At 41.6% G+C, this 67,367-nt stretch overlaps 1 protein-coding gene and 2 long non-coding RNA genes across 6 annotated transcripts; 1 reads left to right on the forward strand and 2 right to left on the reverse strand.

Moving 5' to 3' along the window:
- Nucleotides 1–1,284: 1,284 nt before the first annotated feature.
- On the forward strand, nucleotides 1,285–22,319 carry LOC147152371 (protocadherin-10-like). Of its 3 annotated transcripts, XM_086024063.1 has the most exons (6): nucleotides 1,285–4,318; nucleotides 5,462–5,520; nucleotides 5,738–5,844; nucleotides 16,747–16,904; nucleotides 17,023–17,085; nucleotides 20,157–22,319. In XM_086024063.1, the coding sequence occupies exons 1-5, from the start codon at nucleotides 1,805–1,807 to the stop codon at nucleotides 17,083–17,085; spliced, it is 2,901 nt and encodes a 966-aa protein (XP_085880189.1). In that variant the 5' UTR covers nucleotides 1,285–1,804; the 3' UTR covers nucleotides 20,157–22,319. The 3 variants fall into 3 exon arrangements, 2 of the variants coding, with proteins under 2 accessions (XP_085880189.1, XP_085880190.1); XM_086024064.1 differs by lacking the exon at nucleotides 17,023–17,085 and having other exon boundaries at nucleotides 20,157–22,318; XR_015085763.1 differs by lacking the exons at nucleotides 16,747–16,904; nucleotides 17,023–17,085; nucleotides 20,157–22,319 and having other exon boundaries at nucleotides 1,285–4,153; nucleotides 4,219–4,318; nucleotides 5,738–5,817.
- Nucleotides 13,336–15,166, reverse strand: LOC147152372 (uncharacterized). Of its 2 annotated transcripts, XR_015085682.1 has the most exons (4): nucleotides 15,000–15,166; nucleotides 14,709–14,780; nucleotides 14,209–14,283; nucleotides 13,336–13,596 (listed from the first exon to the last, which is right to left on the reverse strand). It is a non-coding gene; the product is annotated as an uncharacterized LOC147152372 (long non-coding RNA). The 2 variants fall into 2 exon arrangements; XR_015085681.1 differs by lacking the exon at nucleotides 15,000–15,166 and having other exon boundaries at nucleotides 14,709–14,953.
- LOC147152373 (uncharacterized) lies at nucleotides 15,961–26,185 on the reverse strand. The gene is made up of 5 exons (XR_015085764.1): nucleotides 26,063–26,185; nucleotides 25,137–25,223; nucleotides 24,160–24,306; nucleotides 20,282–20,482; nucleotides 15,961–16,948 (listed from the first exon to the last, which is right to left on the reverse strand). It is a non-coding gene; the product is annotated as an uncharacterized LOC147152373 (long non-coding RNA).
- Between the last annotated feature and the right edge of the window lie 41,182 nt (nucleotides 26,186–67,367).

The raw sequence follows: 67,367 nt of genomic DNA on the forward strand, positions 1-67,367 counted from the left end.
TGTTGAGGAGTATACTGTGACCCTGTACAGGATAAGCGGTGTGGAAGATGACACTTTTCAACACAGCATCTGGGATTGCTCGCCAGTTCAGCGCTGAACACGGTAAAAATCGGTGTCGTCATACAGTGTCTCAACGTTTAAGAGCACTGAAAGCCCACTCTGCAGTGACCAAACCTCTCATTATCAGAAAGCATCAAAAGGCTTGAGTAACCTTTGCTGAGGAGCATATTGTGTGGACAGAGGCGAAGTGGTCCAAAGTTTACTACAGTGATGAAAGTAAGTTTAATTTGTTTGGGTCTGATGGGAAAACATTATTTTCGGCGAAAAACTGGGGAAAGACTGAACCCAAAGTGTGTGAAGAAAGTGAAAGGTGGAGGAGGAAGTGTCATGGTTTGGGGCATGTTTTCTGCAGCAGGAGTTGGGCCTCTCATACAGTTACATGGTGCTGAAGTCATTCAAAGCAAAGGTCTGTACACTTCCTATTAATTGCTGACTGTTGTAACCTTCAGAAAATGTTTGCTATCTTTTTCCATGCTATGGTCGCTGTAGTTCTATTTTTTTTCTAAACAACGTTTTTGTTCAAACGCCTTGATTATTTTGTTTAAAAAAACAGTTTTACTTGCATGGTACAGCGATGATAAAAAAAAAAAAAAATCAACTGTTGAGGAGTGTAGATAATTTAATTCCATAAAAAAAACAGTTATATATACACTTTATTGTATACGTTACAATTAGTCTTCAAAGGTTTGCATGGATGGACTGCCTAATAAGATTCAACAACTAACATCCTAAATTATTAAATCATTTAATTATTATTATTATTATTATTATTATTATTATTATTATTATTATTATTATTATTATTATTATTGATAAAGCGGTTCAGATAATAGATGGATGTTATTATTATTATCATCATCATAATAATCATCATGATCATCATCATCATTATTATTACTACATAAATAGTCCAAGAGAGATGTTAAATAATGTAAATGGTTGAAGTCGTACTGGACCATATTCGTAACATTGGAGCATTTATTTATTTATTTATTTATTTATTTATTTAAATTATTCGGCTACTTGAAGGCGCGCCACAGTTGAATGTAGTTAGATGGAGGAGAAATAAGTGGGCGGGGCCATCATTGCCGATCAATACAAGCCAACAAATCAGGAGAGTTCTCCGGCTGATTTACAACCGCGGCGGCCAGGGGGAGGCGCGACGGGTGCGTGCGTGGTTGCGTGTGCGTCAAGGGTGGGAGCAAATAGTTGAGTGAACAGCATCCTGACAAAGCGGATAGGAAGAGAACGCAGAGGGAGCACAGTGCCAAGAAGAGACATGGAGCCAGAATACTAAGAAGACAAGTTAGCGACACATCACCCGTGCATCGCACTTCTTGAGTGGATTATTCATTTTCTTTTTTTTTCTTTTTTTTTTAAACCCAGCCAATTTCCTGCTATCACTCATCCCTCACTGCGTTTTACTGGATTGCGCGCTGTTCCATGGCGCATTTGAAAAGCAACTAGGAAATATGAACTGCTTTTTTTAAAGGTTTTTTTTTTTTTGTTAACATGTCTCAATTTTTATAGAAACTTTTGAGGAGTGGAAAGATTTGTCCGGGTGCCTTACACATTTCTAGAAATTGTTGTACATTCAGACACCTTTTTCCACTGGGCTGAAACGGGTAGTGTAAATTAACATTTTATCCACCTAAAGCCTTGCTATATTTTCCTCAAGTGCACTTGTTTTTTTGTTGTTGTCTTTTTTGTTTGTTTGGTTGGATTTTTTTCAACCCCCCCGGCGATGATTGTGCTTTTAATGACCCTGTTCATCGCGGATGGAGTGCTCGCCCAAATCCGCTACTCGGTGCCGGAGGAGGCGGACCATGGCACCTTGGTGGGAAATATCGCTGAGGACCTGGGACTGGACCTTACCAAACTGACATCACGGCGTTTCCAAGTTGTGCCCAGCTCTCGGACACCCTACTTGGAAGTCAACGTGGAGAACGGCGTCCTGTTTGTCAACGAGAAAATAGACCGGGAGCAGATATGCAAGCAGAGCGCAAGCTGCCAGCTCAACATGGAGGTGTTCCTGGAGAACCCCTTGGAGCTTTTTCGAGTTGAGATCGAGGTGGTGGACATTAACGACAACCCGCCCAGCTTCCCCGAAACGGACATAACGGTGGAGATCTCCGAAAGCGCAACTCCCGGCACGCGCTTCCCCCTGGAGAGCGCCTTCGATCAGGATGTGGGCACCAATTCTTTACGCACGTATGATATCACCACTAACAACTACTTTTACCTGGACGTGCAGACCCAAACAGACGGGAACAAATTCGCCGAGCTGGTGCTGGAGAAGCCGCTGGACAGAGAGCAGCAGGCGGCTCACAGGTACGTGCTGACAGCGGTGGACGGCGGCCAGCCCCCCCGTACAGGCACCGCGCTGTTGGTGGTTCGAGTGCTGGACTCGAACGATAACGTGCCTGTGTTTGAGCAGCCCGTTTACGCAGTTACACTCTCGGAGAACGCGCCCGCAGGTACGCTTGTCATCCAACTGAATGCCACCGACGTGGACGAGGGGCTCAATGGCGAGATCGGCTATTCCTTCAGCAACCACATCTCCACCCGCGTCAAAGACATTTTCAGCATAGACCAGCGCTCAGGCCGCATCGAGGTGCGGGGGGAGGTGGATTTTGAGGAGAGCAGCCTGTATCAGATTTTTGTCCAGGCCAAGGACATGGGGCCAAACGCGGTGCCCGCGCATTGCAAGGTCCTAGTCACAGTCGTGGATGTGAATGACAATGCACCGGAGATCACCTTCAGCACTGTGACGGAGTCTGTCAGTGAAAAGGCGGCCCCCGGCACCGTCATTGCTTTGCTGAGTGTGACAGATTTGGACGCTGAAGAGAATGGACAAATCGATGTGGAAATCCTCGGCGAGGTCCCCTTCAAATTAAAATCATCCTTTCGGAATTATTTCACCATTGTGACTGATGGGTTGTTGAACAGGGAGCAGGCAGACTCCTATTCAGTGACCGTGGTGGCGAGGGATAAAGGTTCTCCTTCTCTTGCCACCAGCAAGTCCATTCGAGTCCAAGTGTCAGATGAGAATGACAATGCCCCCACGTTCACACAAGCCATATATGATGTCTATGTGACAGAAAATAATGTGCCCGGGGCGTATATACACGCAGTGACCGCTTTGGATCCTGACATCGGGCAGAATGCGCTCATCAGTTATTCCATATTAGAGTGCGAGATCCAGGGCATGTCGGTCAAAACGTACGTGTCAATAAACGAGGAGACAGGGTACTTATATGCACTGAGGTCCTTTGACTATGAACAACTGAAGGATTTCACATTTGTGGTCCAGGCAAAGGATGCAGGCACCCCAGAGCTTTCCACCAATGCCACGGTCAAAGTTATCATTGTGGACCAGAACGACAACGCCCCCCTAGTTTTGGCCCCTATGGGGAAGAACGGCACAGCGAAGGAGCCTCTACCTCGCTCAGCTGAGCCTGGTTACTTGGTGACGCGCATTGTGGCAATGGATGCGGACGATGGCGAGAATGCCAGGCTTTCGTACAGCATCCAGAGGGGGAATGAGAATGGCATGTTCAGGATGGATTGGAGGACAGGCGAACTCCGGACAGCGAGGCGGGTGTCAGCGAAACGAGACCCTCAGCAGTTGTACGACCTGCTGATTGAGGTGAGGGACCACGGTCAGCCTCCGCTGTCCTCCAGCGCCAGCATACTTGTGCTGTTGGTGGACAGCATGGCCGAGGGTCGCGGCACCGGAGACCGAGGAGGGACCGCCAAAGCCAAAGAAAGCAGCCTGGACCTCACACTCATACTCATCATCGCCTTGGGCTCCGTCTCCTTTATATTCCTCCTGATCATGATTGTGCTGGCCGTGCGTTGCCAAAAGGAAAAGAAGCTCAACATTTACACCTGCTTGACCAGCGACTGCTGTCTGGGCTGCAGCTCCTGCTGCTCGCGACAAGGTCGGGCCCATAAGAAAAAGCTCAGCAAGTCTGATATCATGTTGGTGCAAAGTGCTGTAAATGTCAGTGGCGCAGGTACAGCTCAAGTCCCTGTGGAGGAATCAGGGAGCTTTGGCTCGCACCATCCAAATCAGAACTATTGTTACCAGGTATGTCTGACTCCTGAGTCTGCCAAAACCGACCTCCTGTTCCTAAAGCCGTGTAGTCCGTCTAGGAGCACAGACAGCGACCACAACCCATGTGGAGCCATAGTGACAGGGTACGCTGACCAGCAGCCTGACATCATATCAAACGGCAGTATACTATCAAATGAGGTAAGAAACCCTCTCATGCCATTACTGTGTACCTCTCCTTCCACAGTGAGACCCATAGCATGTTGACTGTCAAGCATCATCCATTATTCAGATGTCCCCCTTAAAGCGGAAGTCAACCCCCCCAAAAAATGTTCTATGCGCCTTCACTAGTCCAAACATAGGATTCGGATTAATTTGCGTTTGTGGAATATGAGTTAAGCAGCAAAATCCACCCGTTTTTAGACATCTCAGGGGGTGGCGATTTTGTCACTTCTGTCAACTGAAAAAGACATCACAGATGCTCAGGTAACGACCAATCATGGCTCACCTGTTCTCTGAAGCTGAGTCATGATGTTGTTTTTGTCGCGGGCCACATTGTAGTTACAGTGACCCTCGGAGGGCCGTTATTACTGTAAAATGTTATAAATGTTGAATCACCTCCTCATATATATATATATATATATATATATATATATATATATATATATATATATATATATATACAGTACACAACAAATTGACGGGTCAGAACTCTAGAAAAATAGTTTGTTCAACTGTTGTTCAAGTTACTGTAATAACGTAAGAAGAAAATGCTTGCAATATTTCTGCATTATTATTTATTACATATTTTCAATTTGGTACCAATTTTAGCAAGACTCATGGAAGTTGCTTGATTAGCTTTCACAGGCCACATAAAATGATGTAGCGACCCAGATCCGGCACCTGGCTCTTGAGTTTCATACCTGTCACATAAACTGTCATGTCTACTCAAATGTGTTAAAATAGATTTTCATTAAACCATTATGAATTGGGTGCTGTGCTTGCTATTGTACATTTCACTAAAAGGAGCACAAATGACAGCGGTTAACAGAATGGATACTCACTCGGACGTTTCAAAATATGTATTCCAGTCACGGTGCTATTGACTTATACAGGCTCAACATTTACCACTTTATATCGGCCAAATGAAAAACTCTTTCATCGCAACACAAAACTACACTTTCCCCATCAGACATGAGTTGCATATATCAGGGCTGCATGTAATTCATAGCATAATATCAACATGGTGCTATGTGATTTGAAGGTGTGTCCTTTTTCCCCTTTGTTTTTCATTCAATGCAATTTTGGAAGGATATACAGAACCTTTACCCTTTTCTTTTCCAGACCAAACACCAGCGATCAGAGTTAAGCTACATGGTGGACAGGCCAAGACGTGTCAATAGGTAAATATGGAGAAAGAAAGATGTCATGTATGTAGCCTTTCTGTTGCTCACTCTATCACATCCACCTGTAAATGAAGGGCTTATCTACTGTCTTCAATCGCTGATTACTGCAGTGGCACTCGGGATGATGAGATGAGATCAGATAGATTGTCCCTGTGCTGTTTCGATACATTATGTTAATGGAAAACCACAAAGTGAATTAACCGTCTGGTTACAGCTCGGCATTCCAGGAGGCAGATCTGGTCAGCTCTAAAGACAGCGGCCATGGAGACAGCGAGCAGGGAGACAGTGACCACGATGCCATGAATCGAGGCCTTTCTTCTGGTAGGAAACAATTTATTCTTCTCTGATTCACTGCCATTATTTGCAAAACAGAGACTTGGCTGGTTTCTCGTGGACCGTCGTTGACATTTTGTTGATGAGCATGTGGCTTCTATTCATAGTGGATCCAGGGGCATATTGTGTTCGAAGCTGGTTGTAATCAGAGAGAAAGATGGCAATCGCGGCCAACATCATGTGGCACATCTCAGTCTGTGCAACAATCACTTTTTGTTCTGAGGGTTACCCATATTTAGACATTGCAATTGCTGTAGTGGCTCATGATTTTTACGTTCTCTAATAAAAAGTAGAGATGGACAGATGTGTTTTTTTCAGGGCTCAACCGATACCGATTACTAGTAGTCAAGGAGGCCGATTACCGATATCTGTCACCGATATTCATTTTCAATAATAAGGAAAATATTGGCGTCAATAAACAAAAAAAAATCTTAACTTTGCTGGAATGTCTTTAAGCATGTGTTTAGTGAAGATGATAACAATGATATTTTATTATTAATTTAAATTTTTGATAATATACTTGTTCCATGTATACTATGTTGAAACATTCTAACAAAGTTCAGGGTGCTACCAAAAAAAAAAGAATGAAAACTTAAAAAATAGCTCGCTATAATTTTCTACAGTAAATACAATTTAAAAATGACAAAAGTTAAAATTTCACTTATCTTTGTTTTGATTTCAAATAAAAACAAAAGGGGCTGAGTGTTCCCTGGGTCAGTACTATATCTTATAAAGTTAACTGAAAATTGAAATACATAGTTCCCTGAAGTTAACAGTTTTAAATTGATTCAATAACGGCCATTAGATTTTTTTAAAAAGCCCGATACCGATAGTAGTCAAAATGCTGAATACCGGTGCCGATAATCAGCCTGGCCGATAATCGGTCCATCCCTAGCAAAAAGCGAGGAGAACATAGAACATGATGGAGCTTGATTAGATAGATGTGACTTTGGAAATCTGCGTGTTCACTGGAAATGGGGAAATGGATTGCATTGTTAGGAGGTTATGTTTTATTCCTATTGTTTTTTTTTGTTGTTGTTTTTTTAACATTCTGCAAATACATTTTTGTGGGGAGGTGAGTCATGTGGAGAAGGAAGAACACAATTAATTTTGCTGCTTGCTTAAGGTAATGGAGCATGTGCATGATTTTTTTTTCCCCCTAGACTTGTTGACTTTGCTAGGGAGGGCGCTGAAAAAAAGATTTCGATTGATTTCTCACTGAATAATACATACAGTGTATTGTAATGACAAACATTTGCAGTAGGTTGCTATATAAGACGTTGCATGTTTTTTTTCGATCCAGTTTAGGATTGTGTGACTTGAGGTCTACGCCACATTTTTTTTCCCTCTGAAGGCATGTTGATTTAATGTTGCTGTTTGTAAATACGCAGCGAAGTTAATGATGAGCCTGCGCCCTGTGAACTCAATCACTCGGCGCTGGAGACTACTCGACTGAATGTGACGTGCCTTTTAATGAGGCTGCGTCAAATGCACCGAGGAGTGAGCCCTTGCAAACAAAACAGTTGTTCATTCCTTCATTCAGTTAGTAATGTGGTCATTGTAGCTTTTCCCTCCAAATGCACTCAGTGGGTAATTTCCCCCAATACTTTCTGTCACAAGGTCTTTTTTTTTTTTTTTTTTATCTTCTTAATAATAAAGTATCTATCTATTTGTACAAAAGGCCCCAGAGAGTTATGAATGCTGTTTGAGTGCTTCATTTCGTGCTCAGCTTTCTTTGATTGTGGGCCCCCGTGCAGGTGGAGCCTATCACCATGCCTGCAATGCTTCATGTCACTGTTGTGCCAAAGTGCAGCTTTCTCGCCACTTACACCAGTATGCTAAAATGGTTTACATACACCTCAGTGGCAGAAAGAGCTGCCAAGACTTTGCGTTAGCCACAATAAGTTCACGGATTAGGCTCTCTCTCTCTTTCTCTGAGTTTTAAACCAATGCCATTTATGTTTAATTTAAGCAGCTGCAGCTGCTGCTTGTAGCTGGACGTGTCCTGTTTCCTGCGTATTAGCATTTTGAATGCCAGCCCCTTCTGTTCAACAAAAGAGGAGCTCACCACTACATGTTTGTAAACATGTACATCAATACAAGAACCTGAATTAATAGACTAATAAATAAGGCAGTCTTTTGCAAATGGGTAATTCTCTGATCAATCATTATGAGTCTATACAAACAGCCTCATCAGACTCTGACAGTTTTGATAACATCAAAAAGTCCTCAATTGAAGATTAATTTGGTCTTTCTTTCAGCTGCAAACATTACATCCCGAATAGGAACTGATTCATCTTTTAAGCGCTACAGTTCACTGCAAAAATAAGTAACAATCAGCACACAAAAGCCACAAATTGTAATAGACATTTATTATTGAATCGTGGATGGATGTATTAAAAAAAATAATTCTATAAATGTGTCAGTATGTTATTGTGAAAGTGAACAGCAGAAGCCATCTCTGACTCAGTGCGACCATCCTGTGACAGTCTAGGATACGTTTAACTGTGTGCCATGCAAAGAAAATGTTAATTTAGCAAACCTTTCGTGCATCTCCAATAATGTTTGGGCTGCATTCTAGAGTTAGGTAGGTAGTAATGCTACCTTTTTTACACACTACTTTGTTTAGTCAGAATGACCTTTCCACAGTTTTATTAAATGCACTGGCCTTATCCACCAAGTCACCTCTTTGACGTTGTTGATGTGGGAATAGGATATTACTACTTTGTTGCTGGATTATCAGTCAGTTTAGTGACTTTGAACTGTGCTGTAAATCTGTTTGATTAGGATAATTGATAGCCCCGCAGCTTCTGTGAACTGGGTTGGTTTAGCAGAGCCAAAAATGTACCTTTAGTTGTACTAGGTGTTTCAAAACACACAATAATTGCAAAAAACATACACATAGTGAAACAATTTTGTGGGACTTTTCTCATTTTTTTTAAGGTGGTATTTTAATTTGACATTTATTGTGTAATGCAAATGAAATTTGTTTCGTTTCATTTTATCAATGACATACTTCCATGTGCACATAAGATTTGTTGTCATCTGGTGTATATGGCCGTCTTTCTTCTTTGTTTGTGTACATGTAAAAATAACTTTTGACTTCTGCTTATTGGAAACAAACACATAGATCAACTGCCAGATTATTGGCGAGAGGCCCAAAAAAACAATCGGGATGTATACAAATGTACGTACATAATGAAAACAATATGCAGATGGCTTCTTAGTGAGCTCTACGACAGAACAGTAAAATGACTATTGTTGTTAATTCATTAAAAGAAATGCAGTTTTACTATATATATATATATATATATATATATATATATATATATATATATATATATATATATATATATATATATATATATATATATATATATAAAGATTATAGTAATTTGTTTGCATACCCGAACCAATAAGAAGCGGTGTTAATGGGTTGAATGTCTTACTTTATTCATGTCCGACTTCTCAGAGAGGCCCCAGTGGGCTGGCTCAAATTTGAATTTATGAATTTAATTTGAAAATTGTCATTTCTGTTCAAAATAGTAAATGTCAGACCTCAAAGAAATAGATGAGTCCACTTTAAAGCACCCTAATTGTATTCTAAGTACCGGTACACAACAGCATGCAATGTAACTTGCAACACCTCCTGCAAACTTTTCTTTGCAACTACCTTTAAAAAAACAAATCAGCATGCAAAAATAGCCAGAATAAACTCATATAATGTATGCGCGTTTGTAATCTGAAGCTGATTTTATCTCCTGAAAACAATACATGGGTGTAAATAGTAGTGACATTGATCTCCTGAGTTAGGTCAAAGAAATCTGCTGTGCCAGGGGTCGGCAACCTTTAACAGTCAAAGGGCCATTTCGACCCGGTTTCCACGGAAAAGAAAGCCTTGGGAGCCGCAAATACTTTTTGACACTAACCTCCAAAAAACACCAGCGTTTTTGAGTTCCCAGGCACCCCTTCGTTCAAGTTGTATAATACCTTATTACTATTGCACACTCACGTCCACATAATACTACGTACAAAATACATTAAATCTGTAATTTGACACTTGAGTTGATTAAAAGAGTATAAAACCCAAGCCGGCGACATCCAAGTTTTTCAGAGTCCATGCTCAGCGTGCCTCCAACCTTCGAAACGTCACACCAGCAAACAACCTGCCCTATACAATACATCTTCATTTTGACTCCAATGCCTTCACAAAACACCTTCTTTCTGGTTTAAAGACATGAGTAATGCAGTAAATAAAACAATGATCCAACTAACCGCGTCCAAGTTGCACATTAAAATGAAACTGAGACTCACCTCACGACACACGTGAGGGGGTCTTTTTGCAACGAAGCATCTCATCGATCCATATTAAACAAGTTGACACAATGCAGCAAACCATACTATTTTCATTCGTTATTGCTTAAAAAAAAAGGCTGCAATCAGCAGACGGCCATGGTGCACACACTTCCGGCCGTGAAATCGTGCTTTATTTGAGTATTTGCTATTTTCACCGCTTTAAATACAATTGCATAAAAAGGACAGACGAAGTAGGGACGGACCATTGGAATTCATTTGTGATTTAAAAAAAAAAAAAAAGAAAAAAGGGGTTTGACCATTTTTGGACGTCCGAGATGTTCAACCGACAGTGACTATATAATTTAATTTTAATATTTTAAAGTCATAATCGTACAACTGCAGTTAAAGAACAAACACACACATATAAAATACTTTGTCCAGATATTCTGCAGTTTCGGTGTCGCTGGCAGCAGGCGTGGCAGAAGACAGCCACGCATGCCGGCTGTTTCCTGTGCTGTCAAACGTCTCTGAGGAAGGCGAATGCTGATCACCAAAATTGCACAGTGTCTGAAGAAAGAAGTTAAAAACGTTGACTTAATAAAAAGACATGATACACGTTTTTGAGACAAATAACATGCACTTCAATCGCACACTTAAAATTTATTTTCCCCAAGCCAGGCAGAGCCTCAACATAAGGATGAAAGGAGCCGCATGCTGCAGGTTGCCGACCCCTGCGCTGTGCAATTCAAGTTGTCCTCATTAAGCAGGGGTGGGCAGTTTTGGTTGTCGAGGGCCGGTATCTTGGATGTTCTATACAGTATGTCTCCCTCCTCCAACACACCTGACTGAAATGATCAGCTCATCAACAAGCTCCACAGAAGCTGGATAACAATCCTGATCATTTGAATCAGATGTGTTGGAGCAGGGAGACAAAAAATATCCATGATAGCGGCCCTCGAGGAGACCGGAGTTGCCCACCTCTGTGCTATACTGCCAAAGCACATCAATGTAGTCAATGTCATGCACTTGGTGAAATTCAGCCAAGGCACTATTTTTTTACAATCGCCAGCACTGTCCTCCCGAAATTCACTCCCATCTCCCTTTGGCTGCCAATAGGAATTCCTCTTTAGCGCTGCAGCCCACGTTATCACTGTGGTAGCAGCTCACTGAGCAGTAATTCATTTTTCCCACCTCTACATACCAATTATCAAATGAAGGTTATTAGTAGGGCTTTGCTTTTGCCCCACAATGGGTACCATGTGGAATGCTAAGATAGTAGAAGAAATGAGGGTCAGCATGCCCCCTTTTTGCTGTCTTGGCATTGGCTTCTTGACTTGGGCTGTGTTCGGAAAATATGTTGACGCAGTTCATACTCAGGATAGATACTATTGTTGGCAGCCAGTGCTGACTGTCTTCCCTGAGAAAATAGTTACAGAACTAGTTAATTCAGAGATTTAAAAAAAACATTTTTTTAAATAGTTGCAGAAACTATTTCATTCCGAGATAAGGGCATCACCCAAAAGTTGTATTCATTTTTCAATCACTGCAGCAATAATGGTTTCATCCTTATGATTCGTTTCCAATTGTCTGGTGTGCGTTTTCCATTTTTACCAAAATGTCAAGAAGGCTTTATATAGCTGTGTGTGTGTTAGGGGGCGTGCAAGCGTGTGTGCACGCGTATGTGACGATTCTTTAAGTGAGTATAAATGAGACAGACCACGCTCCCATTTGAGTTTAATGCGCTATCTATTTTAGTAATGGGGTTTGTATGCGGTGATGGTTTTAAATTTGCTCAAAACAATACATTGCTGCCTGTGTTGCTGTGTGCTGCATTGCTTGAGCTATCTATCGTTCAATCTTTCTATATATACAGTGTGTGTGTGTGTGTGTATATATATATATATATATATATATATATATATATATATATATATATATATATATATAAACCTCAAGCAACACAAGTTAGTTGTTTCTGCCTGTATGAGGCACCATATTAAAATGTAATGTGATGTCGTATTTATGGCATGTTGGTTAATATTTAATAAGAAACCCTTCTTGTTAGGAGCCTGGGCACTTTTCCAAGCTGTTAGTGACGGCAAACCAAATTAATCCGCTTTGTAACAAAGCAAATTCCCCCTTTGCTGACCGCCGCTGACACACATAAGACAACAAACACACACACATGCACGCTTACTGGAATGGCAGCGGTTTTAGCCTAATCGGGCTGTATTCGGGGAGGGGGGGGGGGATTAGCTGCAGATAGCTTGAACTGTACATTTCAGATTTTTGCCATAAACAGGGACTCAGACACAAATACAAACCGAGCGGATTTAGGTTTTAGAAAAAAAAATGCATACACAAGTTTGGTATTTTCTTCAGACCAGCAATGCAATGAAACTCATTTCCTTTTGAACTCACAGTCAACCTTTACTTCAAGACAATAGCGTGAAAATATGATACAGTAGTGAGTGTTTTGCTTGGTCCGGTCACACAACCACACACGCACTTATGCGCACACAGACCAACGCACACAACCTCAAAACGAATCTAAAAAGCGCAGCTGTTTCTGAGTGTATACCGGTTTATGGACTGGAAATAATTGATTGTTAGAATTTACAGTAAATTACTGGCAAAAAAGTTGCCAGCTAATCATTGTAAAATCCTAGTTAATTACTATAAAATATATTACAACATTGCTGTAAACGTTTTACAAGTTTTTACTGTATATAAATTACAATTACATACTGTATTCTTATTTTTAGAAAACAGCAACTCATCGTAATCTAGTTTACAACTTTTTCTTGTATTCTAATAAATTACAGTAATTACCCGGCAACTAACGTTGTCAGTAAATTCCTGTAAATAAATGATGCAGTACGTTGTTGTAAAATGTTTTTACAGTTAATAATGTTTCTTACATGATCTGCTTTGCAAATTATGCAGATTGTGAATGAAACAAACAATAGCACAATTTCAGAGATGCTACAAAACATGTTTATTAAACTTTGTGAAAAGAACATCATCAAACCTTTTGAATCCTAAGCAGAAAGCCATGCCAAGTCCATCAGCCACCCCAGCAGGGAGGAGACATGAGGATTGATGGTGTTCTTCAGCTTTGCTGTTTTCGTGCCACTAGTGGGGTTGATTCCAACAAAACATCGAAAATAAACACACAAAACTTAACATCCAAATCCCATCACACGACATAGGTCACAGTAGCCCTGGCGTCAGACCTCCAAAATCGAATAAGTTTACCCATTTTTCTAAAAGGGCATTTGTGCCAAATAGGAAGAAACGCTCTCCCCTAGTTCTGGATTTATGCTATCCAGTCAATGCTGTTCAGTGCGTAGGCATTACAAATACTGTATAGCAGTATACTAAGCAGTATAAGAAGTCTTGCAGAGTCAGGAAGCAGCAGTGTTCTTTCTGCCTTCCCAATACCTAAAATCAAAACAAAACCAACCAGAGAAAAATGGCAATTACTTTCAGTCTCACTTTTGAGTATACCATCATAACTCTAACCAATACAACTTATTAGCATACAGTACCTCTAAAATTAAAAGAAAGGGTAGGTTGTGAGAAAAGGGCTGCAGAAATGTCTTTCAAAGGTTGACTTTTCAGTTTTATAAGTGAGAGGTCATTCCACTTGAGTAAAGAACATGTATACTTCTGCTATACCTGCAAACTAAATTTCAAACACCACATCTGCAAAATGAGTTATGAGTAAAATTCTAGCCTGATGCCTAGTTTGTGAGATGACAGACACGCACACAACCCAATGCATGATTTCTTGGCTGAGATAATAGTATAGTGCGTGTAGGCAAATTTTGTTTTCTAGAGGTAACATTTGGACACAAACTGAATCCCAAATAAACTCACTGGAACAGACTGTACAGTTTATAAATGAGATTAACATTACTGGCTGGAACAAACCCAGGGGTACAAACGTTATGCGGCAGCAACACATAAACTTGCATGCAAAGAAAAGAAGCCTTATGCATTGGGTGTTTTCCTATTGCTTTGTTACAGTTTAACTAGTATAAGATGTTTTACCTGAAAATCCCCTTCAATTGCATTTGGTCACCGTGGGCTTTGGTGGTGGTGCTCACTGTTTGGATCCCTCTAGCTCTGTAACAATATGAAGCACAAGTTGCAAAACTCGATGTGGGAGATTATTCATTTCTTATTTTTAACTAACGGGACTGTGTCTATGATAGCAGAGCAACAAACGCAGAAAAGCGAGCGAATTTTTAGACAGTAATTTAAACCCAATGCCTACAAAGATAGCTTTTCCAGCTCGGTCCAAAACGTTCCAAATCACCACTAATTTAAGACTTAATCGAATAAAACTGTCTCTGCCGACATCATTACTGCAACTCCCCAAATCCCTTCTGCAGCTGAATGCATACTGTACGTTACCTTAGCTGTAGTGTTGCCTGTTTTTTGGGAGAATTGCGATGTGAAGACGATACAGACTGCCCTCGTGCTAAATGTTACATCCGCCTTAGCTAAAGTTATGGAAGATAACCGTCAATGAAACAAATACTACTCACCAATCCGCTGAATTCTAAGGCTTGCTCCGGTGGCTACAGGATCTGACATTGCTTCCTCTCCTCACGGAAATTCTAACAGTATTTACAGTAGTAACAATAACAGTATTTACCTGGAATACAATATAATCTATATGCCTGAACACAATTGCGGTAAATTTTACAATATTTAACCGCAAAGTTATGCAGCAGGTTACTATATATTTTTTTACCCATAATGCATTGCGGTATACGGTTTAACAATGTCAAATGAAAAAACAATAAGATACTGTAAATTTTTACTGTGGAAATTACATCAATTTGTTACCACATCTTGGCAGAGTACGGCCCAGGTGCACATTTGGTCCGCTCACAGTCTCTGACCGGCCCTCACAGTGACCATGAAGTCAAAGTAAAATTTCCATCCTCGCAAATGCTCTCACACGAGAGGGGCGAGCGCAGAAAGGGGGCACGGTCTAACATGCAGCCCTCACATTTATACTGTCTTCAAAATCTAAACTTAATGTGGGCTGGACTCCTCCCTGGCTGGCCCTGCCTATGGGGCTGATCTTCACCAGCTTGGTCGGATCAGAGCACACTGACTCTAACTCTTTCAAGGGATGTCAGTAAATGTGTAATTGCCATATTGGTTTTTGGTTAACCTGTTGGCTAATATCTAGCCCTTGTTATAGATTTAGATCCTTCACTAGTACAAGCGACGTAACGAGCAAGAGCTACGATGTGTGCCTGAAGTGTTGCCAATTTAGCAACGTTTTTGCTATGTTAAGCGACTTTTCCGGCCCCTTCTACCAACAACTTAAAACAAAGAGGCTAGCAAAAATGAAAACGGGGGTCTTTAATGCTAGCAACATTTTCATTTCCTGCACGGTGGAGGGAAGAGGGCCAAAAAGATAGAGCCAGATAATACTGTACACAAATCTACAGGTTCATATACTGTACTGTGTATTGAGTACATTACAAGTCATCACTATCAATAATAGACTTCTCGCTTAACACTTTATTTGGGAGCGCCGACTAAGACTGGCTAATACGAGTTGGGCGTTGATGCACGCAATTATTGCTATTTTTTTATAGTGTGAAGAGTGCGTAGCTGTGAAGTGTAATTTTAATAACTGTTTATTAATAAAAATTCGAATAATATAATTTCCAAATTCATAACAATGCAGACCATATTTACACATAGCAATTTATTGAAACAAGACAATATGCTTTTTCTGAATACATAAAAAATAATATAGACAAAGTTGAGGTTCCCATGTTGACTTGGCCCTCGGCAAGCAGTCCAGTTTTCCACGTGGCCCCTTCGCAAAATTAATTGCCCACCCCTGGTGTCTACTGTGTGTGTTGAGTGTGTGTGCGTGCATGTGCATGCGTGTTTGTGTGTGTATATTTAACTACATTGCATTTGATTTGGGCATACGTTTTTCATTGATTTGTGAATGCAACAGAGACAGTCCGAGTAGAATAAGAAAAATACATTCAACTATTTATTTCAGACAGTGACGTGGATCTTCAGTTTTGTATTATTGCAGCACGTTGTTCTCTCTTTCATCATCGGCGTTACGTTCCAGACCCATCCACATTAATAAGTGAACATACACATAAAAGCATCTAAGCCGAGCTCCAACGTGTGAGTCCGAGTATTCCAGCTGGTCGACTGCTGTCACTTCCCCCCGTTTGCTTCCCCAGTTGGGGTTTGTGTTTTTGTCATAATCGAGGAGAAGTAGGAAATACTCAGTTGTAACTCATTTTTTGAAAAACTATCAAGTACATACAGTGTGCATGCAGTTCTTTTTCAAATTAATGTGTGGGTGTAGTCTTTGAAGTTTTCAAATTTATTGTGCGGGTGGCTTTGATCACAATGATGGAGAAATAGACAGCCCTAATGTGAAGAATCAAAGAGCATGATGCATAGCACACCTTCTGTTCTGGAAAACTAGGAGACGTTTAATTCCTTGTTAACACTCCATATAACCGAAGACCTAAATGCATGTTTTTATTCCTGTTCCTCATACTTTCCACACGCTCTCCTTGCCTACAGGCGCTGATCTGTTCTCTAACTGCACAGAGGAGTGCAAGGCGCTGGGCCACTCTGATCGCTGCTGGATGCCAAGCTTCATGCCCACGGACGGGCGGCAGGGCCCAGACTACCGCAGTAATCTCCATGTGCCGGGTATGGACTCGGTTCCAGACACAGAGGTATTTCAAAGCGCTGATCAAATGGCCGATAAGTCATTCTCCACCTTTGGCAAGGAGATACCTGTCAGTCACCAATACAAATGTCTTCACCACCATCCCCACCATCACGGCACTCTAGAGAGGAAAGAGTTGGAAAAATTTCTGCCTAGCTCCAAATCACCTTATACTTCAGCATATATAAGTGAGTATCCTTTTTTTCTACGGCCTGAGTGCCTGCCCTATATTCTCTGATCTGGCCATCCAATTAGGGGAAAAGAGAATAATTCGAATTCAATTTTCTCCCTGAATTGGCTGGTGGAAAGAAGCGTGAAATTAATTTCAGATCTGACCCATGTTCTGGCCTCTTGTCAAAGTGTTTAACTAACTCTTCCCTCTTACTAAAGTATCTCTGTTATCTCCCACTGTAATGATGTCATCCTCCCTCACCTTTCCAATGCATCCTACATACAGCACTGAAAGGCTGCCGAAGTGCTTTTAAAACTCAATGTGCCACTGTCTCGTATGGGGAAATGGCTGCAGACATTCACTCAGTCAGCAAGCCATACAGGAAAAATTGCTGCTTAAAAAGTGTTGAACAATGTCATTGTCATTCAGCGGTCGTCTCTGGAGCTAAGGGGGAAAAAAAAATAATTAAAAAAAACATCTTCAGATGATTGAGGGGAGGAAAAAAAGGTGGGCAAAATGGCACATTTCCTGTTGAATTGCTGTTTCTAAACTGTCATTCAAAGAGATACAGCCTCAATCACTGCAATTTGGTGATAATGCTTAATTATAATTTTGCAGCGACTGAAGTGCCCCCCCTCTCTCATCAGCAGACACAGCTAGCTGGAATTTTGAGACTGTCTGAACCCAACTGCTTTCCCAGCGCTATCATTTAAAACCACAGCATGCTGTTAAGAACAGAAGGGAAAATGTTTTCTTGTTTGCTTTTAATTAATGCTGAAGCCACGATCCATACCTTCCCTGCCATTTTTCATCTGTGATCAAACATGCATAATGAAAACAAATCCCTTCCTTTTTTTTAACTGTGTGATGACTGCTGATAAAGTGCAAAGTGAACCGTTGTCTATTCACGGTTCCCTTTTGACCCATTTCTGTTTTTTTTTCTTTCTGTTCAACCAATCCTCAGCTATTCATTAAAAAAGTCATCTCTTAAGTTCTTTTTTGATGTTTTCATCCTAAAATGTGACAAGATGGTACAAAAGTCCTGGCTAATAGATTAACAGTATTTAGTGCCAATGATGGATTGTCACAGTGATACAGTGAATAATTTCGAGGTTTGTTGGAGAGGAACCCGGGCTGGTTTTGGAATTACGGAGAATCTTCGCTGCATGTTTCAAAATCAAATCATCTGTAAAATTAGTTTTAAGAGTAAGTTAATGTCAAATCTACAGTTACGCTATTCTTATAAGCAATTATAAACACTTTTGGGGGCATCAGTTACTCATCTTTTTTTTTTTTTGCTATTGCCTGTGGGAATTTGCAAAGCAGGAACAACTGATGTTTCCTTTTGTTTTGTGTTTTCTTGGTTGAGCGTCGATGTTCACTTGAAGCGGAAGTCAACCCAAGCCTATTTTTTTCAATTTGGGGCTAGTTGTGATATCATTTTCAGTCGACAGAAGTGACAAAATGGCCGCCCCAAGAGATGGCAAGCAAGTTATGATCCGATTTTATGAATGCTTTTGTGTCGTAACATGACTAACTAAAGCTGGATGTAAACTATACTGCGAGTCAAGTACAATCTTTGATAAGTGCAATTTATCCACACCATCTGTTGCACTAAAATCATACCTGCAATATATATATATATATATATATATATATATATATATATATATATATATATATATATATATATATATATATATATATATATATATATATATATAGATATATATATATAGATATATATATATAGATATATATATATATTTTTTCAAAATACTCAAAATGAAAAATAAAAAACAACCGAGAACCTTTGTTAGAACAACATCTACTGAACAATTTACCATGTATTAATAATGAGGTCAGAAGGTTACAATAAAATGCCATTTGCCGAAAATAAAAAGATCTCACTGGCAAAAAGCAATAAGCTACAGTTTTTTTCACGGCTCAGCTGAGCCCTGAGCAGTTGTGATGTCATTTTCAGTCGACAGAAGTGACAAAATGGCCGCCCCAAGAAATGGCTAAAAACAGGTGAATTAACTCTTATTCCACAAACGCAATATTTATCCTAATGCCTTGTTTCAACTAGTGAGCTTGCATAGAACATATTCTTGAAAAAAAGATTTGGGTTGACTTCTACTTTAAGCAAAGCAAATAACAGTGTAGTGCAAGACAGAGAGTTTACAGTCCTGGGCTTCACTTCCATGCCATGTAATTAGATGTGTATTTCTCCTTTTTAAATTGTTTATATGTCCGTTTCATGCATATGGTGCAAAGGGCTCCCTTTATCGCCACATTTCCCACGAACACCGCCACTCATTACCCTCTCAAACTAGATCACGGAAACCCTTATGCAAATAAGTGTGGTGGTGGCAGAGTGGGTGGTTGGCGTGGTTAAGAGGCAGCAACAGCAGTCATTGCTGAGTGGGGAGGGGGGAGGCGTAGGCGTAGGGAGGTAAGAAGGGTAGTGGAGGAAGGGATAGAATGATGATAACAAGAGACTGAATCCCTCTAATCTGATCAAGTCAGTGATACACAGACTCTTTTGTCCTGGGCGATGCAGGCCTGGGCCTGTTTTTGGGCTAGGGTGGGGTAAACAGGGGGAGGGGAGGATGATAGCCAGAGCTTGGAGATTACCATCGTGAAACTCAGACAACATGGAGGCGGGGGCTGGAAGAATGAAAGGGGGTGGGAAAGGGACTTTTTCAACTTTGTTTGATTCGAGACGCTTTCTTTTGTTGACGTCCTAAATAAATTGGCCATGCAGTATTCACCATCCATTCTACCCTTGCCAGAAAGACCCCAACAACCACCCGCCCACCCACCTCCTTGCCAACACCATTCACATCGCATAGCTGCACACTAATTATCCATGAACCATTTCTCAAAAATTGAAATAGCCCAGCTGAAGATCATGGAATGTGAGACATCCAATCACTCATTGTGTCATTGTGCACGTGGGCTGTGTGAATGAGGCCATAACTAAGCGGTGTTTGTCTTTTTTTTTTATTCCCCCCACCCCACACCGGAACACACTCACAACAGCACAATGCTAACCAGAACTTGTGTTTTCTTTGCTTCTTCTAGAGAGGAAAAGGTTTTACTAGTTCTTTTCGTATCGACATTCCGGAGACTGCATGAATTTGCACAATCATCCCCCAACAATGAAGACTATCCTGTCCAAGAAAAAAAACACACTCACACACACCCACCCACGAAATGAGGATGGGTGACTACATGACCCTCTCATCCCCTTCGTCCACTGGAATTCATCGGAGGAAAGGCTTCAGGGCAAGCCCACCCTTTGGTTCGGAAGACGTGGAGGAGGGGGAGAAGCATGGAATGAATGGCTGCAGGCAGGTAGATGAATGGCCTTACTGGGAGGACCTCATTGTCTCAGCAGGACTGAGAAACTGAAAATAAACAAAGGATGGACTGATGGCTATGGCGGAAAGGTGAAAATTAAACTTTGATCTATTTCTTTCCATTTGGTGTGAGCCTGTTTACAGCCCCGATGTATCTTGGAGGAAACTCGAAGCAGCTAGACATGAACAGACACAAGAAGGACAGCCACCACTGAGCCCTTTAGGCGATCGTACTCACCAACGCCAAATTGTACAGGAGATTCCTTGTGCATTTCTAAATGCAATGCCATTGTTTTCAAATTTTCTATTGTTTTTGTTGTCAGGTGTCTTTGTTTCAAAGTGTTTCAACTTGGCTAGCAATGTTGGAGACAGATTCATCTTTTTCAAGTTTAGCAAGTTCCTAATGTTATTATAATTATTTTTTAATTATTTCTTTGGGTTTCTTTTTCACCAGCTGACTTTGAGCAAGGACCCTAATGAGGATTTAGAAAAGAGATGTATGTTTTTCACCACCACTTTTGTGGGCTTTGAACAGTGTTCTTGAAGCATCAAGTAGTTTCTATCACACGTGAAAAGTGTTTACTGTACTCTTAAAAACTTTCAAGCTCAATATAAAACTATATATATATATAAATCTGTATTTACTCGTTATGGAGACGTGTTATCTGTTCCCGGGTTACGAATTCAGCTTTAATTTTTTTTTTTATTATAAGTGCCACTGCTGAAGGCTTGTACCATATTTTCCGGACTATATGTCACAGTTTTTTTCATAGTTTGGCCGGGGGTGCGACTTGTACTCTGGAGCGACTAGTGTAAAATTATTAACACATTATATTGTATCTCTTTTCTTTTCAACGTCAGCAAACAATACACCAAACAACCACAGGAGGGCGTTCTAAGGCTGCATATAAACCTGCATTACATATTGACTTTACAACGGGCAGAATAACATGTATAGTGTATATCATTTCACATCTTATTGTAACCCGCATGAAGAAACATAAAGATAAATCCTAAAAGCTATTAGAATGCATGAATGATTTAAACGGTTGAAATCTAACATTTTGATAAATAAGTAATTAAAATAGTATGATAAAGACAATTTGACTGTCTATCAATATACATCTATACAAATTGTATAATGCTGCTTTAAGACACTGGCTGGGGTCTTGCATCAGCCACGCTGAGAGCAGGGAAGAGAACAAAGAGATAATTACGACCGAATACATAAATAATTTTGGAGACTTGGAAACATTCTACACGGTCGGGGATAAATAAAAGACTTATTTAATCGATCTACAACTGTTTTGGTGAGTTTAAAGTTATCTTACCCTATCATTCTTGTATGCTACATGTGTGAATGTTAGCTAAATGTTACTATCGTAGCTTGGTGAAAATGATGTGTAGTAAGAGCACAATTAATTTCCTCCAAAAATGCGACTTATACTCAAGTGAGACTTATATATGTTTTTTTTCTTCTTTATTATGCATTTTATGGCTGGTGCGACTTGTACCTTCGGAGTGACTTATAGTCCGGAAAATATGGTACATCTCAGTGAGAGACAGAAAGAGAGTAACTGAATGGCCTTAGGAAATGTAAAACGTATTTGACATGTTTCATAACTTGTTTTTCACTTTTAGATATGATGAAAAAAACTTGTATAAAAATGACGTAATAGTTTAAAATTCATGGTAATTCTATGTCATTGTAATCAAAATTTGAATAGTTATTTTATAAAGTAACAAAAGAAGGATGCTAAATGTTTTCTACACAATGCAGTTGGATCCATCAAACACATTTCTCTTTTTACTACACATACAACCACAAGGACACCAATATGCCAACAATAAATTGAAAAATGATCAAAGAAAGGTTTTACGTGTTTTTATTTTTACCTGTTCATTGCTCAGAGCTAAGACCAAAACTCCCCATAATTTCACTCATTAGTCATTTATGGTTCTGCATTATGAAACAATTATATACAGTTTTTAAAAATGTCTGTGTAGACTCACAAAATATTTTAAAAATGAAGCTATAGATTCTATAACTTTATTTTGGATAAAATTATACGATATACAATAGACACATTTTTAAAAAGCATGCAATCACAATCGTGTAAGTGCCCAAGGTGCGTAAAGTCACAAGATCAGGATATCAGATTGTGATTTTGCTTTTTCCACATTACCATGATGCATTCAAATTGCAACATGTCAAAGTAAATAATCTGAATTGTGTCATTCGCAGGGTGCAGGTGTAGCCCTTTTCATGATGATCATCCTTTTCCTCACCACAACAGAAAGATGAATATATACATTTTTCTTTCCAGGCCTAGATGAGGCATTTGTTTTAGTTAACTCAACTTTGTGCACATTGTTACTTTTATTTCATGCGGAAAAACAATCCTTGTCAATGACTACAGATTTTCAGATGCTTAATCCGACTTTAAAATGAACGGTGGTGATTATTATACAAAACATATGATAATAAGGCTGACCTCAATAGATTCAGTATGTTGCATTACAAATCAAGAAAGAAAATCTGCTTTAGCGCCCTGTGCTGTCTCCTCTGTCATGTTGACACACTCCATAATCCGCTCATTCCTTTTTACAACAGTTTTGTGGATTTAGGGGCTCTTGTGTTTTTATCTGTCTCAAATGGATGTTGCGCTACTTACTAGATTATAGTATTAACAGATAGTGGTGAATTTATCATGTGTGCGATATCACAAAGAAGCTCTAAGTCAAGGGTCTGCAACATGCTACCCTTGGGCACCAGGTACTCCCCCAACCCCCACATACCACATGAGTAGCCTGTTCCTATATTATCTCTCCCGTGATGGGACATTGTTATTAGCCAGGAATGTTGTAGAAGTGATCATTTGAAAATGTAAACTTGCATAGAGATTTTGAGGGAAATAACACATTTCACATTGATATTGATCTTTTTCCCTACCTTGTTAAATCCTTGTTAATTTTTGTGAAAACAAATAACACGATCAGTCTTCATATAGATGAATAGCATTATTTCTTAATAACATATAATTAAAGCCTATAATTGGCTGGGGACCAGTCCAGGGTGTACCCGCCTGAGGTCAACTGGGATAGGCTCCAGCACACCCACGACCCAAATGAGGAGAAGCGGTATAGAAAATGGAAAGACTGATGGAATTTGAGTAGTTTGTTATTTCGGAAGTGTGTATGGAACTGGTAGACCCAAGAAGTAGCTGCAGTTTCAAATAGGTGTGCAGGTCGCTAGTCTAATCTTACTGTCATTTGTGAATATTTTATGGATAAACTGCATGCAGACAAAACTTTCAAAATTAGTGATCGAAACAACATAAGTATGACAGAAAAACACAGACATAAGAAGCAGTTCACTTTTCCAATTTCTTCATTTTTACAAATCCCATTTTTAGCTTGTAATGTTTGGAAAATAGCAAGGAGCAGCAATGTGAACCAGCAGCTCGAGCCCTTTTGTCACTGCATAATGAGGGCAGAGCTATCAGAGCTGCACCATTTAGATTGAGGACAAAAGTTGTACAGAGAGCAACTGCAGTATAATCATATCTTTCTTTTCTTTTTAAATAGAAGCTGTTATGTTTGACCTCCACTTGACACTAATCTCTGTCACAAGTCAAAAAGTTTTCATTTATGCAATGGAGTCGTCATATAACACTAACCATTAGCAGAATAAAAACCATAGTTTAATAGCAGAACCAACAAACCTGGAAGACTTATGGCCCACAAAAATCGACAAGCGGATTTGTAAAGGGTGCCATCCAAATGAAGGGAGAGTGAGCACTTGGCTTTCATTTCCACTGAGATGATTTGGTAGTGGATGGGATGAGGCTGGTGTGAGGGGCGGCGGGTTCCTGTGATAGTCAGTTTCAAAGTCACTTTCTGCACAAAGGCAAAGCAGATTAAAGGAGGTAACTTTCATGTCAGAGTGCTTCTGTGCCAATGCTGCTGGACATCACACCATAAAAAAGAATCAGTGCTTGAATTCCCTACAGATCTGTAGCTCTGGAAATAACTGCAGGCAAGAGTGTGATTCGTGAGCGTGACGGTTGATTATGGGCTACTCAGATGTGGATGAATGAATCTTAGACTCTGAGCAAAACTTATAATAAAGATAGAGAAGTGTGACGATGTTCCTTTGTGGTTCACATTACCAAAATCCATGACAGCAAAGACGGCAAAACACGCCTTTTTAAGATGAGTGTCATCTGACAAATCTCTAGTTTGTGTTACTTATTGTTTTACCAGTTCACAAGATTTGAGGATTAACTTGCTGCTTTGCCTATTGTCAATATTATTTTGCATTAATTAATTATGATTATTATTACGTTTGTTTGTTTGTTTATCTGGGTGTGCCCTGCAAATTGCTGGCTACCAATTCAGGGTGTACCCTGCCTACTGCCCAAAGATAGCTGGGATAGTTCCAGCAACCCCGCGACCCTCGTGAGGATAAATGGTTTAGATAATGGGTGAGTTATTACTAATATTATTGTTATTATTATTCTGCTTTGCTAGGAACAGGATCCGGTAGCACCACGGCCATATACTGTATATTAATGGACTAACAGCTGGCAACAAATGTGGCAACATTCGCCAAAGAGCTGTGAAACACCAATGAACCAAGAAGAAGGAGAAGAAGAAACAGACAGGAGTAGGAGTACAAGCAACTTGGATTGGATTTTACCCTTGGCCGCAATGTGGAGCGGGATTCTGGTTAATGGTAAGCAGTGGTGTTACCAGGATGCCAGGTGTGGGTGGGCATTAGTCTTACCTGGGGGGGCAAAAAAGTGCTACAATGCTCAAGTAGGTCAAAATCCAGCGTAGGGCTACTGCACCTTAAAACGTGTTTTGTTTTCTCCTTAATTGAGATAAGTGTTGTTGTGATTTTGGCTAAACAAATAAAAGTTGATTTGATTTAGATTTTTTATTTCCCATTCATCAGAACTACATCCAGTTTTCTTTGGGTGGGTAGAGTGTGTCCGTTGGTGGGCATAGCCCACCCCGACACCCCTCTGGTAACACCCCTGATGGTAAGCTATTTTAAAACCTTTGGGCATTTTAGAAGGTAAAACACCTACAGGCAACCACCAGCAAGCTCTTGCTGTACTTTTAAAGTTCAATAGATTGGCAAATAAGTGTATGTGAGTGTTTGTGTATGTAAAGCTCTTTGGGCGGGACAGGCGCAGTATGATATAGATAAACATACATATAGTGCACACCATTTACCATTTTAATCACTTGGGATGACTTTGGAAGTATGCCATTTTTTGGGGGGTGACGGACTGATGAAAGACGGACTGGTGGACTGGTGAAATTTACAGAGATGGGTATTTTACTAAATTTTGCCGGTTCGTCATCCGTCGGCGGCCTCGGTTCCCGTTTGTCATTTGTCAGTCTGTTGTTTTTTTCAAGCCGAACCAACCTGTTACATTGGTTCGTCAGTCCATCCGTTAGGTCGTTCATCAGTTAGTCCATCAGAAGTCCGTTGGTCCATCAGTCGGTCCGTTACACATGCACTTATTTGCCAGTCTATTGAACTAGTGGCTGCCTGCAGCTGTTTTAACTCCTAAAATGCCCAAAAGTTTTAACTTAAAGTTTAACATGTCTCACCAAAAAGAAAAGAAACCACATCTCTCGCTATCAACACTTAGCGCTCGAGGAGCGTTCAATGCCTGCTCACAGTGTGGGACATCTCAGCACAAATGCCAACAATTACTTATAATAAAACGACGTGAGATTTCTAACATGAAGTATTTCTTAATAAGGCGTGTTTTACTCCAAATAACTTTTCACCACAATCCGATTCTGAAAGTCACGAAAAGTGACGTGAATTCTTCAGTCAGCACGTAGACGGCCGAAGGACGAGCCTCGCAAAAGTAGCGGTAATGTTCGTTATAACAACAGCCAGGGGTGAGATGCAAAGAAATATATTACAGAAATAGTGTAACGAATTGGGTTATCTGTGTTGTATTCGAATTTGTGTCTTGGCAAGTTGTGTTGTTTCAGAGGTTAATGAATGCATCGCGCGGCTCGCTGGATTGGGGGGGCATGCGAGCGAGAGTAGCGGAGGTGGACGAAGAGGAGAGCCGTTGCTCTTTTTGACTGAACGGTTGTCGTACTGTATTGGCGTCGGCTGCGGGCCACAGTAGCCGGTTGGACTAATCAAAACGTGATAATTAAACTACGTCTGTGTTCTTGGAAGACGCTACAATATATTTTAAAGTGTGACGTCATTGGCAGGCGCGAAGGACTGCTACCCACACTGGCTTGCTGCGGGCTGCTGGCTGGATCTAATAACACAGCAATATCATCCCAGGGGCCGTAGAAAATCTCATCCGGCCCGCGGGCCTTGACTTTGACATAAAATAACATGATGGACTGACCAACTGAATTGAATGAATGATGGACCGGGAAAATTTTTGCCGACCTCTGAGAAACGCTGTGTCAAAATACATTTGCTCTCTTTAACAGGAACACTTGGATGAGCTTAACATTGGAACTTATATAATAGGTTTGCATGTAAAAATGACATCAGTACTAAAATGCCCCACAAAAGACTCTGTAGTGATTTAAGGGCTTTTTTTGTGATTAGATTTACGACAAATTGGCCCACCTCCTTTTGGAGCTCGGCTTGTTATTTTTTCGGTCTCAGCGGTCTACGTCACAGGACGGGGGCAAGCTTGCTAATATTGCTCACTTTAGGGCTGCTCGATTATGAAAAAAATATTAATCACGATTATTTTGGTAATAATTGAAATCACGATTATTCAAACGATTATTTATTTATTTCTCCAAAACAAGAACAGGTTTAAACGTAAAAAATATTATGACAAAATTCTTGGAAACGCTATAATAATTTTAGTGCATTTTGGACCGAACAACATTTATTAAATTAATAATTATTTAAAAAAAAAAAATCAAAGTGCAAATGTAGAAATTAAAGTATGATTTCCTTGTATAAACAAACGAGTTAACTTGCTATGCATTTATAGATTGCCAAAGTAGCAAACTGCTTGGAGTAAAATGCCAATTTTGACAGAATAACAGACATGCTATTCATCAATACATTTAGACCTTTGTCTGGAGCCTTTTTTGTTTTGTTTTTAAAGTAATACTTACACATAGTAAACTAAGTTAAAGTAATTTGCTTCTGATAAATTATACATTTAATATGCTGATTGGGTCAAACTAATTTAAATGTTGACTGTTACATACTATTACACAATCTGTATAATATATGTGTTTTCTTGCTTTGGTGTACCATAACATCATCGTAAACCAAATAGATTGGTTGAATAGATTCGTTGTGTTGCCTGTGGATGCAGAGACAACTTGCACTTTATACGTTTTTGCTCTTCCAAACCCAAAATGTAACCAAATTAGCAATTTCGACTTGCCTTGCTTGTTTACAAGTCATTCCTGTGGTGGGTCTTTTAGGTCTGTTACTCTGTTAGAACGTTGAGTAGGAGCGTGTGCAGTGTGACTTTCGGGTTGTGGGCTGGCTGGCTGGCTAGCTAGCTAGCTAGCTTGGAGAGGGCGGCACGGTGGAGTAACCTCCACACAATCAAAAATACTGTGGCGATTGCTTCTCCACTTAGACAAGCTGAAGCAGACAAGAGCATGAATGCGCACACGAACCCCGACTGGTTATATTTCGGACATTTAGCTCCGCTAAACTTGTGTCAACTCTCAGGAGGCAGACGGCGGCTGGGTGCGAGCAGCAGGCAGCCATCAGGCAAGCATTGATCTTTATTCCTCCCCAGCTAACAGTTGTGGATAACGGCACGGCTAATAGCAACAACCAGCTTCAGGCCGTTAAAACAAAAGGCGTTAGCTCCTCACTGTCCGTCCAGCCTGCGTCGGTCTTCACGGCGCGGGGTTGCCTCCCAAGCAGTCGCGTACGTTGTCCCGACACCGCACAGCTTCTGCGTGAGCGTGAGCTAAGACCTCATCGAACACCGGGGCTGTCTTGAACGTGCGCAACATCGAGGATCGGCATGTGCTTTCAGCCGAGTGTGGCCGCATTGGAATACACCATTTCGACTGTTCCGTTCCAAATTGGACGCCGTATTGTAGGTTGAAAAACGGTCTACTCATTCCCACTTCAATACTGACTGGTGTTTAATGCGTTGCCTGTCCTAACCGTGAGCAACAAAGAAGCAGTGTTTTTGTTTTGTTTTTTAGCAAAGAAGCACTGTGCGCTCGTCCCAGCATGAATCTATGTAGTTCTGCTCACTTCCACACTTCCTCATTCTCATATAAATCAGCCACAGAGAGGTTAATCCTTTTGATATGTTGAAGTGGGCATTAGTAGGGATTGTCCACATAAATTTTGGTGCCAATTGATCACCGCTTTTGGACGTTGTAAGCAATGAAATTACAATGATTTCCAATGGAGAGTTTGTAATCGGTCCTCGAGTCACTTATTTCCTAATTTCTCCCAAATGTATAGATAGAATAGAAAATGACAAATATTTTCATTTTCCTGATCAAAAAGATATATAAAATGAACTTGTTATTGAACCGGCCCTACCATCCCTTTAACAGCACTTGGGAAATACTTTGTCGAAATTTTCATGGGGTGGGGTTTGGGACTGGTGGATGGGGACTAATAATTGTGTCCTCAATTGTATCTGCCTATAGAGCTCTGGACGTCACGTGACTATTTTCACATGCATTTGTTTGCAGCCACATTGGTTGTATAGTGGCACCAGAACGCCAAAGACTAACAACAATGGAGGGCAGAGATAAAACTACCGTTTATCCGTCAACATTTCATCCAACTGAATTTACATCTCACTTTGATGAAAAGGACATGATGAGCTACATGCACAAGCTGGGCAGGATATTGGATATTACTGATTTATCAAGCGCCAGGAGTGCTTTTTTCAACTATCCCCATGACAAATGGGGTGAATGCCCCAGCAGGATTGGCAGTACCCAGATATCTACAATTTGTGCATGTGTGTACTTATTAAACTTGTGCGGCTTAATCTTTGAGACAAATATAACACTACTGCCAAGATCAAACAAGTAGCCTTGCAGCCAGGGGTGGTCTGGCTGGCGGGCAGGGATCACTGCGGGTGCGCGGATGTTAAGTCGTCAAACTCTGGCGTATTACATTTTTTTAATCTTAAATACACTAACAAAAAAATCTGACCTGGATGGGGAGCTGGTGGCGGTGGCGCACTTGCTCGTGGGATCCCGGCAATGGAGACACCGGAATTACATCTTTCATCATCATTTAATAGTTAATAACCATAAAATAAAGTTAATCTACAAGATTAAACTGATTCGGTAACTGACTCACCTGATATGAAGTGATCGCTACACAGATGGTAACTGCCACTTTGAGAAGAATTCCACTTTTCCGTATTGTTCTTGGTCCTTTTTTATGGCTGCTATATTTGCACCCAAGTCTAAGGAGGGGTAGATGATTTGAGTGTAACGATGACGGCAATATTGCAATGTTAAAATTGCCGCGATACCGTTGTCATCATGTTACAGATATTAAAAGCAGGACCTCACTGTATAAAAAAAACTTTTCTCCCACCTCGGCAGAAGACAAGATTGTGAACTACAGTATATAGTACATGATACTTTGTGCCACTGAGCCAATAAGAACACATGACAATAAAATACTGGCCAAGCCTATTTCTTTGTCACTGCTGTTAGTATGTACAAAACACAATATTGTGCTCTTTTTTTCAACATTTAGTTTTTATAGGTTATTGTGTGCTACTTTATATCACCAACCTCCCCGCAATATTGTGACAACTATCGTATCGTGAGCTTCATATCATTTGGGGGCTCGCCCGAGATTTTCATGTTTTTTCATTGGTGAGTACTGTGAGTACTATCGCTTTTTTGTTCCCTCAATGCTTTGGTTGGTGATTTTGTCATGTTCGATTTGAACGAAGTTGCACTACACCCCTCACTTGATAAGTTAGATCGGTGTACAAAAGCTGATCTACTGTTGAGAGCCAATCTCTTTGATATCCCTTTGAATGCCCGTAAGGTAGAGATTAACCCATTAAGGACGGGAGCGCATAACCGCGTTTCTACCACTAGAGCCGGTGTTGCGTCTTTCTACCTTTAAAGCCAGGAGAGAAGATACGTCTGTGTCTTTTTTAAATCCTCTTAGGCAATTAAATGCATCCGTATATACACATGACGGCGGAGGATGTCGCAGATTTTTTCGAGCCGTAGGCTATTGGCGGACGCCGTCGATCGGCGGCAGCTCTGAAATAAGTAATGTCAGTGATACAGTATATAGACGATGCGCATGTGATCTTGTGGAACATGGTGAACGTGATAAGATGTGGTTTGTAGACAATGATATTGACGTCTTTGTAACAGAATAGAGGATGGCAATTACCACTCGTTTTTTCAAAAAATTAAAATAGTGCTTGTCTTACATTGACTGATTGCATTGATTTTACATCTTCGATTGAAATATAATAATATGTTATTATTTACTAGTAAATAATAATAAACTCTGCCTCTGTGAAAGCCATGTCTAAACTCTCTAATTCTATTGGAATTATGTCTGCTACAGGGGCTGAGATTTTGTAAGTGTTGAATTTCTGGTTAAACAATGTGTGACTCAGAGGTTGGCGGTGGAGGGGAAGGTGGTCCCCAAGCCGGCTGGCGCTCTTGAGGGTGTACGGTTTGGCGTGGATGTGGAAGCTGCCATGTCAGCACCAACCCTCACTGGAGAGGTGGTTGTGGCAGCGGAAGCTGCCACCGAGCCGAGCGCTGGCCCACAAACCGGCACAAAAATCGAGGAGGTCAGGCTCAGGGAAGTGTAGAGTGTAGAATGTAGAGGCTTGGAAATAGTATCCATATGCAAACGGTGTTCGAACGAAGCTTTGGGTAAAATAAAATAGAAACAGGCACAGACACATTTTTTAAAAATTTCATTATTTAAATAATTTTTCTGTAATTTAGATGTAACGCATTTGGTTCCATTATAACTCATTTGAGTTGAGTGCAATTCCTTATGCCGACTGCGAGATGGCGCATGGTGCACAATGGTAGAGAGTAGGCTTACGCAACGAGGAAGAACAATAAATATCTTCCCTTTGCAGTAATGGCATGAAACGTGTCCTCTGCCTATTTTCTGTCAAAGCATCAACACGTTTGCTGCCTTTACATACACCTTTACGCTGTCTCCGCCTGGTCTGCTACTAGGGGGGGCAACAAGAGCTCCAAACAAAGGTGCGTGAAGTAGAGCTTATGCACCTCCGGGTCCGAGTTGTAGAGCTGGAAAGATCTCCGCAAGTATAGTATTAAGCCTGAATCCTCCAAGCTCAGTGTCAGACCAGTTTGATGTCAGCCTACACATTGCATTGATGCCCACATTCCGGGAATCCAAGGTGGATTCCTATTTCAGTGCTTTTGAGTGCATCGCAGCAACCCTCCGGTGGCCTAAGGAGGTGTAGAGTCTGTTGCCGCAGTGCAAATTAATAGGGAAGGCGCAGGAGGTGTACGCAAGTTTGTCCATCAAACAAAGTTTGGATTATGAGTTTGTGAAAGCTACCATGTTGAGAGCTTATGGGGTGGTGCCTGAGACATATCGCCAAAAATTTCGTTCACTTTGCAAATATACCAACCAAACACATGTGGAATTTGCGCATGAAAAGTCGTTGCTTTTCAACAAATGGTGTTCAGCACGTAAAGTTAAGGATTTTGCTCAACTTTGAGAATTATTCCTGCTGGAAGAATTCAAAACGTGTCTTCCTGACAAGATTGTCGTCTTGTCAAATGAACAAAAAGTTGATTCCGTGCCGAAAGCGGCCGTGTTTGTCGACGTATTTGTGACACATCGTGTTGTGTTTCCCACTGTGCGCTGCAAGGTTTCCGCCGGTGGCACGGGACAATCTCAGCGCACAGCACCCAGATCCTCTCCCCGATCAAACCCTGCGTGCATAGAGAAGCGCGAGTGTTTTTACTGCCGCGAGGTGGGTCACCTGATTGCTAAATGCCCGGCTTTACAGCAAAAGGAACAATCCTCAAAGAAGCCAAAGATCTTCGGGTTCGTTCAGCCTGAACCTGTTGTGTTACCTGTTTCCGCAGCTGAGCCGCCTGAAAGCGGATTGGATGAGGCATATCGGCCATTCATTTTCTAGCTCTCAATCTCACTGAGGAAGATGAGGAAGCTGATCAGGTTCTCATTACCATTTTGCGCGACCCCGGGGCCAATCAGTCCCTCATTTTGGATAATATTTTGCCTTTTTCGGACAACAGTTTTTTTGGTTCGGAGGCCCTTATTCGGGGTGTAAAAGTGAGCGCCTTTTAGGCACCGCTGCCCACTGTGTTTTTGCACTCCCCACTCGTCTCTGGGCGAGTGAAGATTGGGATTCGTTCTCGTTTACCGGTGCGCGGTCTTGCGCTCATTCTCGACAATGATCTCGCTGGGTGTAAAGTTTTTGCAGCGCACAAAGTAATTGAAAATCCAGTTATGGATTTACTCATTTCGACACCTGCTGCTCTCAGACTGCCCTCTATATTTCTTGCTTGTGCTGTTACACACGCTCAGGCACATAAATACGCTGATGTTATGGATCTGTCCGATTCATTCAGTTTTGATGACAACATTGTAAAAAACGAACCTGCTGTCAAAAGCGAACCCGGTGTGCAAAGAAATGAAAAATGTGATACAGAAAATGTGCTTCCTACTGACACAACCCTGTCCTTCCCCTGTCAACATGGCCGAGTTCATTCGCGAGCGGCAAATCTTGGGCAAACTATTTTTCATCCACTGCCAGAACGAGAGCTGATGACGCCTTGGTGTACAGTATTAGCAGAGCTGGGTAGTCCATCCCGGAGGCGGACGGTCCCATTTTTGGGGTGGAGGGAGGGGGTGACACATTTGAAAAAAAGGGGGACAAAGCAAGGATGGAAGTGGACTTTAATCCAGCCCAGTAATCAGCCTGCAATGGGTCGACGTGGCCGCGAGTTGGCCAAAGTTCATATCAACCTACTCGGCGAAATGGGCAAACGACAAAAATTGCATCCAAACACTGTATATGCGTCCCTAGTCACCCAACTGTGTTGGACATTCTTTCAACCGGAGATACAGTGCGAGTTCTACTAGTACGATGTACGTAAGTGCCGTGGAAAGTAGAGTCGCGGTGTCAGTTGTCCTGCTACACCTGAAGATTACATTCAACTTTTTCATAACATGACAATGCCTTTGCCTTTACACCGTAATGCGTATGTAACCAGTCCTCAGCCATGGTTTCATAAAGTAGAATACATGCTCAGCACATTCATGGTGGGAACAAATCTAAATTAAAAAGTAGTGTTTAGAATTGTGGCAAATTTATATATTTTTGTGTTATGGTGCCTTTTAGATATGAAATGACTGAATAAGCCACCAATGTCAGTCTGCAAAGTGGTATCAGTGACTATCACTCTGATTGGCTGTCAGCCAGGTAATGCAAATCAGTACATGAATAGATGAATTTGTATTTGTTATTTCAGTTCTTTAAACCAAGCAATATTATATTTTTAACTGTATAGCATTGGTTCAAGTAAAACAAATTTTCAGTGTTTAAAATAGCGTAATACTGTATATCATATCTACAAGGAAATATGATCCTTTCCACACATATTAACTGTAAAATTAATAATTGTTCTGCATTTTTTTTTTTTTTTTACAATTTTTACAATAGGTTGCCTTAAAATACACACCGATTCATTGTTATTCATACTACAGATTTTTGATGTCATGATTTTACAGCATATTAATGTCAATTTCACAAACATTTTTTACAGTGCAGGTATAATAAGCTCCTCGCTCACGGTTCTCCAAGCCTGGTCTCTTTTTTTTTCTTGTCCCGGTATTTGTAGCTGGCTGTGTCATGTGTAGCCTAGTAAATATTTTGTTTTATATTTTGCTGTTTTATTTTTGTGAAAATTCTCAAAACTCGACATATTCTGTTTAAACAATTCAATGGTTATTTCTGTGCATTATTAATCCACATTGAACATTTTGTAAATATGCTTGTTGGTTCTGCATTGTGTGTTGTAGCAATGGGGGGCATTTATCAAGACACACAGGGGCACCTATGTGACGTCGCTGCACTTTCCTGGCAAAGTAGAGACAGCTTCTATAAGGGGGGAGATTGCTCCGTAACCTGCGTGAATGTGACATGCTTTCTCTTGCTCCATCACAGAATCAAAAGGTGTTTGTCCTGACTCCTGGGCAACTACATCACCTATTACGCATAGTGCTATTGGCTCATGTGCACAATGGCTCTCTGCATTCTGTCAGTAACAATGCGCTACTTACAAGATTGCCACATACCAACGGGCTGTGTGCTCCTGATTGACAGTTCAGGTAAAATGACAGATGACAATCAGCTGGTATTTGTAACCTTTGCACCGACACCACGGACATTTCACAGAGCCATAAAAAAGAATAGCATATAAATGAAGTGATTACAACTCTCGACTCGCTCTCTTTGTCTCCTTACACATATGCAACCATCTGTCCCGCGGCGTCATGCACATAGTTTTTTTTTTTTTTTTTTGTGTGGCTGGGGGTCGATATTTTTAAGAATAAGGATAGAGGGATGAGGCCGGAACGGTACCCAGGTCGCAGATGGAGGGCGGGGGACGGACAAAAATGGTCAAGTGCCCAGCTCTGAGTATTAGCAATAGTGTACTAGTGCGCAAGTACACTCCTTCGTCTGGTGATTTAGGCTGGAACTTGTTCCACCTATTTGTGCCCCAAGGGTTTCGTTCATAAGTCCTTAACCACGCCCATGATAGCTTTAGTGGTCATTTAGGAATAAAAAAAAAACTACCATGACATCTTACATTACTTCTTTTGGCCAGGTTTGAAGGGTGACGTTTCCAGAAATTGTAATTCATGCCATGTAAGTCAAGTCAGTGGTAAACCCCACCAAGTAATTCCCCCAGCGCCTTTGCATTCAATTCCCGCGATCGGTGAACCTTTCGATCACATAATTCTTGATTGTATGGGCCCACTCCCAAAAACGAAGTCCGGAAATATCTATTGACTTTAATGTGTGCCGCAACTTGGTACCCGGAGTTAATCCCGATGCGCACGCTTAAAGCCAAAGCTGTGGTGAAAGCCCTTGTAAGTTTTTTTTCAACTTTCGGCAGCCAAGAAGATCTAGTCAGATGGATCAAGGCACACATTTCATGTTCAAACTATTTGCTCAAGTCCTGTCTACGTTGTCCATTTAAAACCAGAAGTCCAGTCCATATATTCCTCAATCTCAAGGTGCGCTCGAGCGCTTGCACCAAACATTGAAGGCCATGTTGCTGAAATATTGTCTTGAGTCAGGAAAGGAGTGGGATGAGGGATTACCTTTTCTGCTCCTTGCAGTGCGTGAGAGTGTGCAAGAGTCCACAGGCTTTAGTCCTGCAGAATTGGTCTTTGGCCACACGGTGCATGGTCCTCTGCAGTGGCTTTGGGAGAAGTACATGTCGGACCGCGCGTAGCGATAAAAACAGTTTGAGGAGGGAGTTTCATAGTGGGGACAAGGTGTTGATTCTCCTTCCGATTCCCGGTTCTTCATTGCAGGCAACATTTTCTGGCCCTTACGTGGTGCAGGAAAAATTGAGTGAGACAGATTATGTGGTAGGGACACCAGATCGGAGGAGGAAAAAACACGCTAGTCACATTAACATGATTAAACCGTATGTCTCCCGTGTGCACCTGTCCCCCGCTGTTTGTGTCATGTCCATCATTGCACATTCTTCTCCCTCAGGCTATTCAGCAGAAAGTGACGGCCTGCGCTTTTCTGATGTAGTCGTATTCATGACTTCAAAACTCGGAGAATTTGAAGGCCATGGGAAATAAACTGTCCCACTTAAGCAATGAAGCCCAACATATGCAATTTGATAGATAACTACCCAGCCCTTTCTTCGGACACGCCCACTCGCACTAATGTCCTTTCACCTGACATTGATGTGGGTGACCATCTGCCAATCAAGCAACATGCTTACAGAGTGAACCCCACTAAGCATGCTCTTTTCCAGCAGGAGGATGCGTACCGGCTGGAAAATGGTTTAGCGGTTCGAGCTCTAGTGCATGAATTTCTCCCTGTCTTCTGGTGCCGAAGCCAGATAAGACTCTGCGATTTTGTACTGATTTCAGGAAAGTGAACAAAGTTACAAAGCCGGATTCATATCCTCTCCCGCGAATGGAGGATTGTGTTACTCTTACCAATCACACCTCAGAGATTTCCGCTTTCATAACCCCTAATGGATTTTCTACCAATATACCGTTATTGCATTTGGCCTCTAAACTACTCCCGCCACATTTCAGAGGCTCATGCAGAAAGTTTTGTCTGGTGTCCTTAACTGTGAGGTGTATCTTGACGACATCGTGGTGTATTCTGTTTCTTAGTCTGAGCATCTGGAAACACTCAGATTTGTTTTCGCAAGACTCAAAGACGCATCACTTACTTTGGATTTGGCCAAATGTGACCTCGCCAGGGCCACGGTAACCTATATGGGCAAAGAGGTGGGCCAAAGCCATGTGCAGCCTCTTACTGCTAAAATCCAGACAATTCTTGATTATCCTGCCCCTCTGTCCCGGCGTGAATTGCTGTTTTCTAGGGAGGATTGACTGATTTGACAAGTGCAACAAAACCCTCTGTGTGGTCGCCAGAATGTCAGCAAGCGTTTCAAGCCTCAAAGGCTCTTCTCTGCACCACTCCTGTTCTGTAAGCCTCTGACTTTGCACATCCTTTTAAACTCGAAGTCGACATGAGCGTCAAGAGTGCGGGTGCGGTCCTGTTGCAGGAGGATGAGCTTGTTGTCGACCATCCAGTCAGCTACTTCTCAAAGAAATTGAATCAGCATCAGGTGAAGTACAGCACTATTGCTCAAGAAGCCTTCACACTGCTTCTTGCTCTGCAACAGACCTAGATATTCAATCGACTCACGTGGTCCCGGCCCGTCCTTTGCCGGCGACAGCCAATCGGCGACAATTACATAATCTTTACGTCACACACAGGTCGACGTGAGCGTCAAAAGTGCAGACACGCTGCCAAACAAATGAAAAAATATCAAACAAAAACAACTGACACACACACACACGCACAGCGTTTTCATGGGTGAAATAAAAAGAATGTCATTGCATCTGCGAGGTACACCACACCTTTTTATTGTTTATTGTTTCCTTACTCTACCGCGTGCCAGGAGTGCGGCACCTGTAAAGTCCGCTCGCGACGCCGGTTGGCTGACTCCGTACGACTGGGACCATGTGGGTCGATTGAATATGCAGGACGGAAACCGGGGATAGAGGGTCGCTGCACAGCTCTGCTCTGCAACATTTTGAAGTGTATGTCTCCTCCAGCTCTCTACCCTTGGTGGTCTATACTGACCATAACCCACTTGTCTTCCTGACACTGATGAAAAACAACAATCAAAGACTAATGAGGTGGCCCCTGCTTGTGCAAGATTTCAATTTAGAAAAATAATGTTGTGGCTGGTCCTCTGTCGCGGGCTACCTGAGCCTAGGCAACGACAATGACAACAAACAGTAATGTTTGTTCTTTAGGTGCGGGGGTGTTACAGCCCTAGACGTATCTTCAAGTATTGTGTTAGTGTGGTTAGAGTGTGTGGCTGCAGGCAGGGTGTGTATGTGGGAGTGAGTGCGCTTGTCTGTTAGTATCTGTGGAGACTCAGGTGGACAACCGGGATTGGCTGACATGGCGACTGCATGTAGGCTACCTCCCAAACAAATCAATGAAGTGTAGTCAGTTTGTGATACCTGAGGGCCACCTTGCACCCTGCTTTGCTATGCAAGATATCCCACACAGCCTCTGCTGATTTGGCAGGGAATGACTAAATTTACAAATGAATAATGGCTAATTGGAGCTGTTATTTAATTGTTATTAGTTGTTATTTAAGAACGTAGCAGTGTTTTGTCAGTATTGTGATCAAGGCATTGTAAAAAAAAAAAAACTGGGCATTCTAGAGTTTATTTACGTGTGTTATGCATTTTGTACATAACGACAAACACTGCTGCCTGGTTTGGCGGAGGTTTGAGAGGCGATACAGATTCTTCCTCTGCCTATAAAGCTTATCTACAATTAACTGAAGCCCCAACCCCCAACCTCTCACTTCATAGAAATCAAATGAGGGAACCACTATTCCGCCAGAAACTATACTCCAGGAGCATTCAGCAATATTTTTTCTGCCTTTTGCGCACCACCATACGGTACAGTATATGCCGCAGGAGTAAGGCCAAAAAAAGCATTAGCACATCTAAAATATGTACATTAAAAAAATTAATAAATAACTACTCAACTTGCACTAGTTGAGCACGTAGTGACTACATCCAACATATCTTTCTTGTTAAAAATAATCCACAACTAAACAAGCTGACAGGAGCACTGTCCACCTAGAACTGGAACTAGAACTGGGAATCAGACATCGTTTGGCCAAATATCAATTGAAACAAGTGCATGTAAACTAAGACAGAGAGGAGTAAAAAAGTCGAGGGACCAAACTATTTCAGCAGTGTGATTAATTTTTACATTAAGCATGACTGAGTGAGTGTTTTTCTGCTGCAGAACCAGTGTTGTCAGGCTCCAGTCAGCATGCCCTTAAGGAGGATAGTGTGGCGAGCCACCCAGAATGGAGTCTGCTTAGACGCCCACACACGCACGCACATGCACCCCCCCCCCCCACACACACACACACACACACTCTCACAGACAAAGAGATGGACTTGTTTAATTTTTTTTAAGTATTGAGCAGTCAGGGCCTGCTGTTGGTGGCCATGTGGCTCAAGCGTATGTTTAATACAAAATATTAATTTAATAAATGGGCGGCGATTGGGTTAATGCCTGCACTAACTCTTGATCGCCGCTAGGGGACACAACGCCCGTTTTGGGTTGATTCTTTGGACAAAACGGACGAAAAAGTCCTCGTAATTCAGTCTTAATATATGAAGGCGAAGAATCTGTAAGTTCGATTGACCAGGTCAGTGATTGAAACTTTGACTCAAACACACACAATTCACGCTAAATTTCTGTATATGACAATGATTTATTTTTGATAGGTATTGAAATCTAAATGAAACTCACTACAATGTTCAGAAACAGAAATAGAAACACAATAAAGAAATCCTAGGACAAGTCTAAATAAATGAAGAAAACGAATATCAAAGGTTTGAGAGGAAGGGCATGGGGGACCGGACGATGTGCGTGCCTGCGTGCCTGCGTGCCTGCGTGCGTGCGTGCGTGTGTGTGTGTGTGATGTGCGTGCGTGCTGACTTATACCGAGCTCTACTTGATTCCCAAGTTAATTGTGCACCAATCGTATGGCCTGTAGGAGATTGCAAGCTGCACATACGAGTGTGGGTTGTCGTTGCCCAACGAGGAAAGGGGAGGAAGCGTTGCCGCGGAGGGTGACGTCACAGGGGAGCCAGAGGGAGAAGAAAAAGTCGAGTCCAGAAATGAAAAAAAAGTTCAACCAAGGAAAATTGATCACAACGGCCACGGGGTTTTGCGGCTCAGCACGCGGCGTGGTTCGGACCAGGTGGGGCTACCCGTTTCAGGCGCCCTGACACTGGACGTGCGGGCGCGTCGACTTTTTGCCGGACGCTGTGATTCCCGTTTTGAGGAAAGGGGCGCACCTTTTTTTTTTTGAGGATGCGGCCGCGATGTGCTGGCTCGGTGGAGGCTAGAACCAACAAAGATTTGAAGGTCCACACGTGTGCGGTGGTGGGTTGACGGGCGACTCAAAAGTAACAAAAAGAAGCAAATGTTCTGACCCTGGACGGGTCAGAGGGTGGCTGGTGACAGAGAAGAGTTAGTAAAGCCACTCTAAAAAAAGGTGTAGAAGGTTCACGAGAGATTCTCAGGAGAGTGAGAAGCGTTTTGCCAGAGTCTTGAGAAGAGTTCCCAAAAAAAGAGATTCTTTTCAGGAGAGTGAGTGTTTGCTTTCATGAGAGGGAGAGTCTTTTTTTCCAGGAGAGAGAGAAAGAATTTCTGCACGGCCTTTTATAAGGGATGTGCGCATGTTAATGAGAGGGGGCTGCACAAATTCGACCACAACACAGATAACCCACTTCGTGACACTATTTCTGTAATATATTTCTTTCCATCTATGTTTGCCACCCCCTGGCTGTTGTGTTTGTTAAATATAAAATAAAATAACGAACATTACCGCTACTTTTGCAAGGATCGTCCTTCGGTCGACTTCACGTCACTTTTCGTGGCTTTCAGAATCAGATTGTGGTGAAAAGGTATTCGGAGTAAAACACGCTTTATTAAGAAATACTTCATGTTAGAAATCTCACGTTGTTTTATTATTAGTAATTGTTGGCATTAGATAAGTTCATTGAGTTTCAATGTAGTGCTGAGATGTCCCACACTGTGAGCAGGCATTGAACGCTCCTCGAGCGCTAAGTGTTGATAGCGAGAGACATGGTTTCTTTTCTTTTTCCTCCTTCGACACAGCTAGTCGTTTGTTCGTGCCAGCAAACTCAGTAGTTGCATATTTTCTGTGTTTCACCACGTTTGTTGTTGTGTGTAAATGTTAAAAAGTGAGTTTAATAATTTAGGTTCGTGTCAGGTAATTGCTGTACATAATAGCCTAGATATGTTCTCGTGAGTGATATCACGTTGATGAACACTAGAGTTATTCTATTCTAGTGATGAAACATTAATGTTGTAATGTAAAATTGTAATGTTTAGGCATATTGTCAACTAATGGATATGCATTGGATGATATTGCTAGGTTATTCTTTGTCCGTGGTGTTGCAGACCACAATAAATAGACGTGTCAAGTGGAATACGGGCCTGTGTTTTCTGACAGGAGCACCCACATTCATGCCTTGCCACTCTAAAATAGAGTCAGCTGGAGACATCATACCAACCATATGATCCTCTCTGTTTTACTTCACATTATGTACAGTTCATACAATCTTGCAGCCCGAGTCAACCAGAAAATTGTTTCCAGTTTGGCAGGAGAGACGCAAACGTTCCACTGATCTTGTTCCACAAGATGGGCAGCGGCTTCTTCTCGGGTCATAAGCGGAAGTGACGTATGAGCTGCCTCGCAAAAGTAGCAGTAATGTACTTTATTTTATTTTTTATTTAGTAACTCCAAACGAAAAAACACAACCAGGAAGGTGACAAACATAGAGGCAAATAAATATATTACAGAAATATAAAGTGTGACATCAGCAGCAGGCGCGAAGGACCCAATGCAGTCTGGACATTTTAAAAAAATTCAATGAACATTCTATCAGTCCGGCCCTCGGCTTGTCGCAAATTTTTTTATTTGGCCCTCCGTCCATTTGACTTTGACACCCCTGCTGTACTGTGTCCTCTGAAGCAGATGTATCACATATCGGATGTCCTCTAACTGTGATCTCCAAACTTCTTCTCTGTGTTTGGCCCACAATGTTGGAAAAACGGAAGTAGAGTCATCATATTCCCACTTGTGACAGTAGGGGTGCTAGCTGATTCTCCTGGATGTGCTGTGGGGAATAGTATCCCACCTCTGCATGTCTCTAGGTGCGGAAACGTCAGGTCAAAGTAAGGGGATAGTCCTGGCCCTATCCTCCACATCCTTTCTGTACCTCTGACTGCTTTGTTCTAGACTATCTACTTCATTATCTGGATAGTGGATTGGGGGACAAATATATATTCTGGGGTGTTCACCGTAAACATCTTATGTTACGTTCACACCGGACGCAAAATTAACGGTGGCGAGTTTGCTCGCGGGTGTTCATTTGTGCATTTGTGTGTCCTTTCGGCAGGGCATTACTTGTTTAAATAAGGGGTAAAGAATCACTTTTTTCATTTCCTAAGCAACAATGGATGTCATAGCGACTGCGGCTGCTTTATTCTAGTTGGCCCACAAGTCCCGCCAGCTACCGGACCACTGAGAAACACACTCGTGAATTTCTCAGCATTCTCGATGTAGATGACTGCAGCTTGCAGCACGACATGAGGCAGACCTGTTCGCTTTCCGTTCCTTGTAATACAGTGTTGAGCTCCTTTTCTACCTAGGATATTTAGCTACTGGTTAGCGCTCTGCATTCCAAAGGTGAACAGCTTGGTTCAATTCGCCAGATTCGGTGGAATTCACAAAATCTTGTTATATTTGTGGCTCTCTTATAAATTAAAAAATAAAAGTACCATTGCATGTAGAAGGGTCATAATAATTCATGATGCTGCACCGCACTCTGTGATGTTATTTTCAGTTGACAGCAAGTGACAAAATGGCCGCCCCCTGAGATGGCTAAAAACAAGTGGATTTTGCTGCGTAGCCCTTTGCCATTCCAATACATAGACGGTGACATAGAATAGATAAAAGGCCGTGGGTCGTCCGTGGTCGGCCTTCTTTTATGTATTCAAACTTCCATAATTCAGTGCCAGTAGCACTTAAAACGATTCTGACAGTTGAGGAGAAAAATTCAAAGTGTTATCATCAAAAAGAGACCAAAGCTATGCCGATACTCCAAATGGTTCAAGTACAGCATCAAATTTACTTTGGCGCACCTTTCGTTCAGGTAAAACTGCCAGGTGGAATGGCAAAGTGTTAAGTCATATTTCACGAATGCAATATTAATCAGAATGCCGTGTTTATAATACATCACTGATCATACGTCCCAGTGCATCCATAAAGTGTTTCATGAATAGTTTTTCATCTGGCACACGAATAGAATAGGTGACAACCAATAACAGTTTGATCGACTACTGGAGACACAGTTGACAGCACAGAAAGACGGCACAGTTTGGGTTAGCAACCCAACCTGTATCTTTCGTGGGAGAGAACCCGAACAAACTACGGAAAGCCCTACTGTGAAATACCCCCAGGAGATTCCGAGAGGTGGGGGGGTGAGATCTACAATCGGACGGACAATGGATAAACGCAACATACCTTTGCGGAAAGCTGTGCAAGAATTATCGAGGCCTGAAAAAGAATGAAATATTTGGAGAAAGAGAATGAGATACAACGGTCAGGTCTTGTACCTGGTGAGACGCAGAGGGAGCCCGGCCAGGAGGCAACCCACAGAGCCCAGTCCCTCCACATACCTCAACTCCTGATCCCAACAGAGTAATTCCACACCAGCGGATTAATACTAGACATGGGAAGACGAGAGAGCAAAACGTTACAATTATCAAGGCGAGACATAACCAACGCGTGGATTATGATTTCCACGCCACTAGTCGATAGAATTGGATTTTGCGGAAATGAAAAAAACGCAGTTCTAGTAATATTCCTAAATGCATTAGAAAAGACAGCGTTGAGTCAAAAATAACACCAAGATTTTTTGTTGAATCACTTTGGGTAATTAGTACATTTATCGAAACTCTGAGTGGTGTTCATAAATAGGTGCCGATGACGAGCAGGGCTAATCAACATCTCGGTTTTATCTGATTTAAAAAGTAAAAAATTGAAAGACATTCATTGTTTAATCCCAGCAAGGCACGCCTCTAGATTACAGTAATTCGCCGGGTCTGTTATCTCCAGTGGCATATATAATTGGGTATCATCATCATAACAGTGAAAACTAATGTTATATTTACGTATAATATCACCAAGCGGAAGCATGTACATGCTAAACAATAGGGGTCTCAGTACGGATCGCTGCGGGACTCCACATGTAACATTACAAAACTCAGAAGTTGCATTGCCATGAATTACACGGTCCTTCCTCTCTGAGAGGTAAGAATTAATCCAAGAAAGTGCTGAGCCTGAGATACCAACACACGCTTCAAGGCATTCTAATAGTATGTTATGATTGACAGTGTCAAAACCAGCGCTAAGATCGAGTAAGAGTAGTATTGATGAGGTGTCAGAGTCCATAGCTAGGAGAAGATCATTAGTCACTTTAGCAGGTCTCGGTAGAGTGTTGGACTTTAAATCCTGACTGAAGAGGTTAAAATCGATTATTAGCGGCCATATAGTAGTCATTAAGCTGTTGTGCTACAACTTTTTCAAGAATTTTCACAATAAAAGGGAGATTTTAAACCGGCCTAAAATTACTGAGTTTCTCTTGATCGAGGTTTGGTCGCTTAAGTAGAGGTCAAATAACAGTGGTCTTAAAAGCTGCTGGTACAGTGCCCGAGGCGAGTGATAAATTAATGATATTTAAGACGGGGGGCCCTAGGGTCGTAAAGAAGTCTTTGACGAGTTTGTCAGGAAGCGGGTCGAGCACACAAATTGTCAAATTTGCCGCACTAACCAGTTTAGTTAGGCTTTCAAGAAATACTTTTTTAAAATGAGATAGGGTTGTTAGACAATTATCAGCCATAATGCCCCTGCTAACATCAGTAATCACGGAATTCAACGTGGTTTTTAGATCGGTGTCCTTAATCTCGTCAATTTTTAAGGCACTAAAATTCTTTAATTTTTAAGATAACTTCAAGATTGAGGAATTAGTTACCCTGTGACCTTTTCTTCACTGATCAGGACAATCTGATGTGGAACAAGTGTGCCTGTTATTCGCGTTATAACGCTATTTATATGTGCACACAATGATTGTGGGGTTAGCATTGCACTGCGGCACTTCTGAGAGGCATCTTTTTTTCCCCTGCCATCAACATTAATTGTCATGCTTTAGTGATCTATTATTGAAATTGTATGAGAGATTCATTCAACATTGTGATACATCTAAGAAACTAAATTATGAGACGCATGCAAATTCATGCAAACAAATGTTTTGACTTTTCACAGCTTCACTCAAGGAAAGTGGTGTTTTGCTGTAGTGGTGACAAAAACGTGCTCTATAAATAATTTTAGTATTCTTTTTCTTGGTCTAAATGCAACATATTAATTTAATAGTGAATCATGCTGTATTTAGCAAAGTGCCTCAGTGGTTTTCTCACAATCAAACACGAAGAGATTGTTGCTCAACATTGTTGCGGTCTGCCGCAAAAGAGAAAGCTCTTTGTGCCATTAGGACACCTCCCGTCTGTTCCAAAGTGTGGCTTTTACGAGTCTGTTCTCCCTATCTTCTGCTCTTTGCCAAATAACACACACAATCTGATCTGGCACAGCAGTACACAAATAGCATGCAATTGCCAATGCAGGCCTACAAAAAACAAACTAAGAGCAGTCCTGTGGTAATGTGCATTCAGTCTTTTTTGCCGCCCTCTGTAAAAATTTGGAGACACATTGGGCCAGCAGCAATATGGTGATTGGTACTGGATTTATGGCAAATGACAAGTTGAAACACACTACAAAAAACAAACTATGTGACTTAAATGCTTTTATAGCGCCAAAAGACTAAAATACAAGATCTATTTGTCTGTTTTCTATACAACTTTTCCGAATTTGGATCACAGGGGAACTCAGCTGACTTTGGGCAAGAGGTGAGGTACACCCTGTACTAATCACAGGATGTTGATATACAAACAGATATTCACACAAAAAACACCTATTGGGATTTTACAGATTAATGTAACAAATGTTTTTTTAAATATGGATCTCTAGGAATTCCTACAGAAAACTAATATAAACATGGGGAGAACATACAAACTCCATGCAAGAAGGCCGAGAAGAGTTTCAAACACCAAATCTCTAGACTGTAAAACAGAAGGGCAAACCACTCCTCCGCTGTGATGGCCCTTGCTTTTATGACCTTTCTGTATGTTTGTTTCAGCACATGGGTCGTTTGATCAAAGTGAACCAAGACACTCGCCTTTTTTTCTGGGGGTAAACAAATAGTATATACTATAGGCTGGACTGCCATTAATTTTAAATGGGCGTCTGTTGGCGATTGTGGCCAAACTCTCACTAGCACTTTATACAGTTTCAAGTTAAGTAGGAAAGGTTTGTGTTTGAGGGATATTTATTTTGATAAGTAAATGTTGTTAGTTTGTATTAAAGTACATTTCTAGATAATATGTGTTCATCCATCCATCCATTATCCTCACAAGGGTCGCGGGCGTGCTGGAGCCGAGCCCAGCTGTCTACGGGCAGTAGGCGCGGTACACCCTGAACTGGTTGCCAGTCAATCGCAGGGCACACATAAACAAACATCCATTCGCGCTCACAATCACACCTACGGACAATTTAGAGCTTTCAATCAACCTACCATGCATTTTTTTAGAATGTGGGAGGAAACCGGAGTACCAGGAGAAAACCCACGCAAGCACAGGTGGAACATGCAAACTCCACACAGGAAGTCCAGGGCCGATTTCGCACCCACGACCTCTGCACCATGAGGCGGACGTGTCAACCAGTTTACACCATGCCGGCAACTCAGGTTTAAATAGTTAAAAATGGTTTCACCCACAAAAAAAAAAAAAAGTCACGCAAGGAAAGTTGAAGGCAGGCAGGTCGTCAATGAGTTGTCCCTTATTTATGTTCAGGAAGTTGGCAACCCTAGTCAGTACCTTTACCTCTTGTGAATAGTGTACTGCTGTCTTTTATATTCACATAAGTGCGGACATTTTCAGGATAGGGATGTACCAGACAATGACTTCCAATATTTGAACATTGTCCATAGTGAAAATTGGTGGGAAAATTGTAGCATGTAGTACAACTTTTGAAAGTTGTTCAGTTTGTTGCTGAATCGATTTTCATTGCAATTGTATGTCACCAGGTGAGCATATTGCTTTATATTTCTTTGACACAACAACTACAACTATTGCATATATTACCTATTTATGGTGTAACCAGTGATTCAACATTCTACTTATAATATAGATATGCAATATGTAACATTTATACAGGTACATGATGCATTCCAGTTATTGATGGGGCATGCACGTCTCCTTGAATTCACAATCAATATTCCTAACCTGAGGTAATTTAAGATGAACCAATCAATCCTGCTTTCTGGATGGCATTTTTTCTATGCTCTGTGTTGGGAGAAATTTGTGAAATATTTTTAGTATTACACAGAGAATAAGATGAAGCCTACCACTCTAACACATCCACTTCTTGTTAAGCAGTCATGGTGTTCATTTAATATGCAGTCGACCTTGCTCATGTGGAATACAGTCTGTGATGGTCAATGCCCTTTGAATTTAAGGCAGCCATTAATGACACATGTAGCCCTCAAATATTAACGGCTTTACTTTCAGACACCCCAACTGGTCCTTGATTTAAGTATCTTACTTCAGAGGCAGAGAGGACTAGTGAATTGACACCCAAGGCTTTTTAGCACAGACCTGATGTATGAAGATGAGGATGTAGAAGCCTTATGGTAACATTGATGGTGCTTCAGTTTGAACTGACTGGACCAGTGGTAGCAAGACAGCAAGCATAAAAAAAATTGGCTGCTCCACAGGAGGCAAATAAAAATTGGCATCCACAAAATCACATTCAAAAAAATCTTACCCTTTAAGATATACATGAAGAAATTGATACTCAGTTTCTTTCAAGTTTCAGGGGGAAAAAAAGATAGTTCCTTTAATAGCTACCCACCCTACTATCCCCACATGTGGAGAGCCCTTCGGCAGGAGCTGATGGGATACAAAAGGCGACATTTTTAGCTTTACCTATTAGTAACACATCAATGTACACCCACCCCTGAGGCAATGACCCTTAACCTCAGATATCCAGCAGGAGGTGGAAGATCAGACTGCCGATAAGAAAGAGCCTATACTTATCTGCAGAAAGTTCACCAATAGATGGAAGGCAGGGAAGCTGCCAATGCTTTTTCACAAGGCATTTCTGGGTTTATCATAAAAGTAAAAGATGAAAGACAGCACAGTTGCCAGAATAAAATATCAATAGTGTGTAGCTCAGTAAAAAAAGCAGGAATTCAATGCAAAGTTTTACAATTAAGTGGAAATTATTTCAGAAGCAGGGCCACTGCTCCCTTTACGTAGGCCACCATCGTCCATGGGGGCACATCAACGAGTGTGCACGTCATGCGTGCACAGGCTCAATGAGTAACGAAATACATATAACCGGTGTTACATATTCAGGATACAAAAAAAACTGTATTCCATTACCTGCCCGAAAAAAACAATCAAATTGCAGGTACATTTAATAAAAATGTGAATTATTTTACAGAATTACATTTTTAATGTAGGGAGTCTAGTCCTCGCTGCTCTCAAAACTTGTTGGCCAAACAAGATTTTGCAAGTTAAGTGGACAACTTGTTACAATACATCTCAATGGTCATCCGACATATAGGTTTTTATTGGTCAACAAATGATGGAGACATGTCAGGGCTTGCTGGATAAGTACTGATTTTAGCGCGGTCAGTTTAAAAAATGATTAGAAGGGAATGGATGGTGACTGTTTTGGATAATGTTCACTGCAGAACTTACTCATTTTAGATAATATTTACAACGACACGTGTGAACTGTCGAAATCATCCAGGCTGCTTGTTACCATGGCAGTAGAGCTACACTCTCAACTTGTAAGTAAATACATGCATATTAAACAGCTGTAAGACAAAAAAGACAAGAAAAATATATAAAAATAAACATTGTATTGACTTTTATTTTTTAATTTACTTTTTTTTCTCGACATATCTAGTTTTGGAGTAATCCAAAATTAATTAAATGCATTCAAGTTACATTAATATTATGGCACTTGGATTCCCCCCCTCACACACGCACAAAAACATTTGGGCCACGAAAAATTGTTATATCGGGCTGGTTTAGGGAGCTCCCAAAGGGGTAGCAGAAGTGATAAGAAGTGATCATGTTCTTCTTGTTGCCTGAACCTACAAAAGTTTATGTTGACTGACAGCAGTTTTTTTTCATTTGTTAAGTTTTTTTTTAAACAAGGGGAACCCTGGAATTTACGGATCAATGTTTTTTTCCTGGGGCGTGGCCATGCCCAGCCCGAAAGGACAACGTGCGGCCCCCTTCCCATGGGATCACAACTGTGGGGTGGGGGAGGCGGCCTAAGAGGGTCAAGTGCAGTGTGAGCTGGGTGGTGGGAGAAGGCAGGAACGTTGATAGTCCGATCGCCGGTTACAGAAGCTGTCTCTAGGGACATAATTGTCACCTCTCTGGCAGGGAAAGAGCCAGAGTTGGTGTGCAAAGTCGAGAAGTTCCGTCTAGGTATTGTAAGGCTCGCGTGTTCTTGTTTTTATTGTTATTTTCTACACTTGATAGTTTCAGCTCCACTTACAGTAACAACCCAAAATGTAGCTGTCATCTTATGCTGTCTCTGTGTGACAACATGAAAGCATTATGTTGGCAACATTATGCTCTTGACAATACACTGGTATTTCAGAATCTGAGGTTTGTGGTGGAGTTGCAGGGCTGGGTGGAGGTGTGTGGCAGGGGTGTAGCCATCATATCAGAAATGGGCTGGGAGTTTGGGGTAAATTGTTGAGGACTAAGCCAACATTTAGGATTGTTAAAATATTTAAAAAAAAACAAATCCTCTGACAGATTCTGAAAATGTGGGGTGGGGAATTTTATTTGTGTTATTCAACTGCTGTGAAACAATTATTAAATAACATTATACTGTAATTCACAGCTCCCTCTCATTCAAGTAATCGGTATTACATCTCACAAATACAGTGAATAGTTGTAGTATTTGAATGGGTGTTTGTCTATGTGTGCCCTATGATTAGCCTTCAACAAGTTCAGGGTGTAGTGTACCCAGCTGACCGTAGTATGACATTCACACAGAGAAATCAAATGTCTGTACCAGGCTATGCTGGTAAAAAAATAAATAGTCAAACTAAGCAATCTTATTTTATTTCTCTGTGGAAAGTATCAAAATGTTTTGTCCAAGTTAAATTTTTAATCACAGTCTACATAATGATAAAAGAATGCATTAAAAATGGCCCAATAATAAAATGTAACATCTAATCATTACAATTTTTTTGTTTGAGAGGAATCATTCTATTGTATTCACTCGCTGGCAACAGTGCTAACCACTCTTTCTGCACGTCACCATTGCCACTCTCTGCTTTCCGTAGCTATAATTGCATCCAGACTGTTATGTCCCCACACTGTTGATGCAGGTTTTTGTGTTCATGTATGTGGGGCAGCTGTCAAGCTCAGTGAGATACTGTACATCTGTTCATCAGTTTCCCTCAGATGTTCATAGATAAGATATACAGATATGTATATGTATAAGATATGTAGGGCCCTTCTCACTCACAGACATTATCACATCTGATCTTTTCACTTAACAGTCAGCAAAAGAAAGACAGATTTACTTTCCAAAAGGAGACTCTCTGAAGACTCAGTCTTTGCATGGTAGTTTGGCAAGCTGGTAAACGAGACATTATTACTTCTGAAACCATACTTTCCCTTCTCCTCCCCACACCGAAAACATGCCAAGCAACATCTCCCTTCTCTTACACAATTACCTTTCAAAATCCCAGAAGATACTTCAAAAGACCATAGAGACCTTGGTCTGCATCAGCATTTGCACTTCCTTGCATCAGCTCAAATATAAACACACCGTGTAGAGGAAGCGAAGGAGGTGGAGGGATTCATTGGGGCATGTTGTCACAAACACTGTCATGTGGCTTAGAGATCCCATCATCCCTTGGGGTGGAGTTATTGACTGTCACACCTGACGCTTCTTGCTGCAGTCTGATGTGAATTCGTCTGTTAAAATCTAAATAACATTACTGCATTTTTTCATATTCGTTGAGTTGTTTACTGTTTTTGTTTACAATAAGGATAAAAATAAATAAATAATGAGATCCAATAATGTGTCCTTTGGGCACAAAATAAATCATAAGCGGGAGCTGGCATCTTGATTGTAAGATTTCTTGTGCAGTAATTTTATGCATTATGTTAACTTGTTATATATGCATTGATCCTCTTAAAGGGCAGCATGAGGGGCAGTGATTATCAGATAAGCCTCACGGTCAAGAGGTTCTGGGTTTGAATCTCGGCACAAGCCCTCCTGTGTGGAGTCTGCATGTTATTCACGTGCTTGTGTCTGTTTTTTCTATGCACTGTACTGCACCTTCTACTACTACTTTTGAAATCAGAGAAAAGAAGGGATTGGTAACAAAAAATGCTTTTAATATTTCAGCATTTTTAAAAGTGAAGACAATTTACTATTTTGTTTTTTGAAAAGAAACATGAATTGCATATGCAGTAATTAGCTTTCGCAGGCCACATAAAATGTGGTGGGCCAGCGCTGGCCCTACAGGCCTTGAGTTTGACACCTCTGTTTTAAACAGTTCAGGGTCAACATCTGTCACTCAAAGTCCATAGGGATTATTGGGTATGTGGTATTGAAAATGGATGATAGATGATCTGGTTAATAGCTGTCTTAACAGGCAGGCTAATCGGAAAAACTGTAAATGTATGTCAAAAGAACGAGACAGATTGTATTCAAAAGGGTACTGAAATCCCAAATCAACTTTTTTGCGGGTAAACTGCATGCACTGGTGTTTACTAATGCTGTCTCCATGTCCTGGTCATTATTTTGACATTTTAGTGCATATTTGTTGAACTCTTGAATTTGGTTGAAAACCGTGTGTCAGGGGTGTCAAACTCCAGTCCTCGGGGGCCGCCCTCCTGCATGTCTTAGAGGTTTCCTCGTCCAACACACCTGATTCAAACGATCGGGATCAGGATCAGGCTCCTGCAGAACTTGCTGATGAGCTGATCATTTGAAACAGGTGTGTTGCAGCAGGGAGAGATGGAAAACCGGCAGGACAGCGGCCCTCGAGGACCGGAGTTCGACACCCCTGGTCTATGTGGAGACATCTTCAGTTTAAACATTGTGATGTGAATTTGGCTTTCTGTCCTCTGATTGGACGAGCAGGGAAACCTGACGCCAAATCCAGAATTATGACTTGGCATGACAAGCGGCTTTGTCTCATACACGCCTCCACTGCGAGTTGGTGTTGAAATAGTAGTGTTTGCAAACATCCATCCATTATCTATACCGCTTATCCTCACAAGGGTCGCGGGCGTGCTGGAGCCTATCCTACCTGTCTTAGGGAAGTAGGGGGGCGACACCCCGAATTGGTTGCCAGCCAATCAGGGCACACAGAGACAAATAAACATTCCACACTCACAATCATACCTAGGGGCGATTTAGAGTGTCCAATCAACCTACCATGCATTTTTGGAATGTGTGAGGAAACCGGAGTACACGGAGAAAACCCATGCAGGCACGGGGAGAACACGCAAACTCCACACAGGGAGGCCGTAGCCGGGATCGAACCCACGACCTCTGAACTGTGAGGCGGACGTGCTAACCCGTCGCCTCTTTGCAAACATTTTTGTCAATTTTCAGGTTAGGTAGTTATTAGAATAGCATTTGGTTAGTTTATTTAGCATTGCTTGTTGTAGTATAGAAATTATTTAGGTCATAGTTTGTCACTGCTGCCGTCAATCACAGCCAGATCACGGCTAACCCTCTCCCATCTCGCATGTCCAGTGGTCCTCCAGGCAATGCCCCCTTTCAGCGCCATTTTCAAATATTTGTGAGGAGTGAAGCAACAATCCGGTAGGGGGGTGAGTACCCCTTTAATTAAAATCTTGTCATATGAGCTCATGATTTGCTCACTACTGCATATAAAGTGGGAGATCCTTGATAAATATTTTCATTACAAATGATGGAATCCCACTGGGTTTCTCAGAAGAACTTCTCACTGGTCTTGTGATCCTTGAAACAATAATCTTCACTGGGAGACTGGACATTTCTAAAAGTGCTGCACATTCGAGCTGTGGAAATTTCCACAAGTAGCTTGATTTTCAAGTTAATATTTAGAGTCACTAATGATAAGTAATCAACTACTGAGCGACAAATATTGCATTGAAAGGAGAACATGAATTTTGTTGAAGCATTACAATAAAATATATTGACAGATGAAAGTATTTTTATCTTGTTTTAATTAGAAGCATTTGGAATAACCAAAAAGTTGTTGGAACTGTAAATAAAGATCAAAAAGTAACGTGTAAAGGTATCACAACCCTTCAGCGGCTTCGCCTGAAGATGCAAACTGACCATCAGCAAGAATAGTCCTTATATGTATGACCTACTAATACCCACACCTTTCCATGAATGGGGTCAAAGATAACCCCATTTTCCTAAAAATGTGCATTCTGCTTATCGCCTTCCGTTGTGCAGCCGGGCTACCCTTCCGCCCTCTGTCTATCTGCCTTTTTGTCAAGCCGGAACATATAATAATCACCTAGAGGTCGGTCTGTCTATCATTTTAAACGGGCTTCCATTAGCTTTTCCGTCGACCAAGTTCAACCTTCAACACCCCCACCGAAAGCCTATGGCGATGTTGGAACAAAATACTTCGGGCTTCTCTGAAGTGACCGGTATGACAGTGTTTTTGATGACATTACCATGATTGTAGGCTATTAAAAAATGTCAAACAATAGTGTTCTGATTGTGAATATCAGATTTATTGTAAGTAACATGCTCTACAAGTTGTTTTACAAGCAACCTCTAGCTAACTATGTAACAGTACCGTATTTTCCAGACTATAACTCGCTCCAGCCATAAAATGCAGAATAAAGAAGAAAAAAAACATATATAGGTCGCGCTGGAGAATAAGTCGCATTTTTGGAGGAAATTAATTGTGCTAGTACACCATTTCCACCGAACTACAATGGTAACATTTATCTAACATTCACACATATAGCATACAAGAAAGTTACGGTAAAATAACTTTAAACTCACCAAAAAGGTTGTAGATCGATTAAATAAGTCTTTTATTTATCCCTGACCATGTAGAATGTTTCCAAGTCTCCAAAAGTATTTATGTATTGTGGCTGATGCAAGACCCCAGCCAGAGTCTTAAAGCAACATTACACAATTAGTATAGATGTATATTGATAGACAGTTAAATTGTCGTTATCTACTATTTTAATTACTTATTTATCAAAATGTTAGATTTTAACCGTTTACATTATTCATGCATTTTAATAGCTTTTAGGATTTATCTTTATGTTTCTTAATGTGGGTTACAATAAGATGTGAAATGTTATACACTATACATGTTATTCTGCCCGTTGTCAATATGTAATGCAGGTTTATATGCAGCCTTTGAGGCAGTTTCAGGCAGTTTCAGGAAGTGGGTTGCCTCTCTGGCTAGGAAAGCTGTATGTACATGAAATTCACTCTGCTTATACACAGTACTCAGTACTCACAATACTGCTATTTTCACTCATGGACTTCACTCATGAAGTTCACACCACACAAAAATGAAATCTTTATGTTTCAACACAGGATAGGCACCTCCCTTCAGTTGAGAGTGAGGAGTTGGCAGATTGATGGAAACGTTTTGCACTGAAATGCATTATGTGATAATGTAATCATGTAAATAAAGTAATGTTTTGATCCCACAATGTCGTCATTTTACACATCACTTCAGGACAGTGACGAGCAGTCTGCATGCGTGGGACTGTTCTGGCACCTCAAATTTACACTTAATGCTGTTTTAAAAGGGATGAAAATAAAATCAAATATGACCACTGTTCACCTTGCATGAAAGGATGATTGTTCGTCAAAGCTGGGCATTGCCTAACCGCCACCGCGTTCCGTCCTGCATATTTAATCGATCACGTGGTCATGGTCCATCCCTCGTTGGTGACAACCAGTCTGCGTTGAGAATGTAATCTTCACGTCACAAGCAGGCACTGCACAAGCAGGCACGCCCCAAAACAAAGAAAAAATATCAAACAAAAACAACAGACACACACCACGGGCGGAGCCACGGCTGAGCCTGGGTGTGCACAGGCCCACCCAGATTGTCAGACTGCCCACCGAGTGAGATTCATGGAAAAATATATACTTTTAAATTGTTTGTAAATTATTTTGAAATTATTTTATAATTTGTGTTTCGTTGTTTTTTTTTATTGTATTGAATATTAAGAACGGCGTAGTTGTGGTTGTCTAAGGAAGATTTGAACTTCATATTATTCAGTTTGTCATTTGATTTGAATATACAATGTGTCGTGACAGGAGGATTTCAGTGAGGGAAATATTCAGGCCCACCCACTAGCCACGTTCTGGCTCCGCCCGTGACACACACACGCACAGCGTGGTGATCGGTGAAATAAAATCAATATGGGGCACATGTCATTGCGTCTCTGGGACCACAAGTTACACAACACAGTTTTATTGTTTCCTTACTCGGCCACGTGTCAGGAGTGTGGTACCTGCGTGTGATGTGGTACAGGCTAAGTACGTTCTCAACGTTGTTTGGCTGACACGGACCGACTGGGACCACATGGGTAGATTAAATATGCAGATGGGAAATAGGTGATGCCCAGCTCTGTTGTTGGTGATTGTGCTTCTAACCAGGCCCATAATGCAAGCAGCGCATATTTGGAGTAACGCAAATATTGGACAGTATGTATAAAGCGTTTATGTGTTCTTTATGTTCTACGTTGAGTGCAAAAAAAAAAAAGGTGTTGAACCATAAAATCATTTTTGTTTTCTTTGTGTGGACAAATACATTTGACATACGGTCAAATATCCATGATAAAATATCAAGAGACCCTCTGGGCACAGGCCACACCAAAAGGCAAATAATTTTGTGACACAATTGTCTTCGAATCGAATTTCCCATTGCGGTAATTTGACCGTGCCCTGCGATTGGCTGGCAACCAATTCAGGGTGTACCCCGCCTACTGCCCGACGACAGCTGGGATAGGCTCCAGCATGCCCGGGACCCTTGTGAGGATAACTGGTTAGGTTAATGGATGGATGATAACCTGACATCCTGCCTGGTCCCGGTGCCAAAGACCCCCTACCCGAAGGAGAAGGCGGGGAGCACTGTGAGGATCATGTTCTTTGATTTCTCCAGTGTTTTTAACACCATCCAGCCCACCCTATTGGGAGACAAGCTGGAGTGGGCGGGATTGGCCCACCACCTCACCACATGGATCCAGGACTACGTCACAAACCGGCCACATTATGTGAGGACACAGGACTGTGTGTCTGACCTGCTCCTCTGCAGCACGGGGGCCTAGCAGGGAACTGTCTTGGCTCCCTTCCTGTTCACCCTCTACACCTCGGACTTCAACTACAGCACCCCTACCTGTCACCTGCAGAAGTTCTCTAAAGACTCTGCAATTGTCGGCCTCATCACAGGCGGAGATGATCGGGAGTACAGAGAACTTACTCAGGGTTTTGTGGACTGGTGCCAGCAGAACCGCCTCCTGATCAATGCGGGGAAATCCAAAGAAATAGTGGTGGATTTCTGTAGGCGCCATCACTCTGCACCTGCACCAGTGAATATCCGGGGAACAGATGTTGAGAGAGTCTCAACTTACAAGTACCTGGGTGTTCATCTGAACAATAAACTGGACTGGAGCGACAACACCCTCTATAGGAAGAGTCAGAGCAGACACTTCCTACTCAGGAGACTGAGGTCTTTTGGGGTTCAGGGGACACTCCTCAGGAACTTTTATGACTCGGTGGTTGCATTGGTCATTTTCCAGGGAGTGGCCTCCTGGGCAGTCGGCGTAACGGCCCGGGACAAGAAGCGGCTGGACAAACTGGTCAGGAGGGCCGGGCTGCTCCCTGGACTCAGTGGGGGACAGGAGGATGATGGCCAAGCTGTCATCAATGCTGGACAACCCGCCCCACCCCCTCCAGGGCACCCTAACAGCACGCCACAGCTCCTTCAGTGACAGACTGTTACACCCTCGCTGTGTAAAGGAGAGATTCCGCCACTCCTTCTTGCCTGCTGCTGTCATAATCTTTAACAAGAACATTGTGTAGTCTCTACAAACCGGCGGACATTAGTGCAATTGTGCAGTCCTGCACCTGAGCTTATATCGTGCAATACTCAACATTCCCCACTACTGTTGGTCTAGTTTTATTTTCATCCAATGCTGTTCCTTATATTTCACTGCAGCACTATCACTTACTTAGAGTATTTTCCTCTGTAATATGTAAAGGCTAAAATGAGTATTTCTTCATACTTTATATGTTGATGTATATTGGTGTGTATATACACATAGTTACTGCGTATATTTACATAGGTTTGATTTTGAATGTTTGCCGTTAATGTTATACATTAATGGCTACATTATGCCGCCGTCTCTGTGTGACCTATATCTTTGCTGTTGTAACACTGAAAATTTCCCCACTGTGGGACCGGCAAGATTTTAAAATTGTCGGCTGGAGAAATTTTGTGGGTTTTTTAAGGGTGAATCAGTTGAATATTTAGGCAGTAGGAATTGTGGGTGTGTTGAAAAGCTTTACTAGTGTGAGTTGAATGAGATGAATGTTGTGAATTTCAAATTAGAATGGTGTAAATTTGAAATGTTGAATGTGCCATTGGAAATGAATGTTTTTTGGGAGAGTGAAAAAAGTGAGATTGTGAAAAATTTGAAAAGTTGTGAAACAAGAAAAAAATGTTACCCTGAATGTTTTGAAACTTGAAGTCAATCGGATGAAAAATGTGGAAGGAGACACGCGCCGAAAAAGTGGTCGGAATAAAATAGAATAATAAGTTTAAAGAATAGGAATAACATATGTGTGAAGGGCAGCACGGTGGTCGACTGGTTAGCAGATCGTGGGTTCGATCCCGGCTCCGGCCTCCCTGTGTGGAGTTTGCATGTTCTCCCTGTGCCTGCGTGGGTTTCCTTCGGGTACTCCGGTTTCCTCCCACATTCCAAAAACATGCATGGTAAGTTGATTGGACTCTCTAAATTGCCCCTTGGTGTGATTGTGAGTGCGGATGTTTGTCTTTGTGTGCCCTGCGATTGGCTGGCAACCAATTCTACCTAATTCTAACTAATGTCTAGCCATTCATATAGATTTAGATCCTTCAAATTCAGTAAACTCGCACTCCACAACAGCAATTGCCCATGTTGAATCAGTTAAGGCTGCCCAGATGGTAATTTTCCCCCCTCCTTTCTTTATTCAGGTCCGCCAACAGGAGAATTTACGTTTCAGCCAACAGGTGGCCCAAATTTGATAATTTCCCATTGCACACAAGAGCTCTTGCAATCATGTGTGTTATGATACCGTGTCTGGGTTTGGCTCATTCCCTCCTTGATGTGGCTAGTCGCTTTGTCCTTTATTTGGTCACAAAGGGTTGGGTGTGTTTTTTCTGTGTGTAAGCTACTCACTCACATGTTGTGAGAACATTTTGCCTTCCACTCTGAATTTATGCATATAAAGATTTGTACTTTTCCATTTTTGTCTCCTGTCTACTTTTGGTCCAATTCCTTGCTCCACCCGTGACAATGTGCCTGGTTGAAACTCACTTATCTATCAATGGATTTTCACTATTTGCAGGCCAGCCCTATCCCTATACTCCAAAAAGAGCGGGGTTCCCCTGTATACACATTTTTATTATCACAATATGTATTTTTATTTTGTCTTCATTAGCATATTTTGTATTAGAGTAATCCAAAAGTAATTAAACGTATTTGAGTTACATTAATATTACATTACTTGAATTACATTAACTACATTTTTTAATAGGTAACTTTGGCTTTGGCTTGAGCTGGTGAGAAGGATGCACTACCCCCATATGCACAAAGAAGGTGCATGGTTACAGATACATGCTAGAAGATGATGCAAATGTAAGTATTAGGAAGGATATACTGTTTGACTTTTAGATTATGTGTAACTTGACGGGTGCTTATCTTAACATGACACACCAATGGGCAGTGGGACAACTATTGCATGCAATTACATCACCATGTGTTGTCAAGGTGAAAGAGAGGGAAAGAGAAGGTTTAGTGCCTCACCATGTTCTGTACTCACAGCCCTCTGAGAATCTGTTAAGATTTTAACGCCCTTGAAGAGTCCGCTTGTTAGAATATGTATATATATATATATATATATATATATATATATACATATATATGTGGTTAGCACGTCTGCCTCACATTTCAGAGGTTGTGGGTTCGATCCCGGCACCGGCCTCCCTGTGTGGAATTTGCATGTTCTCCCCATGCCTGTGTGGGTTTTCCGAGTACTACGGTTTCCTCCCACATTCCAAAAACATGCTTGGTAGGTTAATTGGACTCTAAATTGCCCCTAGGTGTGATTGTGAGTGCGGATGTTTGTCTCTGTGTGCCCCTGCGATTGGCTGGCAACCAATTCAGGGTGTCCCCCTTGTGAGGATAAGCGGTATCGATAATGGATGGATGGATATATACACAGGATGTTTGAGATGATTTGACAGTATGAAAAATACTTATTGATCTAAGATAACGAGGAAGTTTAATCCAGTCTCATGATCTTTAAACTTCAAAGCATGCCGACCAGGGGTGGAGCCAGAACGTGGCTAATGGGTGGGCCTGGGAAAATCAGGGTGGGCCTAGATATTTTTCTCACTTCGCACAATCCTCCTGTCCCGACACATCGTATATTCAAATAAAATGGCAAACTGAATAATATGAAGTTCAGATCTTCCTTAGACAACCACAATCATGCCATTCTTAATATTCTATTTTAAAAAAAAACAACAAATTATTTCATAATTTACTAAAAATATGAAAGTATATATTTTTCCATGAATCTCACTGGGTTGGCTGTCTGTCAATGTGGGTGGGCAGGCCCACCCATGGCTACGCCCCTGATGCCGACTAATTTCTTTTCCAATTCTTGGTGTGAAAAAAAAAGATCAGTATGCCTCAAGCGATGCTGTGAAATTAAAGGAATTAAGAATTGTTTTAAATATGGAGGAAAATTGAAATAAATACATTTAAAAAGTAAATAACCAATTAAATGTCCTTCTGACCTTGGAAGCTAGCCACTTCAGGAATTCATATATTGCACAATAATGAGTCCTATATGGACAACTCAGAACAAATCTACAAATGCTATTATGCAAAGTGTTCAGGGGGTGAAGATGTGTTTCTGGGGTGTTACTATACATCACATCGGCATAATCAAACATTTGCAACAATTGTGTCACAATTCTCTTTCATACTTGCAAATTAAAACATTCAACAGAACGACATAGTGACTTCAAACAAGTATAGATTTTATTTGAAATTGAGTTAATAGAAGGTTTGAAAGATAAGTGAGAATCTAATCAAAGGCCTAAATATTTAAATTCATCCACTTTTCCTGTTAATGTACTATCACAGAAATAATAATAATTCCAATTATGTGTTAAAAACAAAGAATTTGGTCGTGTGCAAAACAACATGATGCCTGATTACTTCTTGTTTAAAAGAAGCTTACTATTAGAGAACCATTGTTGGGCCTGATTAAAATCAAATTGTAATGATTGTTGAATTTGTACGATATTCGAACTCGCGCAATATATTACTGCATCATTAGCATATAGCTCATTGATGAAAATAGATAATAGAAGGGGACCTAGCATTGAACCTAGGTCATATTTGAACGCACTTCTCATTCAATTCGTTTTCTTTATTTTCATGACTATTTATATTGTAGATTCTCACTAAAGGCATCAAAACTATGAATGAACACGTGGACTGAACAAAAAAAAGGTGAAATAACTGGAAACATATTTTATTTTCTAGTTTCCTCAAAATAGCCACCCTTAGCTCTGATTATTGCTTTGAGCACTCTTGCCATTCTCTCGATTCAGTCAGCTTCAAGAGGTAGTCACCTGAAATGGTTTTCCAACAGTCTTGAAGGAGTTCCCAGAGATGTTTAGCACGTGTTGGCACATTTGCCTTCACTCTGCGGTCCAGCTCACCCCAAACCATTTTGATTGGGTTCAAAACATGTTTTCAGTTATTTCACCTTTTTACATAACTCTACATGTAGAGTTATCATCATAGTTTTGATGCCTTCAGTGAGAATCTACAATATAAACACAATGCACAGCAGGAATACAAGAATACACCACACAATAGCTTAGGTGTTAACATTAAGGGATATCTTCTTTCTTTTCCTGTATTTCATATAGATTTTCACTCTTCACAAACTGCTGTCAGGTATAAAGTACACAATTTCCCCACAACACCATTCATGCATACCATGCAAGGCCAAACAAGAATTGGGTAGAATAACAATCAGCCACTTTAAGAATAAGAATTTATCAACTGAAAGTATTGACGCTTGGATTCAAAGTTAGAGAAAAAAATTCTCCTTTAGATCAAACTTCCGCAAGATGTAGCATCTGGAGGTGATGTGTGTGTGACACACCAGTGCAAAGTGTGGGTACAGTTTGCCCAAGACACGACACATTACATGCAAGCTGTGCTGTGATGTCCATGTTCCAGTGAAGGCTCTCATCAACTTACTCACTGCCTTCTCATTGACTGTAACTCGGTCTGACGCAGCAGCATTCTTATTGATTGTATGTATTGCTTTACTAATTAAAGCTCCCTCAGTGAAAAATCTGTAATACCCTGGTAATTGATACAAGGGAAATTAGCTCCCTACTAAAAAGCAACACCACAACTTTATTGCTTACAAATCATTACTATATAGTAGCTGACAAGTGATTCTATTATGATGATGAATCACATTAATGGAGGGGTGAAGGCTTCGCCTGGTATTAGACTGTAATGAACCCAGGCTGCTAAGGGAATGAAACAGACGAGGTCTGGCAAAACTGCAGGGTTCTGGGGGGAAAGTATGTGAAGGAGTTTGAGGAAGGTCACTGGATAGCTCAGGCCCTGTGATTGGAGCTATTCTGCAGGCTTAATGGTTGAGTGAGTGTGAGAAGGAAGCCCTCCATCAGCAGCCCAAGGACAAATTTCACAAGTCTCAGCAAAAAGTATATCACAAACCAAAGACCTTCAGCCAAGGATACACTGCAAGGACTGCCTCTACATATTCCTTGTGTGGTAGAATTGGAGGATGACCAGTTGACAAAGTGACAGAAACACATGCAGCCAAACATATTGCCGGAACGAAGATAAGTAGGCATAAGGGGGAGGGGTTTAAAAAAAATGGTTTTGCCGCATGAATCCCCAACAGCAAACTCCATCAACTCCCCTCTTGGTTCCTAAGAATTGTGTTGCAATGTCAGAGAAAGACACCCAAGAGGGAATTCACAGTCTTATATGCCAAATAGCTTAGTTTCAAATGGGGGAAGCAACAATTACACATCTGAGAGTTAATGTCCCTTTAATTAACCAATTGAGGGAATTGGATAAATTCACTATAGTATTACATTCAAATACACAACATTCATCTGACAGATTTCTTCTTGTTTAGTTTTTTTCCCTGGCCCCCTAAAAGACATCTAACATTCTAATGTACTAAATGTTATCAGCCTGTCCATTTTAATTTGGGTCCTGCCTTGTTTACTTTCTCAGCGGTCTTCTGTGAAGTGTGAGCTTTTTAAATCGATATCCTTATGTACTCAAATAATATCAATATGTCCATTTTGATTTGGGTTGTGCTTTCTTTACTTTCTTCAGCAGTCTTCTGTGAAGCGTGAGTAAGGTTTTTAAATCTGATCAATTAAGTGATTCAGCTACAAAATGCACAGCATCCAAGACCCCTTCTGTCTGTGGTTAGCCTGCTGCATGACACAAGCACACAGACATTAGGGACTACTCATGTTCTGGACTGCCTTCATAGTCTAAGGACGAGTACAAACGGGACAAAGCGATGGAAGAGATCGCTTTTACCTTCTCTCAACAAGATGTGTAAATCGGTCGCCATCTTGAATGGTCACATGATTCCAACGCAGCTTTTAAGCAGCTATGCCAACGGGGGCCTACTGTGCGAAAGACAACACCATCGGCTCTCGGGAGCCATCCCTGCTCGGAGCCGATGGCGCCACGTGTGTGCCGGGCTTAAGCAGTTTTTGGTTTTTTTTTTACGTGCATGGATTTAAGTGAGTTGCTCTTCCACATAATCTGCCATCCAGGCTCTCAGCATGCTTGACTGCACTTAAGTCGGTCAACTGCGTATAAAGGCTTATTTATATTCCTGCGGGCAACATGCGTGCACACGTCACAGTGGCAATGCCGCGCACAGTTTGCCTTTATACTCGTGCGCAACCCACACGTGTTTTTTAAAAATGTGTTGCAGTTTCACTCCAAGTCAAGGGGGTCGCTACGGCTGGTATTAGCTGGGACACCACATAGTGAAAGTTCCTCTGCAATTCTGGCCGGGTTTTTACTGATGAGCAATGTATTAAGCAACAGCATCAAACAATGGATATTGTGCCTGCTAGAACAAATGTATACCTGTCAGGTTGTACTTTTTGGCGTCATTTGTACAGTTCAAAACACCTTTTCAAACATGTATGCCGTACATCGTGAATCTGTACGGCCAATGTCAATTTGATCATGTTTACTTTTTTTTTTTTTTTTTTTAATGCCACCATATCTTTCTTTTTTGATGGAGTTGTACTCCGTTGCTACCGCCATTTGAAAACTGTCGTCTGCTTGCTCACGATATTCTCACTCTCATGGCTCACGATATTCTCGCGAGACCTTGATTCCGTCTGCTAAAGCTGATTTCCGATCACGTGACAGCAGCCATTCGAAAAAAAATGCATAATGTGTAAATTTATATACAGATATGTACTGTGCTGGGCAGTCCGTCCCGGGGACGTTCAGTACGGACACTCATTATTGGGGCGGAGGACGGGGGGGTGACACGTTTGAAAAAAAGGGGTGAACTAAAAGCACGGGTGGAAGTGGATTTTAGTCCGGCCCACTAATCGGTCCTCATGCGTGTGACGTGGGCGCGAGGTGGCCAAAGTTCATCTCGACCTACTCGGCGAAAGAATTCCTTTAAACCCCCACATTGGCACGGGCTGCCACATTGCATCACGTGACCGACGCATTGTGCTGTGAGACATGTTGGCGACAGTTCTGCAACACATGACGCACACACGCCAGAAATTGTTGCTGCGTATACGACACTGCACACATTCTCTCTCATGATCGGTCCGTTATGTCAGTGTTTTTCAAACTTTTTTGAGTCAAGGCACATTTATTTCATTGAAAAAATCCCGCGGCACACCAGCAGCTGAAATAGTGAAAAAGAAAGCGTTAGATTGTCTATTTAAGTATTTTTGAACATTAGATTACAACGTCTTGAAAAGGAATTAAATAGAAAAAAGTATTTTATAATGTTTCATTTTGATACTTTCTCAGTGTGAAACATGGCCTGTTTGGATGTGTCACTAATTCGCTTGTCTCTAAACAAAGACAATTTTCTACCTGCTGCTGCTGCTGCTGTCACATGCTGGTATGGAAGAGTACTACAATGTATTAGAGACATGATTACGCTGCCAGGCGCTAGACTGTACAGGCACACAAATTAGAAAATTTCCCACGGCACACCTGACAATGGTGTGCCACGGCACACATTTTGAAGAACACTGCGTTATGTCACATGTTGCGATGATCTACAGTTTCCCCCAGCTCGGGCCGGCAATTTATTTGTTGCCACAGAGGAGAGGATCCACCACGCAGCTTGTTGCTGCTGCGAAGCAAACTAGTTTGGCAGCGGCGCAAGTGTTATGTCACTTATGTGTGTGTAAAGATGCTACACACACACGTACCACCTTCGCCGCCACTTTCCAGTTGTTTTTGCAATACAATTTCCCTTTGTTGTCGCAGGCACAAGATCCATTGTTGTCGCTGTCTTTTTGATCATTGCTCGACAGTAAAAACGCAGACCGGATTTGGCCATAAAAGGCAGAGAAAATTCCGCCCTGCGGTGTCCTCGTCAGTAGCCGTAGCGAAGCCCCCCGACTCGGAATGAAACTGTAACACATTTTCCAAACAACGCGTGTGGGTTGTGCGCGAGTATAAATGCAAACTGCACGCAGCACTGCTGCAGTGATGTGCTTGCAGATGTCGCCCGCGGGATTATAAAGAAGTCTGAAATGGGCAAACGACAAGAATTGCCTCCGAACGCTTCAAATGCACCACTAGTTACCCGCTAGTTACTTGTTTGTAAGCCTCAAAAGTTGTTCTACCTTTTTCGGAGGCCGTGGTATGCCGGGTTATAATTCAAGGTAGAGTTCATTAGGGTTGGGCACCGAGAATCGGCACCGAGTGGAACCGGATCCATCACTCCGGTTCTCCTGGAAGCGTTCAGATTTTAGAATGTCGGTGCTAATTTTTGATTCCTAGTTAGCTGCGCGGAAGAGCTACGAACGAAGTACGACCGATTAAAAAATAAGATAAAATAAATGTGGTGCGTGCTCTGCGTGGAGCCCCGGGCTCCTGCCGCCGAAGCTGCGTCGCAATAGCACGGAAGCTCGCCCCCACTTGAGCTGCCGTAGTCCTCTCGGTCAGCTCCTCCGCTCACTTCGTCCGCGGCGCCGGCGACTCTGGGCATGCGCCCGGCCCTTCCCACGGACCTCCCCAGCAGCCACCGCGGTGGCAGCTGTCGCCCTTCGTGGTGTCGGTGATCCTGCCCGGGCCGGCCAGGCTGGCTCTTTCGGCCGACGCCTAGCCATGGAACTGACGCGATGCAGATTATGACACAAAAGTCAGAATCGGCTAAGTACGTCTACTGGCAACATTGAGCCAACAAGTTCAAAACACAAACGCATACATCCAGCTAATATTTAGCTTATAGCATACGCAGCTGCAGCATATACATAAACACTGTACATACATCATATGTTTACATAGACTGTTTAGATTAGATAGATTTTCCTTGCTTGCCCATAAAATGCAGCGTTGTGTTTATCATATATATTTTCTTTCTAAAGCGAGACAAAGTTAGCCAATCAATTGGTGTTCAGTAGCATGTTTTCAGTGAAGCTGCATTATTGTATTGTCTTGAATTTCTCAAAAATAAAGCTCTTGTGAAAAATAATACTAAATAATAATATAAAAAATGTATTAAAATAAATATACTGGTTAAAAACAGCCCTTTGAATAATCCATGGTAAATTTCACAAATAGTAAAAAGTTCAGGAAATTGAAGAACAGAGAAGTTCATGTGATTTGTCCAAAAATAACTCCTTTTTTTGTTTCGTTAAGAATCGTAATCGAGAATCGTAATCGTCCAAATTCAAACGATGCCCAACCCTAGAGTTCATGCACTTCTTCTGGCGTCTTCCCTACTAAAACAACCGACACGGAAGGAAAGGAACAAGTACTTAAGCAGGATAAAAATAAATATATACTCACAATACAATATTGCAGCATGTTAGAAAGTGACAAATACAAAATGATATATGAAATCCCAAAATTAAGATACAAAAATGAAAATATTAATTGGCAACTAAATCATGTTACACGTGCATTGGGAGCCACGGCGGGAATGCTGTGCTGTGCACATTGCACGTTCGCTCATGCACGGACGGGAGAAGAAAAGGAAGGAGAAGAATGAGATGAAGAAAGAGTGCTGACGTTTGAGCGCGGGAAATTTTAAGCCTGAATACCGCAGCCGCTTCATTTGCGCACATTGGAGAGGGAGAGCTTTGGCTTGGTAGAAGACGACGACTGTCAAAACAAACAAAAAAAAAGTTTCAACATTGCAGTCAAGTGGCTGACACTCCCCTCCGTGCAGTCTGAATGTGTGCAGTGCACAGCGTTAGATCCCGTCGGGGGTCCCAATGGAAGTAAGTAAGCGCAGTTGGTAACTACTAGTGTTTGAAGCATGTCCACAGCGGGTTTGAATAGTAAATTAGCCAGCTAATGAGCTTTAAATAAACCTCTGCCGTTGCCATTAGATGGATGTTTTTTTTTTTTGGTGGGTGGGGGCGGACGTAATGACGGAACCGCTTTAAAAGGACGGGGGGGGGGCGAGGCCGGAATTGTACTCAGGTCACGGACAAAGGACGGAGGACAGACCAGCAAAAAAAGAGTCGAGTGCCTAGCACCTAATATGCGTGCAAATTACAACTTTAGTAAGATTCAGTACACCCTGGGGTTGACAGGTATGACAAACGGACATAGATGACGATGCCTTCAATTGTATATCGAAACCGATCAGGAAGGTAGCAGCGAAGGTGCTATGTGTGCGGGTAGGCTTCTTTAAACACACACACACACACACACACACACACACACACACACACACACCCACACACACAAATGTGACACGCAACGCATCGGTCACGTGATTCAATGCGGCAGTTGTCGCCATGGACTTTTCATGAGACTCAAGTCAATGGCATTGAAATCTGTAAAAAAGATCAATC

Source organism: Filicampus tigris, chromosome 2, assembly GCF_054856515.1.
Source record: "Filicampus tigris isolate MCC_2025a chromosome 2, RoL_Ftig_1.0, whole genome shotgun sequence".
NCBI classification, from domain to species: Eukaryota; Metazoa; Chordata; class Actinopteri; order Syngnathiformes; family Syngnathidae; genus Filicampus; species Filicampus tigris.

What these genes read in the sequence shown, in the direction of transcription:
- LOC147152371 (XM_086024063.1), top strand. Translation starts at nt 1,805, where the DNA reads ATGATTGTGCTTTTAATGACCCTGTTCATCGCGGATGGAGTGCTCGCC. An exon ending in GCAGTATACTATCAAATGAG is followed by an intron (nt 4,319 to 5,461) that starts GTAAGAAACCCT and finishes TTTCTTTTCCAG; the next exon opens with ACCAAACACCAGCGATCAGA. An exon ending in ACTCGGTTCCAGACACAGAG is followed by an intron (nt 16,905 to 17,022) that starts GTATTTCAAAGC and finishes ACGGCACTCTAG; the next exon opens with AGAGGAAAGAGTTGGAAAAA.